Here is a 72089-nt window from a genome sequence, read left to right as displayed (position 1 = left end):
TATATATTTAAAATACATACATACATACATACATACATACATACATACATACATACATACATACATACATAAAATAACTACTTATATCTGATATATGGGTTTTTATCATCACTACACTTACTTTGTTAAGCAAAAGCACTCATCATTTAAAAAAATAAATAAAAATATTAAAAAAGGCACATGGTTCCGCCATGGATAGCTGGGTAGTTGACAACTGTGGTTGCCCTGAGAATTTTAATTGCCATTGAATTTAAACAAGCTCTAGAAAAAATAAGGAAAGTCCTTTATCTATGACCTTTCTATTACATCCACCACAGAAGAGTGATCTTACATAAGAGCCATTTATGATGTTGTATTGCAAGGTGTCACTCCTTATTGTGTGTTTTGATGATAGGTTAATTGGATGGTGTCAACCTTGATAAGACAAACAGAGAAGATTGCTATAGGCATTTCTTCAGCAAAGAGAACAAGATTTTTGTTTCTTTGTTTCCATCTCATGCGCACGTCTTACTATCTTGTGGCTCCGTAAAAAATCTCCAAAAAAGTGCATTTATTTATTTATTTATTTATTTATTTACTTACTCATTTATTTATTTTAGTTACAAAAACAGCATTTAATTTTTACCATTTTTTTCTGGTTGAATTGAAACTACTACTGTAATTTAACAAATATAAAACCTAGTATTAAAATGTTATGTTGAACTTTACTGATGACATTTTAACTTTTTTTAGTAGTGGTGTGCATGCGGTTTGGGATCGATCTCGATAATATCGAATTCAACATTTCCCAACGTTGTTGGATGTGTTGCCACTGTACCCCACACGTGTATCACAAATACAACACCAAACAGTCTTGGTATCTTTCACAATTCCATTATCATCCACCTCAAAACCAAAATATTTCCATACTCCACTGTGCACAGGCTGTTCATTTTCTAGCCATTCTGGAAGTAATTGAATCTTAAGCAGCTTTGCGTTTAAATGCGGACTCATGACACCTCTAAAAGTATGAACACCCTATGTATGGCCAATAGTGCCAAGCATAATACAGAAAGCAACTAGCGCTTGGTACCTAAATGCCAAGCGCTGGAATATTGATGCCAATGTTGACAAAATAGAAATGTGATTATATTGCGTTAGTATTTCAGCAGTATTAGTACTAAAAATCTCTGCAAGCTTTCTGTACCAACATTTTCATCAATTTTCACAAAGAGTTGCCAGACACAGCCCACATTTTGCACCCCCTGCCCCCCATGTGTGTTCTTCTCTTGCTTTAATCCGAATTGAATTGAGTACATGTTTCCAAATAGAGAAGCTCGTGTTTTTCATTGTTTAATGATGGAAACCAGTTGTCTGCAAGGCTGGTCTCACTATTTATAAAAGTAATGGCCTGCGAATTCTGAAGTAATAGGCAATAATATTTTCTTCAAAAGACATCCATGGGTATAAAAGGCATTTTAGATAAATTACGTCAAGGTCTCTATTCTTCAGAGTTTATATAAGAATTGCAGTCTGGAATATATTTTATAAAGCATACAGGGCATTGGAAAATGCAATTACTGCAAAGTGATTCGCAGGACTTGAACAGCAGGTCATCTGACAAAAGTAACATCGCTTTGAGTTGCAGAGTGCCGACTGGAAGTCAGTAACAGCTGACATACTGTATATTGGTATCATGCTCTACTTTAATAGTGTCCAGAACTGTTTTGACACACTTATAGTATATATGTTTAAACAGCACAGGTTTAAATCATATTCTGGGGTAGATGTATTAAGATGGGGCAGTAGAAGCGCAAAGATACTGCAATTTGCATTTCTGTTGCAACAATTCACAGCGTACATTTTGTCGTATGTACTAAGAGAAAATATGTTACTGAAGAGAGCCACAATATACTAATTAAAATATGTGTTGCGTCATCTTAGCGAGATCTCTAGCATTGTGAGAGTCGTGCAACATTTTTTCAAATAAATAATGAGAGGCAGTTAATCCTATCAGATTCTACAGTTGGGCCCTCACCTCAAATAAAAGATGTTTCTATCATAAACTTTTTGTAATCATACAGTAGCCCCTTGCAAAACCGGATATGTGTGCCCAACATAAGGAGGTGTCGGGTTTCAAAAATAAAATAAAATTGCACACACGTACATTTATAGTGCTAAATGTATAAATCATTGCGATGAAATAACACTAATGTGTTTTCGGTAGGCTACACATTACATTATGAAAAAAATATAAATCTGTACAGTATGTCTAAACAGTATACAGTATAGTAGTAAAATCAAATGACTACCTAGCGCACATTATTTTTATTTTAAACTGTAGGCTACTGGTAACACAAAATAAATCATGCTGCTGCATTGTACACATTGGTGTACAATGTGAATAAAATATTATTTTAAATTGAAACTAAATTATTTTGGTTTTTTGTTTAAATAGTTTTTATTAACTTGGCCTACTTAGTAACCTAGACAATTTAACACAAAATAGATCATGGTGTCGCATTGACAAGTTATGATAACACAGGACAGTCAATTCTCGTTTAATATGAATTTCAAGGGACCAGCAACAAATTTTCCATTATACCACTAATTCATGTTATCACGAGTAGCCTATAAGGCAAATGTATACTGTCAGTTTTTATTTCAGTTAGTCAGTGGTGCAGTGCTAAATTGTGCACAATTACAAACCACCTGCACATTAATAGGATAGGTGTGTTTCCTATTCCTATACAGATGTTCAGAATGAACTGGGGGGGTTAGCAGCACATGTGTGCAGTCTATTGCTCCCAACATATTGGGGAAACCAAAAATATCATATAAATTAGTTTTCAAGGCTTGTAAGTTGGGAAATGCAAGCAACAATTGCGACTGTTTAAAACATGCTTTCAAAAGTTCTTAACAAATTGATGCAATTATAATCACAATTATAGTCGCAATTGCAGGCAGCTTTAGTGCATCTCATTATAATATTTGAGAACCCTCATTTGCACTATCTCCGCCCCCCTTTTTATGAATTTATGCAGGAACGCCCATAATTGCATATTCATCGAAGGCTAAACAGCAAAGCAAAACTGCTGCCGCAAAGCATTCACTAAAAAGTCGCTAACAACATTGCGCATGTTTAGAACATTTCACCCTAGACTTCTGACTCATTTGCGAGAACTGCGACAGCTGCAACACTTTAGTACATTTACCCCTGTGTTTGTATGTGAACCTGTGACAGAGAAAGAATGAATCTTGGTTATAAATCTCCCTCCCGGCCTGTGAGGGCGCAGTGTAAAGGGAACAGTGTGGCCCGGAGTGGATGGTCTGGCCTTTCATTCCAGGGAAAGGTGGAAGTCGGCCATCTAGAAAGGGGGCGGAGCCACAGTACACCAAGTCATCACCCCAGATGAGAGGCAATGTGGCAATCGCGGATTGGAGGAAAAGCTATTGTAGGTAAAAAAGTGGATGTGGCCGAGCAAACTGCTCTTTTGTTATGGTTGCGAGAGAACCGCTGAATGACTGTAAACCAACCCTGAGTGTTTAGTGTTTGTTTGTTTTGTCAATCTAATTGTACTCGTTTGTTCTTGTTAGACAGCTAACTTGTACTGGGAGCTGTTGTTAAAGGCCAGCACCAACCCGGACAGCACTGCACTACTGTTCACTAATAAATTGTATTTCACCACTTGCACATTAGCACTCACTCTGGACTTGTGATCGTGTTTGTGTTTGTGTGTGTTTAAACTGTGTTTATTATTTCGGGACTGAACCCCGAGGTTTCACTGTGCAATACACATTATGAAAAAATATAAATCTTATTTACGGTCACCAAATGACCCAGATTATAAAACAGATAAAGGATTGTTTGGACAGTGAATTGTGTTGTCTGTCATCTGTTTAATCATTGCATCACTTCTACACCTGTGCACTGCAAACCACTTTGCCACAGGACCACAATTATTTGACATGTTACAGTACTGCAAATAATTCAGTCTGTATAGTTAAGTAATACAATGTAATGTAATATAGATGAACTTATGTATTATTATCTTTATACAATTTAATCATTGCAGCATTTGAAAACGTCTTATGTCTTATATATGAGTGTGTCTTTTTTCTAAATGAAGAAAGCTTAACTGCAAAGTCAATATTTAACTAAATTGTGTATTACTGGTAATTCACCATTCTCCATTATGCACAGACAGCTGATAAAGTTGAACTGTCAGCAGCATTTACATGTTATGCCAAAGCAAAGGTAAAATTATATAATACAAATGGTAAAGATAGAAGGCATTCAGATAGTTTAGGGAGAATATGATTGTTGTATTTCATTTTATAGTAAAATCTAAAACAGAAACAACAACAAAAAAACTTTTGACAAATGCCTTCATGGTGCCCTTGAAAATTGAATACAAAAGGTATTAGCCATTCACCTAATTCTCCTATGAAATGTTTGAAAATAAATTAATTGAGTGTAATGCAGTTATTGAGCCTAATGGTGAGTATGGAAAATATGTGATTATGATTGAGCAATTGGTCACTACATTGATGATTGACATAATAGAACATATAAATATTAAGCAAATGCAATGGGGGCTCACTGGAGGCAAGATATAGTTGTGACTACACCACACCCTTTTATATGTAGAGGTCTCTAAAAAAAAGAAAAGTTATAGTTATGGTTCCCCTTTTAATTTGGTGGTGGTCACATTCGCAATACCCAAGCACCCACACAATGACAGAGATGGGAGTTAATGGCAAAAAGATTTATTTTTGTATGGAAAAGATTAATAAAATTAACTAACTGTAGAGCAATAATTAATATAACTTACGGTACACAGTGCAGATAGTAAATTGAATACTGATTCTTTAAGTGAAAAGTCTACACCGCTTACACAAATAAAACCTTTTGAAAACTAGAAAACTGTACTTGTTTCCTTATCCTTATTTAGACAGATTATTGGAGAAAACAAATCTGATAAACATTGTGTGCAACATACAGTATGCTATGGTGGTACTGTGCACTATTTACAATGATGGAGTTGACACCCTGCATGACACTTTCATTTGTATGGATCACCTAGCCTTTCCCCTGGTGGAGTGTGAGACTAGAATAAAAATAGTGCAATATAGTAATCTCTTTGGAATCTAGGATCACTGGGTTAAGCACTAGATAAAATGCTCTGGCTACACAAAAAGGTTTTTTTGACTTGTTGGCTAAGTCTGGAAAAGCCCATACATTATAGGGGATTTGGGTTGACATGCATCTTAAAGTAAATTAATAGTCTCTCTGTGACCTACAATCAGCTGATGACTTTAGCTTTGTCGTGTATCTTTCTTTTTATTTGCAGAAAAACAACAGAGACTATAGAAGACCAAAGTAATCCACAAGAACTGCTGTCAGTGGGAATAGTCAGATCTTAGACAAGGTACTTTCCCCTGACCCATTATTTCTTTCAGCTGTTTCCTGAAAGACCATTATGAGTGGCATTTTGTGAAATGATTTGCATTAGTATTGAAGTAATAACCTCTAAACAAAGACAACATTGCTGTGCTTTATTTTAATAGTTGTTGATTCTTTGTCAAATGCATGTATTTACAAACATGTTTATTTTTAAGAAAACATTTAAATTGTAGACTCCTTTCACAAAATGCGTGCTTTATTTAAATAAGATGTGTAAATAATAATATAAAAAACATAAAAAAAAAACAAGGTAGTAAAATTAATTTAAAGAATAGAGTTACTGCCAGTACTAGTTATTTTTGGCATAATACTGTATATGTTGCTAAACAATGGAAACAATGGGGCCACAATCTTTTCTGGAAATCATGTTCAATAAAATTTCTTGGTTTTATTTGCTACAAGTATATTGAAAATTCTTTTACTCAGAAAACAATAGCTATGTTTATAGGGGATAAGATTAATTAAAAGGCAGAAATACCTCGATCAAAGCCAGGATAACACATTTGGGCTAAACCTTCTTGTCATGAATACCACAAGAAACATTAAATATATGCAATACAATATGAAAGGCATTGCCTAGGAGACTTGAGGTCCACAGTCATGCTGACATTTATAGCAAGGTATCCAAGTATTTATTGATAGCTTGCTTCATTTTAAGTTATGCTTTAGTCATACATAACTCAGTGGGTCTCCCTGGAGGACTGTGTATGCCACAATGACATTGACATACATATGAAAACTTTGGCTTGCCTTTTAGACAATGCTTGTGCTGCAAACAAGTCGAGCATTGAGGTTTTAGTGAATAAAGGAATATGAGTGATGACTCTGACTGAGTCTGTCATTCCATGTTTAAGAATTTCATAACCATTGAATGTCCATGTTTTACTTTTTAATGTTTAGTTTTGGTCTGGAATGTATTGTCTAGGTAGTACTTTTTTTAAATATTGGGGCCCATATGCATAAAACTTACTGTGTCCTTTTCTTATTGACATGTTATTTGTCTAATTCATAAATCTGTATTGACCCTTACTTAACATGTGGCTCAGACCAGGTGGAGAATGGGATGCATCTTAACAGTATCATCTCCTAGCATAATTGCTGTGTTTAGGAACATGTACTTAAACCTATTGCAAAAAAATAAAAATAAATAAATTATATATATATATATATATATATATATATATATATATATATATATGTGTGTGTGTGTGTGTGTGTGTGTGTGTGTTTAATAATCCAATAATTGGGTAATTTAAGTATTTTGTTATTTGTAATGCACACATTAAATTGCATTGTTAACTCGTCTGAAGAGGATAGGCTATAGTACTTACTGGTTGGAAAACACAAAAATCAGGTTTCGTAGCTTATTCGAGTGGAGAAAATTGCAGGCTTTGGTGTGCTTGTGTGGGTTGTACATCAAGATATATTGGAAAACAATCCTCCCAGAAAGACCCTGCATATTTGAGCTGCGACTTGACCCTCTGTATTACACTGATGATGTGAGCAGGTATCAATTTAGTGGAGCACAATTACTCACCTTTGGGGAGAACGAGAACATCAACTGAAGTTGAACTGCTAGAAACAAGGCTGTTCCCGTATAATGAAAGATTTAGATTTGATGTTAGCGAGTTTTTGCAGGTTAAAAAAAAACACACACAAACACTATTTTTGGTTCCTATACTGATCACTGTCTGTGCGTAGCAAGCTTGTACTTTACATATTTTTCATATGATTCCATCTACCGATAGAGGCAGCTCAAGTAATTTTAAAGTAAATTATATTATATAAGTCCCACAACACATGTGTTTACTATTTACAGCTATAGCCAAAAGTATTGCATCACCCATTATGGAATAATGTAATATATACAAAATATAGTGGAAAATACACATATTTTAAAATATGTTACAATATACTGCCATATTTCTCTGGTAAATATATTGTAATATATAACAATATATTTTAAAATATGCAAATTATTGCCATTTTAAGATATAAATATATTGGCAACATATATTTGTTTAAATATAAAAATACATTTACGATTTATTTATGTCAATATAAATAAACCTATATTGCAGTCTATAATATGGTGCTGTCTTGCTGTGCCATTTGCCATTCAAATTAACATTTTAAACAAATAACCGGAGCTTGCGGACGCCCCAGTGCCTTCTACTTGCTTGTGCGCTGGAAAAGTAAAAGATCATGAACTGAATTTCTGGTAGTTGCAGTTCTTTTTCAGGAAGGCATGTGCATATATAAGCAATGTAAAAAATATCTTCATCTTTTAAATCAAAAAGTGTACACTGCACCTAAGTTCTCACTCATGTCAGGCACTTGTGTGTGTAATTATTATTATCATTCTTTTTTAAACCTGACATCTCTATTTCGGACAACATGTCCCGTAGCCATAACATGACGATGTAAACACGTCTTAAGTAGGGGACACAGCTTATTTGCATACCTCCGACAATTGGTTAGATACAATCTCTTGGTAACAATCCGTGACGGCAAATCATATCTAAACCCATTACTGGCCAGTAAAATAATAGGCAGTAGTTTAATGAATCGCGTAATTATCGCCATCTTTTATGCATATAGGCCTGGGTATTTACACAGAATATTGATACAATATTATTTTTGAAATCATAAAGTATATATTGTAATGTTATTTAAAATGTGTAATGAAATAACTAATGTAACTACTTCCATTATCCCTATACAGTTTCTGTTTTTCATAATAATGTATTTTATATCATGTGAAGCGGGTGTTTAGACTGTCAGACACATGATAGACACAGCATACAGTCCTCACTGGTCTTGCTTGCTAGCAGCAGTTAGTGTCATTTAATATGACAGAGGGAAGAAACCCATACTTTCTTTTGGCAGAGGGCAGAGGAAAGGACTGTTTAAAATGTTGAGGTTTACCTTTGAGTCTGAGTTGACATTAAGCCTCTCATGAACTGTCTAACAGAGTGTGTGTATGGCATATAAATACTCTCCTGGTCACCAGTCTGCCACTCTTCACTTGATAGATGGACATAACTATCTTACACTGTCTGGAGATAGTGAAAATCTTTTTATAAAATGTAGGTGGTAGACCTATTCAAAGTCAATGAACCACCTGCCCTGTTTTTAAGAAGCTTAGAAGCAGGGCACGTAACAAGAAATAACTATATGAGAAAGTTTTTTTTTTTTTATAAAGTACTTATACGTGTTTTAAGTGAAAAATAAAATCTACGTTTAAAAAATATGTTAAATTGCATTTAACATATTTTCCACTGCAGTCACTGCACCTTGACATGATGCTTTACACTAGTTATGTGTAGGGCGTCTGATTTTCGGGTTTTGCCCGGCACTGGACCTAAACTGTACAGGACAGGCCCCCTAATGCCCGCCCATAACGCTGGGCCTGCATATAGAGATGTTGTAAAAAGTTTGCATACCCCAATATGTGGAAATAAACATATGTTGGGGATGTAAACTGTTTTCGACAACTTTGTTGTCAACACTTTGTGCTTAAGCATTTGTTTATTTCTTTCTAAAAAAAAAAAAAAAACTGATTTCTATCCGAATATTTATTCTTTCTTGGTTATATATATAAAAAAAACCCACCCGATTTCACCCGATTTTTTTCATTAAATAATTCTACCCGATTTTCGAAAACCATTCACCCAAATATGGAAAAAAATGTCACCTGAAAATCAGACACCCTAGTTATGTGTAATTTGAATGTAATTCCTTGATAATATAAAATAAACATCATAGTTATTTAGAACCAAAGTCATTATATTTATCTTGTTCTTAATTGTATTATTATTTGTACTGTGATTCTTGAAATGTATTTTTGTTTACGACTGTAAGTCGCCCTGGATAAGGGCGTCTGCTAAGAAATAAATAATAATAATAATAATTGCAAAACATGTTCACTCTGTACACACCTTAGAAGAGTGTGTGTATAAATATATATATATATATATATATATATATATATATATATATATATATATTTATTTTATTAACTGGGTATTTTGCCACGTGAAGTATAATTTAATTATTGTTGATGAATCTACTGGTAGAAGAAAGCACGTGAACTAAAGGCTGGGTGAAGTTAATTGTCTTGACCCATAGGATGTAATAAAATAATACAATTTACTGATGAAAGGAAGCCACCTTTTATTGAATGCTCTACTGTAAAGTGTAGCTAACCTTACTGCATTTCAAACAATTACATTTCCTGTACATCTTCTCTTTATGTCGAGACAGGTTCCAATACTGTAACTGACAACAAAACCTGACCTCAAATAGGAGTTACTCCTGGCCTGGAAAACTAGTTTAAGCCAAGTATAATGGAGTACCATATGGAAATGTTGGATTGACTGGGGGAAACGGATAACATTTTCAACCTTGTGTTCTTCGTGTTATTACACCTCATTCAGCTCTGTCAGTGTATCTCCAGGGTCTTTATTTACATGCATGTGAACAGAGAAGCATCAACCACAAAATGAAAGTGGATGAAGCAGAAATCAGCCAAGCAAACACATCATTATTTGTATAGAGATATAACTTAAAGAGTAAGTAGTGGGGTTCTCATAAATATAGCATTATACGTCCCCACATGTTGCTACAACTGTTTAAATAACATACCTGTTATTTTTCTTTTCATTGTTAACATCCTGACAACTTTTTACACTTATAACTTTAAAGTCTGTTTCAAAGCTCTTTTCAAAATGACCGCTCTAGTGCACTGGGGTTTGAGATCTGTCCTCTAAATCACTGCAGGAAGAGCGATTTAAAAAACAAAAACAAACAAAAAAAAACACAACAAGTGCTCTGGCTTTTCTGTTACGTACTACATCATGGATCGTTATTGCTATGTTACCTGTTTGATAATGTGGACAATAATCCTTACACTATCAGTGCACTAGAGCGGCCATTTTGAAAAGAGCTTTGAAACAGACTTTAAACGTATAAATGTAAAAAATTGTCAGGATGTTAACAATGAAAATAAAAATTACAGGTATGTTATTTAAACAGTTGTAGCAACATGTGGGGTCATGTAATGCTATATTTTTCGGAACCCCAATACTGAACAAACTTCAATAGGCTGTACTATCTATATTTCAAAAGCTTCACATATACACACATGATTCAACAAGTTCTCCCACAAATGACCAATTTTCAAATGTCACACTTTTTTTTTGTTGATTGTAGTGTAAATTGTAAGTTCGATCATTCCCTATTATAAAACCCCCCCCCAAAAAACTAGATATGCTTTGAAAATTGAAAAGATAGTTTATACCAAACAATTAGATTTTACAGTCTCTTCACGAACAATCAAAATCCTTAAAAATTGTTTATGGATCTCATCTGAAGAGTTTGTCGGGTCACAGCTTTCTTTTAAATGTATCATATACAGTATCTCCAGATGTGTGTTGTGATGTCTTCTGAGACTAAATTCACCTTGCACAAACAAGTCACAATAAAACTCCCTGAGATTGTACAAAAAAGTTCTGCAGATCCCACTTAGGTTGAAAGATGCAACATTCACTGTCAACTTTCCTCTCCCTGTCAGATAACATTTTGAAAGTGAAATACAGCTCTAATTGATCCATGTAGCTGGGAAACCCAAAGCTAATTTATACAGATCTTTCAGCTGACAGTACACGTTGCAAAGTTACAAAGGTGCTCAGAAAGACTTCAAGGATGTACAACATAGTGGGAGTGTTTGGATGATATGATTTATTTGTTTATATACATAGTAGCATCAGTTTTAATATACAGTAATTTGCTTACTGGTTGGATTAAATCTGGCATTCAACCAGGTACAGCCAATGGCGTTTTAGGTAATAAATGTATATTGGATATTATGGTGTAAGTTGTGTGTTTTTTTTTTTAAAGAATCTAGCTGGTTAACGTTCAGGTTGTTTCTTTCACATAGACTGGGCCCAAATCAAAACTTTGACAACCCGCTAATCGCAAAAAAGAAAACGCTATTAAGTACAGTTTTGTTAAGTACAATTAGCGGGTTGTCAAAGTTTTGATTTGGTCCCAGCCATAATATGAGCTGCAGTGCATTCATAATTAAGCTTAATTTGTCATAATTACCTTTTCTTCCTGTTATTTAGTAACTAAGTGATAAATATAAAAACTGCAGGATTGTGGATCTCAGTAATGCAGCCTTGGCATATTCAGCCACTATTGTTTATTTTGCATCCAACAATATTATTATTATTATTATTATTATTTATTTCTTAGCAGACGCCCTTATCCAGGGCGACTTACAATCGTAAGCAAATACATTTCAAGTGTTACAATACAAGTAATACAATAAGAGCAAGAAATACAATAACTTTTGTTCAAGCAAAGTACAAGTGTGACAAACCAAAATTCAATAATACAGCAGATAATAGTGATAGTTACATCAGGATATGATTAAATAGTGATAGTTACATCAGGATGTGATTAAATACAAAGTACTACAGGTAGCTACAGAAGTATGTGTAATTACATTAAAATGCCAATCATTTTTTAGCTGCTTGCTTTTACATACACATAAAATACTGTTCTCATCCACAAATATTAAGTTCATTGATGCATCATAATATATTAATAAGAAACATCTGCTACAAATCAAGAATTACTGTATATTCCAGTAGCTCTTCCATTCTGAGTGCAGACTATCATTCCATAAAAAAAAAAAAAAAAAACATTTTGCCACATTTTAGGCCTGCTTTTCAGTCACATATGTGAATGTGCAAAGGTGCCTTAAACTGCAAATGTGAATGGGGTTGCCGACCAAAATATGCGGTGCCCCTGGGCCAGCACAGTAGTGTGAACGGGGTCTATGTGGCTAGAAAGGGGGAAAAAAAGAAAGTAATTGTGGGAATTTTTTCAACAGCAATTTAAATTATTATATTTTTGTGTAGCAAATAACACAGTTGTATCTAGGAGCCCAGAGCAAGTGAAAATATGCAGAAAAATCGTTTTTCCAATGTGTGTCTGCTTCAGTAGATTGCTGTTTTTTGAATGCCAAAGCTTCACAGAGATTATTCCTGTCACTGGGCTAGGAATGGAATGGGGAATTACACATTATTGAAAGAAATTAAAAACAAAAGTGTGTTCATGAGCTACCAGCACTGGATGAAGGGTCTGAGCATTGATATATTAGAGCTCAAAGTTATATTATAGATGAGATTTAATATGTGAGAGAAGAGGGATTAGGGCTTTCATAATTTTATGATTAAGAAAGGGATTAAGAATAAAGAAGGGATTGCTTCTGAAATCTACCAATACACAGCAGTAAAATCCTTTCTAGGAAATGATTATATATATATATATATATATATATATATATATATATATATATATATATATATATATATATATATATACTATGATTAAACATAACATAATAATGTATCAACCCCATGAAATTGGGCCAGACATCTCTTTTTGATTAACTACCTGTATCTATTCATTACAAAATATAATTCTCTTAACACCTTAACCCTGACTGTTAAACAATATTCTATGTAAACTATTTTTTTCATCCTTGTTTAAAGATTCAACTTCACAACAGAGAATTAAACATATTACTGTACCCTATACTGCTGGTTTGCTGTATATTCTTTTATATGAATGTTTAGGGAATGGAGTATATTTGTATATATAATTCTAAGCACTGGAACTGAGAACTACATTTGTTTTGAGGAATGCGATTTGTAGGATGAATTTTTCATTCCATGAATTTTTCAGCCAGATCAATATCAAGCAGAGGCACACTTACGCTTCCCATGCTAATCACATAAACCATTTTTGCGCTTGATTAATTTATCTTGAAAAGCACCAGAGTCTGGAGGCATGAAGCAAACAAATAAATGTTTGGTCATGAAATGAAAATCACATTCACTCCCTTAAATCTGTTGAGCTGTAACTTTATTTAGTTTGTTTGTTATTGATCCAGAGAATCATATCTGGTGCATCACGTCTGACTCATTTCCACACGCCTCTCCCTCAAACCATATTTTCAAAGACTTTACTCCTGTTTCTTATTGTGAAGCCTCCTCGGAAACCGAGACAGGAGAAAGCACCTACAGTAAATGGTACAGGATATAGTTGATTCAAGAGACTCAACCTGTTTGGTACGTGGATTCTGATGCTGTTTGCAGTTAGAAGGGACAAAACTAGTGATTGGTAAGTAAATTTAAATGCTAGTTTGATGATGTAACTACATCAGCTGGTTGAAGTAATTACTTTTCTAAAGTGTTTAGAGCTGTGGTAGATTGAAGTGAATTGTGATAGCATGTAAACTGGACCAGCTCTAGACCTGCAGGACAGTATAAATTGGCAAACAGTGTCTTAGAACACCAGCCGTTCTAAGCACTAGCCAGTCCAAGGGCAGTCTGATCTGTGGCAGAGCGAGGACCTTTTCCAAATCTCTCCCAATGGCTGCTAGATGCCTCATTTCTACTCTGATACCTAATGTATGTATCCCCTGGACAAAGCGTGCTCACTCTTTCTCCTCTCCTAGAATGAATACTGGTAAGTACCTGCTCCACATACCGCTACTAACTCCTTCTCCCTGCTAACATCTCTGCTTCTCAGCGAACTTATAACTGATGCCAATCTTGATCTTCTCTGTCTAGCTGAAACCTGGCACTCTGTAAACAACATGCACTTGCTACATCTAGCCACCCCAAATGGCTATTCCCTCTTTGACAATCCCCACTCACACCCGAGGACACACCCTGGATCTGCTCATCACCAGGGGTCTTGACCTCTCCAATCTCTCCATCTCAGATATCTCTCTCTGACCATTTCTTAATCACTGCTTATATTAATCTTCCTGCTCCTTCCTCCGCTACTGATACTGTTATTTCCTTCCATCCCAAGAATCTGCTGAATCCTCTGAAACTCTCGGAATGTGTCTCTTCATCCCCTCTATCAGGTACTCTCCCGTCTGGGTGACGATGCAATGACTGTCTACAATGCCACCCTTACTCAGATCATCGACATTGTTGTCCTGCTTACAACTAGAACGGTCAAGAAAGATCACAACTGCCCATGGTACACCCTCGAACTTCGATTGCTTAAGTCTGCCTGCCGCAGTCTTGAGCGCAAGTGGAGGTCGTCTGGACTAACGGTTCACAGAGAGGTCTGGACCGACCATCTCGGTGGCTACAGACGTGCACTTGCTGCTCCCACTAAACACAATACATAGAACAGGCTAAAATCAGAGGCGTTTCTCTACAAAAACAAAAACATAAATTACAAAAGAATAAACAAGCGTAGTAGCGACCCACCACAAAATTTAGAAAAACACCTACTGACTTTAAAAAACTAGTATCAAACATCAAAGTTATGTATTAAAGGGATCTCAGTTACACTTAAGTTGCTAGTACCTTACTGTTGAATTTCCATTCTTCCAGAACTAGGTGTTCATTAAACACTAGGGTAAATGCTTTTAATATATGGCTCTATGTCTTGCATACGATTTCAATATGCAGTGGTCTCAATGCTTATTTTCATGTATATTATTATTATTTATTTCTTAGCAGATGCCCTTATCCAGAGCGACTTACAATTGTTACAGGATATCACATTATTTTTACATACAATTACATTATTTTTACATACAATTACCCATTTATACACTTGAGTTTTTACTGGAGCAATCTAGGTAAAGTACCTTGCTCAAGGGTACAGCAGCAGTGTCCCCACCTGGGATTGAACCCACGCCTCTCCGGTCTCGAGTCCAGAACCCTAACCACTACTCCACACTGCTGTATATCTTAGGAATAGTGTTATATTAATTGCAATCCTTTTATTTCCAAACAAGTGAACCATCATTTTACTAATATGCTGTATGGTGATTCCCTTTTTTATGGATGTACGGCAAATGACACTGTCAGTTATCAACTATTAAAACATTTGGGTGAAATAAAATTTTATACTACTTTTACCAAACCAAATAGTATAGCAATAACCAAATTATTAACCAAATAATACATGTTTTTCTTCATGTCAATTTGTAGATTTGTATCTCATGTCATATCAATTAAAAATGCAGCTACTGAATGCAGTCAGCACTAATCATGCGTGACACTTTTTTCCAAGGATATGATACGTTGTTAATTTATTGGAATTCAAAGCCTAATTACTTTTATCAGTGTACTGTAATTGATTAGCCGGACTTATAGTAATATGTAAATGTGATTGGATCCTCACATACTGTAGATTTCTTTATGGCATTGAAATAGTGTGTGTTTCTTACTATATGTTAATTCTAGATAGCACATTCACAGATCAGAGTTGATGTGTATTGCTCTTACTTCAAATGCTATGTTTTTGTTTTGTTTTGTTGTGCATTAACACTAAAAATAGTAATTTATTTCTTTTCTACAACTTGGCCAAAAAGATAATCAACATAATTAATACCTATTGTACATAAAGGTGTGAAATGTTCTTCCCTCTGTCCCCACTAGATGGCAGCATCAAAAAAGTAGAATTTAGTGAATTTACTGGTCATTGTGTGATGCTTATTACTGTAAATACCCCCCATCACTATCCCACCACAGTTCCACATAGACAAGAGCAGTTAGCCACAAGTGGCTTCCCACTGGTTGCTTGAGTGTGGTGAAAATCAGCTTGTATCTTACACAGCACCCTGTGGCAAAGTGCCCCGCCCGTGTGCATATTTTTGTTTTATATGTTGCGTGTCGCACAGGATATAAATCTGTGTAGGGTCTGTGTAGCACAAGTGATTTAAAATATATAGTTGTATTTAGGCATGGGGATTGCACAATCACTTCACGTGCAGATAAAGTATGTCATTTGTTAAAGTGTGTTCAGGGAGTAAGAAGGAGAAAAATAATTAAAATAACAAATGCTACTCGTGCGAGTCCTCGATACTTCTTTAGTGTTCGTCCCTGTTTGTTTAGTTGGTGTCAGTTTTGTGTTCAACCTTTTATTTTGTTCTGTGAGCATTTTTATTTTATTTGCTATAAACCGGCGCAAGCAAACGCCTTCACCATTTCACCTCGCAGTACCTTGTGTTTCTTCTGGGTCTGACGTCACCACTACAAGCCAACTGTGACACACCCATATACTACTTTAAAAAACATAATTAAATTAAAATAATTAAACACGGTATATACTGTCATCTTAATGTGAAATAATTTCAATCTCTTCAAACTATCTGATACACGCCATCTGATTCAAAGATATTTGAGATGGCTCACATCAATATCAGGGTCTACAATATATTATCTATAAACATTTAGGACAGACTGATCCAATTAGTTGGAGCATGAGTGGTGTTTTTTATTACAGATCGATTTCATGATACAGCCTGAGGGTAGATTTAACTTCTTTAGGAGGATGTTGTTAGCGAGAGCAAGATTAACTAAACCTTTCTGAACAGAAAAGGGCTTCCAATTTAAAGAATATATATATATATATATATATATATATATATATATATATATATATATATAAATATATATAAAGGTATTGTTTATGACTTACTGTATTATGACTGTTCAGTACCTTCCTTTCTACATGGATTTGTTTGTGAAGAATGTTTTAAACAATTCTGGTAATCAGCTGTTATTTATTTTGCTATGAAGTTAACATTCCTGTGGCAAAGTGGTTTGCAGTGCGCAAGTGTAAAGACAATGACAAACAACAAAGTACTGGTGAAATGGCAATTTATTTATAATCCAAAGTTTCATGGTAAAGAAATGGAGGGCTGGCAATACACAGCGACGTGTACTGCACAGTTCAATAAACAATGGGTTGCAGTCCCAAAATAATAGATACAGTTAAATACACACACAAAACACAGACACGTATCTTCAGCGGTTCTCTTAACCATAAACAAAGGAACAGAGCTTATATAGGATGTTTCTGCTCTAGAAAGAATGCAAAGAAGAGCGACCAGAATTATCCCGTATTTAAAAGGCATGTCGTATGCAGACAGGCTAAAAGAATTGAATCTATTCAGTCTTGAACAAAGAAGACTACGCGGTGATCTGATTCAAGCATTCAGAATTCTAAAAGGTATTGACAATGTCGACCCAGGGGACTTTTTCTACCTGAAAAAAGAAACAAGGACCAGGGGTCACAAATGGGGATTAGATAAAGGGGCATTCAGAACAGAAAATAGGAGGGTCTAGAACCAACTCCCCAGTAATGTTGTTGAAGCTGACACCCTGGGATCCTTCAAGAAGCTGCTTGATGAGATTCTGGGATCAATAAGCTACTAACAACCAAACGAGCAAGATGGGCCAAATGGCCTCCTCTCATTTGTAAACTTTCTTATGTTCTTATCACCTAGCCACGTCCCCATATACATAATAAAATATCTCAAGGCAATTCACAAAATCTACTTAAAAGCAAGAAAATATCTAATTGGAAGTGGTCGAGCAAAAAAGTCTTCAGACTAATTTTAAACAAAGAGATTGTGGGAACACTCCTGATGTCTCTGAGAAGAGAGTTCCAAAGTTTAGGAGTGAGACATCGAAAGGAGCGTGCACCAAAAATAACTGTCCCAAAAGAAGGTACACAAAGTAGGTAGGCCTCAACAGAGCGCAGTGCTCGATTTGGGACATAACGCTGTATAAGCTCAGACAAATAGAAAGGTGCCAGGCCATGCAGAGCCTTATAAGTAAGAAGAATTACCTTGTACTCTATTCTTTGAGTTACAGGGAGCCAATTGGGGCCTAACAGAATGGGGGTTATGTGATGTCACATCCTGGTACGTGTCAAGATTCTAGCCGCAGAGTTTTGAATCAATTGAAGCTTGGCTATAGTAGTTACATGGTACCTGTGATCCGTTTTAGCAGTGAGATACTTCTTGCTGTTTAAACATTGACAAAAGGGTGACTGCAATACAAATAGACTCACAAAAATCACTAGCAAAGATAACAGAAACAATATGCTGCTGTAACTAGGTTTCAGAGATCTGTCATTCTGTATGTACACAAGTAGACCTTGGACTATTGGTCCATAAAATTGAAACTGAACCAGGTAAGGAAATGAATTTATTTGGAAAGCAGATTGAGAGAATGTATTCCTAATAGGGATAGGGATAGTAGATGTGTCTTAAGTGCCATAGCCTATTTCTGAAGAATAAGTAGGTCGAGAGAGACATTTTGAATGAAGTAGTGAAGGGAGTTCAATTTCTGATTTGAACTGGTATAAAATGCAGTCAGTTGGTGATAATAATGCAATTAATGAATAACTGCAAAAACTACTTATCATTCTACAGATCTCAAATCCTTTAAGAACTACTCCAGAGAACATCTCAAGAAAAAGGCATTCATAACTACTAACAATACAGTGCTAATTGAAGTGTTCTCAATATGCCAATGCTTGTCTCAGTCAGAGCATGTGAGCAGAGTGGAGCGCTCATATATGCCACTCCTCGCTCTCTTCCTCTTTGAAACCGCTTGCTCTATGGCTTTTATTTCCCCAGTCCGCTCCACTCGCACTCCGCTCCGGAGCTTCTAATTCTGCAGCCAGCTCCACTCACGCTCCGCTCCACTAAATCGCTTCCAAAAAGTAGAGATGTGCGAGCAGTTTCCTTTGAAATTGGGTACCTGATTCCTGCTTTGGTACCAACGAACCGGATACAAATATCAGGGATCCGGTTCCAGTGAGTACTATTATGTTTTTATTAAAACTGATTATTAAAACATTAATTTCTGTTAAAAATACATCTGATAAATATAATTGACATGTTCACAATATTTATTACAGCAGTAACATTTTTTATTTATTTTTTTAATTATATTTATTTCCCTGGAGAATAATTAAGTCTCATTTTTATGTGAAGTACTGAAAACACTTTGGATAAAGTGAATCTTCTGCATCTCGATGGGATCATTCGCAAGACAACCCCAACCCAAACTTTTGATTTTTTTAATTGTAAGCTTTGTGAAATTTGCAATTAACATGATTCATATACAAGCACACAATGACTTTCGCTGTTGTAATAAAACTCTTACTGTGCAAATTGGATGTTACTGATTATTTTGTTAACTTTAGTTATACAGGGCGATTTCATCGATTGCACAATATTGTCGGAGCATCGCAAAAGCTGCATCGTTTATGGATCATATCTTATATATTCAGTGTCAAATATTTTTCCTTTGCAAAACATCTTTTATGTATCTCCAGTTTTCGCAGTCTATTATTGACCCCTTCTTCTGCTCACACATTGACATAAGGACATGTTTTTCTAAATAGTTTTGAAACCGGTTCCAATGACAGATACCCGGTTCGGAACAGATTTCAAAAATCTCCTCAAATTCACATCACTACCAAAAATGTATATCTTTCTGTCCCACACTTTTTCACTATTCCCTCTTCAGTTAATTATTTTTTATTTATGGATTATTACCCATTTTGTACGTGCCACTGAGGGGTATGTTGGTAATTAAATTTCATAAGTTAGTAACAGACTCACTTGCTCGCTCTATTTACTAATAGTGTCACATAGAAAAAGAGTCTCTTCTGATCAGTCTACTGAAATTTATGATCTAAATTTTAAAAGCAATTCAGCAAAGACAAGATTAAAGAGAAGTTTAACCAGATTTATTAAACGCTAAATGAAAACTTTACTTAATTTTACATGAAACGAAAGAGCTATAAAGCCTTTTTAGTTACCGTACCTGAGTTATATGCCATAGGCTATGATACACTTCTAGATCACCTAGATTAATAATAATAATAATAATAATATGTTGGAGAGTGCAGCCAGCAGCCGGTGTTGATTCACAGGGAAGCACGCAGATCACAGAGAAGTTTCTTGTAAAACCAATTATTTTTATTTAAGAACAATGATAAACAAAAAGCTAACTGAACAAAATATCAAACAATTTGAAGAAAAAGTGGAAACCAAAAACAACTATTTACAGTCACCTAATCACAGGTGCTGACTTCAATAACTAAGTCCAACCATAGAGCTGCAAAACTGCCCTCTGATCTACACAAAAGTAAGATCCTGACTGAACCAACTGACAGCCTTTATACCTTTCCAGGCCTACCCCTCCCCCAGAATAAACCATTATGCAGGTGGTTATATAAAAACAAACCAGCAAACAGTTATCCATAATAAATAAAGTATTCAAAAAGAAACAAATCAATGAGTATATATATATGTACTAAACATTAATCTAACACATACATTAAAACTATGCTTTAAAACCAGCAGAGGGAAACTTAATTAAAATCAGCTATCCCCCCTTTCAATATCTTCTACAGGTACTGCCCTGCTACAGGAAGTCAGTACCCAGGGAAGTCAATAAAAGCTTCCCTCACCAACATGGCTGGTTCCCCACTTCCTGTCAAGATGGAGGACCATACCACCACACCCAACTCAGGTTGCCTAAACCATTGCATATCAAAAACATGCATATTAAAATAACTGTTGTTCATTTTATCTTAACAATAGTACTGCAGTACATTGTTCTGGAAGTGTGCACCCTTCCAAACCAACTATCTAAACAGTACTCTTGATTAACCTTTCTTTTGTTTTTCAGGACACTCCCAACCACAGGCCTCCAGTCCCGATACACCAGGTAAGTGAATTTTGTTTTTATTATTTTCCTTACTAGACCCAAGGTTCAGCAACACAATACACAAACAGTTAAAAAAAACAATTTGCAGAAAATATCCAGATACATACTGAGAGAAATTTAAGCGTCTCCTCCCCCACATAATAATAATAATAATAATAATAATAATAATAATAATAATAATTAGGCAGTCATTGTACACAGGAAAAACTAATAATAAGGCCGCCGGACAAACTTGTGTGTTACCAGCCCTAAAATTTCTACACTTTGTTACAGGCATTAACCTCATTAAACTTTGAGAACCAGGACTGCTGTAATTCGTGCTGTGTGTTTAAGACGCAGGCACAGACAATTACAGTGGCAGAGGGCATCCGATGGCTCGTATAGTCCTTATTCGTGTAACATCTTCATCCATATCTGTCTACTATAATGCTTTCTTTTTGTCACTGCTTTAGATTCCCACCATATCATTTGGTTGTGTTTCCATGAGTAATCCACTTTATTCCAATAAACAGCAGTGTGGAGTAGTGGTTAGGGCTCTGGACTCTTGACCGGAGGGTTGTGGGTTCAATCCCAGGTGGGGACACTGCTGCTGTACCCTTGAGCAAGGTACTTTACCTAGATTGCTCCAGTGAAAACCCAACTGTATAAATGGGTAATTGTATGTAAAAATAATGTGATATCTTGTAATAATTGTAAGTCGCCCTGGATAAGGGCCTCTGCTAAGAAATAAATAATAATAATATACACCTTTGCAGCTATCCCTTGGTTTAACTTATTCTTCAAAACTACTTGGGTCCTTGAAATGTTCAATGCTGAGGTCAGTGCTTACAAGTAGTTAATGAAATACATTTCTCTATAACTAAAAGTATTATTATTGGATATAATCTATTTTAATTTACTCTAGCTAGGGAATGTGAACATTACAATTGATACATATACAGTGGAAAGTGAAACAGATTTTGATAAAGTTGTATTTAGTAATGAATACATCAGTCAGTGTTAGTTAGTCATCAATAGCTGTGAAAACATTCATACATGCTGACTGCAGTGACACTCCAATTAAGAATTATGATGGGAGTGGACATTAGAGTGCTTTTGTAACAAAGGATTATGGTGTTGCATGAAGGGAAAAAATAAGAATTCTGCATGTATTTGAAAAGATACTATTTCTTTATGGAATTAAGAACCCTCATGGAACATGTTATTACTGCAGCCTTGTGCAGTACATCATGTGCCGTGCTGCTGTTATTGTTCATCTTATAAGCTCTCTGTTGGACACGGCATGATCAGGTTGATGCAGTTGATAATAATGTTTAATTAAGTTAAATTAAGTATCTTAAGTAGATTACAAGTTGTCCACTTTGTTGTAATGACTTATTTCAGCCAGAAGCCAAGCAGCTTACTTCAAATGAATTACCCAGAAACTATTAATCATCTCTATATCCTCAAATCTCCAATAACAATCTGTTATTTGCACTACAAGGCATTCTGAAGCAGGTACATGTTTGCATGTGCAGAGAAACCATTACATTAAAAGTATTGAAATAAAAGTGTTACTATTCCAATTATTGTCCAGTGGCATTTTTGTTTCAGTGATTATACCCATTGTTGCCCAATATGTTGTATCAGCCCTGGATGCCTTTAAACAGAGGGTTTCTGGGGTCTCATTAGAAGCAAGGCATGCTACACTATTCACTACAATAGAGACATGTGGAGCTTGCTTTTAATGTGAACCATGGCAAATGGATACAATTAACTCAACCACTGCAAATAGTATTGGAAGAACTCCAATTCATTTAGACTTTATCAACTTCCAGACCATAACGGCAGTTCAGCTGGGAGCAATCAAACCTTTTTTTTTAATGTGACTGCTTCACTAGGTTGCTTTCTGTGATTCACTGAAATATTCAAAATCACAATAATTAAAACTCACCCTGGTCCAGAACAACTGTGTACAACTACAATGCTACAACAATGCTAGACATTCTGGCCTAACTGTACTTAATATTACCCAGCGATGTATATAAACTTGTAAAACCAGACTCTGGCTACGGACCTAAAAATAGAATATTTCCATTTGCCCCAAAATTGCGTTGCCTGTCTTGGTCCAGAGAAATGTTTGGGACCAGCTAGTAGTATTACATATTTCCAGAATGTCAAATGAATCTCCCTGTGTAAAAGTTATAGAACAATTTTGTTGTGCAGATGTTTGCCTTAAACTACATTGTGGGGAAGAGATGGTAAATATTGCATTGCTGATGTACTGCACCTGACCTTCAGTGCTGTCAGCTATCCTGGTCTGCAGTGTAGTTCTGAGCATTCATTATTAAATAAGCACAACAAAAAACAAAACAGCACCTACAGAGGTATGGGGCATCTGAACTATATGCAGTGCTAATAATCACCCCATAACAGTCTAGCCATAGTTTTAGGATTCAATATCTATAATAGGGAGAACACTGATGGTTCTTACTAAACCTGTCAGTCATCCCACAGAAGCAAATCATTCAGGGTCACTCATATTTATACTGTAATACATCATAGGCGTGATCCTGAAGAAGAATCTCACCCCTTCAGGTGAATCTAGTGTGATCCAGGGAATCGGCTATATATATATATATATATATATATATATATATATATATATATATATATATATATATATAATTGCCCCGGTTACAACGACAAAATTATCACAGAATGTTGCTAAGCCTTCTAAAATAGTCTGGAGTCTGGCAGCCCCTTACCAATTATACACTGCAAATAGATGTCTGTAATTCAGCTGCAGGCTGTGTTATTCCTTTGTGTAATCTGTAAATCTAAATGATGATCTTGCATTTTCTTTCATTCTTTTTTTTGGCATTACCAATTCTTATTAGTATTACATACATTTAGTGGGATAGTTCTAACTTGTTCATAAGCTAATCAGGAAGATTTTGAGTCATATGCATATGGAACTACCACCATTTTGTTACAAAATGAAAAACAAGTTACAGAATTAGCAAGCAACAACGAATGTAAAATTAGCAAAAAACATGAAAAAGTTTTCATCTTTTGCTTCAGAACAAGCTTATAACATACTATTTCTAAAATGTAATAGAGAAATAAAACACATTTAAAATCATAAATTAAAGAGATTCTGAAGCACTGCAATTGTTTTGTATTACTATTTTCCCTTTAAGACAAAGATGCAACTTCTAAAGATTAGTAAGTTGCTTTGGATAAAAGCCTGCTATTATTAATAATAATAATAATAATAATAATAATAATAATAATAATAATAATAATAATAATAATAATAATAACTCTGTACCCATATGTGTGTGCAGCTAATCTACCAGACTTACAACTCATATATCATGAAAAGCATTATATTTTAAGTGCAGCGCATCATGTATCATAACAGCATGTTTGGTTAATAGAAAATGCCCAAGGCCCGCTCTCCTCTGAGTTAATTTTATTCCTGTGTGTTTTGCTATAAGCTCAGCATCTCAATCATGTATGTCCTTGCAGAATCCGAGACCTTTACCCTTAACCTCAACTAGAATCACAAGGCTTCCCATCTAGCACCACATCCATTATTTATTTGCCACCTTTAAACAGAAATTGTATGTTTTTCTCTTGATTTTAAGGTATCTATAACAATTAGTTGCAAATGTTATTATAGTTTATACATTGCTTGATTATCCCTTATCAAAATAAATGTTTTATATAGCCAGTATCTAACATTTATAAAGTGTTAATAAAGTGCAGTCAAACTCACTTAATACCACCACTGTTAATGTCACCCTCCACTTATTTTCAACACATTGAAATGTCCCTGGCTGACTATAATGGGAGTCAATGGAAAGAAGCTCTGATAATATTGTTTTGGTTATTACCACACTCCTGTAATCTCTCTCTCTCTCTCTCTCTCTCTCTCTCTCTCTCTCTCTCTCTCTCTCTCTCTCTCTCTCTCTCTCTCTCTCTCTCTATATATATATATATATATATATATATATGTATATGTATATGCCATACCCTACTTCTTTATTTTGTATTCTGTATTTAGCCCTATTCAAAAGAACAAGCCATGTATTCTTATTTAATATGAGGTCATACAGTACAGTATCTGAGGTTCAGGTAAGTAAAACAATACCACAGATGATACTGTACATTCTTACTATAACAAACACATGGATGTGTTGAGGCAAGAGGCAAAGCCAAGTATCATCATGAGAGGGCAGTTAATTGAATAAAAGATAAACACTTCTGAAGTACTGGTGCTAACATTTGCATTCAAAACACTACAGCTTTCAGTCTGTGTGGCTTATTTTTCTTTTTTCTTTAAAAATAAAATCCAATTAGCATGCATCTGTTTTTAAATTATAGGTTTGTCCTTGGACTAAAAACTCGGTACACTAAAAAAAAAAAAAAAAAAGCAATGGGTTTTGCAAGGTCCCCAGGCAATGGCACACCACAGTAATGCAGTGTTTCTTTGCATAGGTGGAGGGTCCATGTTATTTTTTATTTATCTGACAAACATGTCCCTACTGGGATTTTTTCTTTCCCTTTTCTCTTGGAAAATGTCCAGGCAATTGAGTTTTTTAAAATGGTGTATATATATATTTTTTCTTTAAATTAAGAAAACAAACTTTGTTTATGAATAGCTTGCAACTTTGTAACATGTTTCAGCCCATCAAGTAACTCAAATGCATTCTAATTAAGGGCCACCTAGACACAATGTCAGGTTACAATTTAGTTTAATGGAAGGTGCTGTGCTAAAAAGCTTATATAGCCTGAAGCAAGACACATGAAACCTGAAAGTCATAAATCAATGGAATTACAACACTGTAAAACAACATCATGACAAAACAGAATGTTATGCATACTCAATAGACATTTACAGGTTGGAATTGTATTTCTAGGTTTACTGGGACGCTTTCACAGGGAATCGGTAGAGGATAGCCCACACATGCTCAATGGGTTCATCTCTGATGATTGGCCAGGCTATGGCAGATCTCGTCCACAAAATGTGTAAGCATGTTGCCTTGCATAAGATAAAGGGCTGCACCACAAAGTATTAACCCCACTCATATTTTGCCAGTGCTATGTATGGTTCCAGAATAAACAGATGGCATTCCAAATGGGTATCTATTTACTAATGTCAAGTCTCTGTATGTTCTAAAATAAAAACAATAACAACAGCATTTTATTCCTGGACCTCTGATTTTAAATGTCAAATGATAGGCCTTTTGTCAGGTCAATGACACGTTGGGGATTCGTTACTATTTTTCAAAAGAAACACCCATATGATGAGGGCATGCAGAAGAAAGACCATGGGCCTTGTTTTGACATTACTTTTTAACTACAATGTATTTATTTTATCTCTGTTAAACATGTTAAGTAAGGGTTTGTTTTTGGTTTTTAATTGTATTTATTTGTCCTCATTTTACTATAAATACACATTATGAATACATGAAAAACGAGTTGACACAATCTTAAAATTCCACTGCTCTTGACACAATCTTAAAATTCCACTGCTCTTTCTAATATAAGTAAAAGTTGCTAAAACTATTCCACATTGCTATAAACTTAATGTTTTGTGAAAACATCTCTTATTGTGTCAAAAATGTACTTGAGCATTATGAATTTGGTTTACCATAACATCTCGGCATAAATCAATTTAAAAAACTGGCTTCTATTTGCTATATTGTTTGGGCCACACTCAGACTGCATGAAAAGTGACATATGTGCTTACTAGGCTAAAGCGAGTTGTGACAAAGAGTTGAGGACTTCCTAAGAGTCATGACACATTACACTGACATCATGTTAGAAACTAAAATCTCAATATAGCAAAGACTTAATATTTAATGTAGTTATCATTTCTTATTTATAAAACACTGTCTACATTTTTGTTCTGTGGCACCAGCAAATTCTTTAGTGACAATTGCTGTTGCTGCTGTTTGGAATTACTATAGGGAATATTATAGTGGTAATTTTAACCTTGAACACAAGGAAAGTTAAAGTTGATGCTGAAAGTCACATCTATTTTTGTGAAATAAAGTTCAACGTGCATTTTTGTGATACTGTCTTTATCTGTTTATGACCATACTTTGCTTCGATGATCCTACAAATGTTTACCATTTCTGAATGCAGAATTGTATAAGGAAAACAGAATACTACTAACAAAAAAGCAACAATAAAGACTGTAAATTATGTTTATTTTTGAACACATTTTATAGTAGTACAGCAGAATGCCCATTATATTGTACTGTACATTATACTTACACTGTACAGTACTGCATTGACGTTATTGTAACTGCAGAAAACCTTTCAGTAAATAATACTAGAGGCTGTGTGGTTCAGTGGTTAAAGAAAAGGGCTTGTAACCAGGAGGTCCCCGGTTCAAATCCCACCTCAGCCACTGACTCATTGTGTGACCCTGAGCAAGTCACTTAACCTCCTTGTGCTCTGTCTTTCGGGTGAGACGTAATTGTAAGTGACTCTGCAGCTGATGCATAGTTCACACACCCGAGTCTCTGTAAGTCGCCTTGGATAAAGGCGTCTGCTAAATAAACAAATAATAATACAAGTAGGAGGAGTTTATTGCTGAGCTAGTTTCCTCAATTTTCGATATGAAATAATTTGAATTGCAATTTGAATAGAAATGAATCCATCATATAGATAATAAAATAATTGCTGTGCTGGGTTTACATTCTAAGCATTGTTTTAATATTGCTTTTGCTGACTTTCAAAACTCATAGAAAGCACTTCTGAATAATGAATAATTTTCTACAATATATTTTTAACATTTTGTCAAAAGTTATTTAGGAATGTATTTGTACCATCTGTTGATATAATAAGGTACTTTATATTGTAACTGCAATGTAAATGCACTGCAATTTATTGCATGTGTGGTAACAGAGGGATTGCATTGTAAATGTACAACCATGTTTGTAAATACAGTGACATAAGAAAACATTGTAAACACTATCAATTTAGTAAATCAACATATAGTTGCATAAGTGTACTCATTGTATTATTACAAGCTAATTACAGTGTACTAAGCGAGACTCAATAGAATTTGTTATGAAACTTTGAAACTGGAAAATTGCTCCTTCTTAATATGGAGTATTTACAGTAGTATTTCATGCTATTACAGTTGTAGATCATGCTTACTTTCAATAAGGAGGATATGGGTCAATCTTTCTTTTACGTATCCAATCTGCTAATAGGTGATCCTTATTAAAATGAAGTGATGCGGATCAATCACTTCTCTGATTCTGTGTAGGCTCACCAACAAAAGGAGTAACCCGTTAGCACATTGGTGATTTTCTCAAAGTGTTCTATTGTAATAATAATAATAATAATGAAAATAATTGACAGAGAATAGTTATCATTCTTTTACTCATTTATTATTTTGTAAACAGTTAGAAAAACACAAATGTAGCTGTTTACTGGCCCTTGCATGTGAACCCATGGTTTACTTCCAGGGATTCGTCATTGGCAGTTTTTTTTTTTTTTTTTTTTTTTATAAAAATGCCCTCAGGTGCATGACTTTAATTAGCTGTAGGACAACACAACACATTCTTGTAGAAACAGATCAGTAGGTACATTGTAGTCCAAATAATGTCCCAATATATAAATATATTTTACAATTTAAACTTTAGCTCTGTATTGCTAGAGTGAGCATAACTAGAAAACACACATTTTTGCATTACAGCTGCAACTCAGGGCACAATTGTATTCATTATACAAACTTGTGTTTACCATGAGAACAAACATCTGTCCTTTTGTTAGGCTCATTGCGTAAATGTGCTTGTTGTTGCCATTTTTTTCTGAAAGCATCACGTTTGTTTGGGTGTGAAGTAAAGTTCAATTGCATGGTTCACTTCCATGTTGTTTTGGGTTTGGTCTCACAAGTGTGTAAATTGCACTTTGCAATGGTAACATGTACTGTACCCTACTAAACTTAAATTGCCTAAATTCTAATAAACTCTACATACCACACATGGCTCATTTTGAGTTACAGATGAATAGAATCTGACACTGAAGCAAATCACTGAGAGTTGGTCTCCCCTTGAGTACTCATGCTTCAGTAGCTTTTCATTCTTCATGTACACAGCTCGGTACATTCAATTTCCAGGTGAATGCTACCTAGAGTCACTTAAAACAAATCGCAATGACTTTATGTGTTCCAGTGTGACTTCCACTTGCCTGCATAATAAATTCACTTGATAAAGCAGAAATCATTTTACTGCACTTCTGCCGTGGGTGTAGAAGAATGGACTCCCAAGTTCCCTTGCATTTAATACATATTCATATAAAACACATGTAAGGTCTAGAGAGGAAACCCCTTAATATAGTTTTTAAGCATGGGGTATTTAGGTCAGTCACTGTTTACACACAACCTGTAAAACACTATGGGCAGGATTTTCAAAAAACATTGTATCGAACTCGTGGTATAGTAACGAGAGCTTTAGTAGCAAGTGATTTTCAAACAAAATGTGTTAATTAAATCAATCCGTTAATGCTTTGAAATTGAGTCAATGAGGTCGTTAATGAACGCATTTCTCATTAAAAAGATTAATTGTCGCAGGTCACGTACGTCAAAATGACTAAATAAGGGGAACTTGTTAATCAAAATGCATGTTAACGAGATGAAGAAAAATGAATGGAAGCAAAATCCTCTGTTATGGAAACTACTAGCGTACAGCATGACGGCTCTCTCACCTGTGAGCAGCAGCCAAAAGGAAATTAAATCAAATATAATGGGCATATCTATTTTGTTGACTTCATTTAAAATTGTGCATTTTGTAATGTAGAATGTATATTTATTTCAATAAATTCACATATACAATGCCGATTTACGATTATCTGGTATGTGGGTAAAAATCGATCGGCACAGATTTTATATATATATATATATATATATATATATATATATATATATATATATATATATATATATATATATATAATATTTTATTTTGGATGGGGCGGAGGGGTAAGCCATCTCTCTATATTGTTTGAAATTTATTTTCTTATGTTGACGTCTACTTTTGTCTGTATTTTAGTATGTATGATTGTAGGCTATAAATACACATGTTTCAAGTGCCATTGGTGTTTGTAGTTTAGTTATTATACATGTATACCATGTATGTAACACTTCATTATACATTTATTAAGCTTTTAAAATTATGATAGCACTCCCCAACCCAATACACAATTTGTTTATAGTTAATTGTTCAGTGAATTCCTCTAATCATGCATTTTCTCTGGTACTGTTTGCTCACCGCCGAGATAAATAAACTCAACATGAATAGAAGTAGCCATCGAACACTTACAAAGTTGTTATAAAAGATGTTATAATATGTGCATACAGACGTGTGAAGGTGAGAGTGTACACTGTACATACAGTGTGGGGGAATCTGACAACATTACAAATACATTAGGCAAAATCCATGTCAATGATCTCGATCACATTAGGTATTCCATTCATGTCCGTGGTGATATCTTTTGAAAGCAAGCCCTATATTGCACTTTGTAACTATTAGATGAAATGTTTACAGAATACTTAACACAAATGCTATTAGGGCCATGCTGCATGATTTGTTTATTATTAATAGCTTTATAATTAAACTATACCAAATCATGTTTTTATTTACAGTGAAGGGAAAACATGTTTTTGCTGACTTTATAAGCATTTGGACGACATAGGTTACCTTCATTGTAAATAAAAAAATGTGATTTGGTATAATTTAATGATAACATTATTAAAAATAAATTAATCATGATTATAGCACCAGTTGTTAAGTATTCTGTAAATATTTTGTTGAATAGTTAAAAAGTACAATGTGGGGCTTCAGGTCTTGTTTTCAAAAAATAGGCATGGACATTATATATATATATATATAGAAACCAATGGAATACCATGTGTGTATGTATATGCATGTGTGTGGGGGGGGGGGGGGGGGGGGGCAGGTATTAATATCAATATGTGGACAAAATTTGAGAAAATGTCCCCACAAAGATAGTAACGCTACTTTATGCATCCATGCATCCCTTCCTGTGATGTCATCGGGCAGTGTGTTCCGGGCTTAAGGTTACAAATTGTTAAAACAAGTGAATAAATCTCATTCATACCCACAAGTATATAAAAGTGTAAAATATTTTCATAACTACAATTGAATATCTAGGTAGTCTCTGTATCATCGGCGACACAGCCACCGTCTGCTAAATTTCTGTTTCAATTATAGTCTTTCGTTAAAACCCTCCTTTTCCAAGTGCAAATTAACTCCTGAACTCCTAAATTATGACAAATAATATGGATTTTCTATTAAATTCCCACGCAAACTAAAGAAATAGTCACAAGAAGCGCTGCTCAGTAAGATGTTAATATTATTTCGTAAATCAACATAATTTCGGAATTCACATTAGCATGATTATTTAATAATGAGATAGACTTCTATCTAGCATTCTTCTAAATGCCAAAATCAATACTATATAACAATTTGTTGATTAACACTGGAGTTATCATTTACGAACTTTTGAATATCCTGCCCTATCAATCAAATGTTATCTTTTCACCTGCAAAACAATTCTTCAGTACTACAGCAATTAAGGAGTTGCATTAATATGTTACTACAAATGCTAGTGTAATGTTTCTTACATTTTCAAATTGACTTTATTAAGAAGACTTCCTCACCACATCACAGTGACACCCTGCACCTACAGTGCAGATAGTCCTGGGAAGCCATTACGCTCTGGGTTTCTTAATGAACCCTGTCCCCAATCTGTGGTCTCAGCTGTATGTTATTTATCCAGCTTTATGTTTAACTGGGTACAGAATGTCTTTTACCGTTTGAGCTGCTATGTGTCAGACTACTGTTACTCACAGCAGAGCTGTGAAAGAAGAATACTTGGATTCCTAGTTCCCCTGCTAAATAGGATGGGTTCTAAGGGCAGGTCAATAACAACTTACTGTATGTATTGGATGGAACCTTGAAAACCTATCAATTACATTTGGCACTCCAAGAATTAAAAGTTGTTTCAGTTGAAACAGAGTATTTCTGCTTAAGGCAAAACATATGATGAACCCAGAGAATGAATTCATGTGTGCAGTTTCCCTGAAAACAATGTTCTGCACTACTATGAATACTACATGTTGTGTAACTGAGTAAAGCACTTCAGATTATGAATAGGGCAAAACTGTCACGCACATATCTTCCAATACAGCATAAACATTCTGTATGATTATCATAAATATGAATGTGTCTGAGGCGCTAATCTACTTAGTGAGAAAGATGTAAATAATATGAAACTTGGACTATTTAATTTACCTTAAATTGAGTTCAAGGGATCACACGTATTTTGTTTAAATTTGTTCCACATTTAGTTCTGATGTGGTATGCTGTTTTTTCATGTAATTAGTCGTCACTTAGTTTTAGTGAGTGTGCGGGGTTTAAAGAAAGAAACCTGACTGATGTTGATGTGAACTGACAGTCTACAGATTGATGTCCCATCAGGCTCTGCAGAGGGGGCAAGCAGGGAATACTGTGCATGTATGAGTGACAGATAAGAAAGCAAGACAAAGTCAAGATATTCTTTCCTTTTTTCAGTTCAAACTTCTTTTTCATCATTGTACAATATTATTGTATATATTTGTCACACCTGCAATTATTATTATTATTATTATTATTATTTGCATTAATTGTTGTTCACTATTTTCTTGTTTGTTTTTCACTTTTATTATGAGTTTGAGTTTGACACTATTGTTATTATTATTACATTATTATTTGATTTGTGCACATTGCTGTGGATTTGTTGTATTTTATAAGCACTGTTTGCAGATGGACTACAACCCCAGCTGAACAATTAACCATAATACTAATTATGGGCTGGGTATATACAGTAACCCGTTCAGCTGAATTGGTACAGAAGACAACGAAGGGAATGCACTGACTGGTAGCTGAGACCCAGAGACGACAATGAAGGGAATGCACTGACCGGGAGCTGAGATGCAGAGAGGACAATGAAGGGAATGCACTGACTGGGAGCTGAGACGTTGAGACGACAATGAAGGTAATGCACTGACCCAGGCCCGGATTAACCTATTCTGAGGCCCTGTGCACTACCATAAATGGGGCCCTGTGCCCAGGGTTGCCTGATCTGTATGACGTTTGTAGCGAAAAGCTCAACCAAAATCTGCAAAATATAGCCAAAAGCTGACTCAAAAATAGCCCAAAAGTAGCCAAAAATGTTTTACTACATTTTACACAATATTAACCCAAATTAACTAATTTCCTTTAAACTGTACTAATTTAAGACATATACAAGTATTTCAAATGAATAGTAATAAAGAATAAAATTATATATATATACACACACACACATACTGAGCATCAAAAGAAACATATCACTTATATTTCAGCTTCAAAAGAAACGTAGCACTTATATTTGGATAAAATTCACTAGATGTGATCGAAAAATGACAAACTCTTTTATAGAACAGGTACAGTGACTTTTTATTGTGCTGATTGACAACAATTGTCACCACGAAGATCCTGCAAAATGATCTGTCGATCTTGGGCAGGTGTTGTGACTCTTGGTCTCCCAGTTCTTGGCCTGTCATTGACAGAGTGTGTCTGGTTATACCGTCAAGCCAGGTTTGAAATTGCTGGCTGTGAGCACCCAAGACAGCGAGACACAGTACGCTGCCCTAGTCCACTCTCCAACATGCCGATTGCACGATGGCGCTGATCTCTTGACAGACGTGGCATATTGTTTTTTTTTTCTGTGATTTTCTTTATTGCTTGCAATTCAACAGCTAAAATCACTCCATATCCAGTGTCCAGACCGGAGGCTTGCAAAGTCTTCAGTTATGTCACTGAAGTCCAGCTTTCAATGGACATTAAGGTGAGCATGTTCAATCTGGCTTGTCCCATTGTTGAGTGGTCAAAGTTTTTAATCCTCTTCATTTTGGAGAATGATCGTTCTGCTTCTGCATTTGTAATTAGCAAAGTGAGGTAAAGACGAAGAGTGATGTCCACGTTTGGGAAAAGTTGATTCCAGCTGGCGAGCCTTCAGTTGCTTCAAGAGGTTAATTGGAGATTTGCTTTCATTTTTTGTTCTGCAACAAAACTGTTCAAATTTGTCTGGAAAAGTTGCTCCAAGATCAGATGGATATTTTGAAACCAAAGCTGCAGCTGCTGAACGAATCTCGGTGTGGGGAACATTGTCAAAGTTGGTCAGTAAGCCAAAATCATTAGATAGTCTTCTATACGACTCCAGGCGATTTTGCAGGCATACTTTCAAACTGTCAATAATGAAATGTTTCAACTCTGAATTTTTCTCGACCCTGCAGATCTGCATTCGGTGTATTGGTTTCACTTGCCTGCTGTTTACATCTTGGCTCACGATGTGTTTCACTGTAGTTAGCCTGCGATACGGTTGTTGCTTTGGACTTTGCACATGCTTCCATTTCATCAAACTGATCCCTGAGGTGTGGTACAAAACTACCCAGTGAATCCAGGAGCTGCACAGCGGAACCACGGTCAATCTCGACTTTTTGAAGTGTGGAGCTTGTTGACTGAAATCACTGAAGGATACGATTCCATAGCTCTGCCATGAATGCATTTTCAAGAAGGTCCTTTTTTGCTCACAGGAACTGAGCTTCTGTTCGTGTCGCACCATATTCAGTGGTGTCTTCACTGACTTTATCTTGAGCAGCTTGTATATTGTTGTAATTGTAGAATCAGCGTGGCAGGACCAACGAGTACAATAAAGAGATTTTAGCACTAAAATACAATTATAAGTCCATCTGTAAGGATTTTCCAGTGGTGCGTTGAGCCAGCAGAAAAGGCATAGAGTCGTTGGAGGAAGCCAAAAAAATTAACTGCTTGCAGACAGCACTGGACACTGTGGTTGCCGACGAGATTCAGAGAATGTGTGGCACAAGGCACATAATCTGTTGTGAAAAGATCCAATTATTTCATCATCACCACAAAACGAGAGCCCTCTTTCGGCAAGAAATGTAATTACCTCCACAACTTGCTTTAGCACCTCTCGCCACTACTGTTTTTCACTTTGAAACTGAAGTGACAGTTAAGTATCAATACTCTGATTAGCTTGACATAGATTAACGTAAGCTGAGACGCAGAGAGGATAAAGAAAGGAATGCACTGACCGGGAGCTGAGATGCAGAGAGAACACTGAAGGGAATGCACTGACCAGGAGCTGAGACGCAGAGAGGATAAAGAAGGGAATGCACTGACCAGGAGCTGAGACGCAGAGAGGATAAAGAAGGGAATGCACTGACCAGGAGCTGAGACGCAGAGAGGATAAAGAAGGGAATGCACTGACCGGGAGCTGAGATGCAGAGAGGATTAAGAAGGGAATGCACTGACCAGGAGCTGAGACGCAGAGAGGATAAAGAAGGGAATGCACTGACCGGGAGCTGAGATGCAGAGAGAACACTGAAGGGAATGCACTGACCAGGAGCTGAGACACAGAGAGGACAAAAAAGGGAATGCACTGACTGGGCGCTAAGACACAGAAAGGACAAAAAAGGGATTGCACTGACCGGGAGCTGAGACGCTGGAAGATGAGATGAGGCGAGACCGGAAGAGACCAAAAGGAATCAACCTTGCCGAATATCTGTTACAAGTAACATTGTAGCCAGATTGTTTACCTGCTGACTCAAGTGCCTGGACCAATCCGTGGGCGTGTGCTTGTGCTGTGCTGGCTGTAGTGAGGAAGCATGGGAGAGAGACGTGGCTACTGACTGAAGTTTAAATTAAAGATAAGTGCAATTGCAGTGAAGCAGTTTGCAGTGTACTTGTTTCTAATAGTAACTTTAAAGTGGATGATTTTATCTCACGCTCATTCTCTGTTTACATATCTAAACTTTATTTGCATTGTTATATATATATCTATTTTTTTTACACCTTCTTATATTTGTCTACATTTATATATCCTTGCATATGCTGAAGGATTTTAATGCTGTCTCTCATTTTAGTGCACCTAAATCCCACCCCCACTGCCTTTAACTCTTCCTGCTTGATAGCTGCGATTGTCTGAGCTTGTTAAAGTTTCTGTGGATAGCTGTGACTGAGTTTAGTGCTGAAGATTCTGTCTGGATTGGGTTTTATTATAAAGCTGCTATATATTGTGCCTGCAGGCAATTGCTATTTATTGTAATTTATAATACTTTTTGTTTTGTTCTTAGACAACATATATTACATTGTTTTTTAAAATAATATAAAATGCACTATACAGTGGTTTTGGTTGTTTCTGTCTTGTGTTCTGCCACAATTAAAGTGCCCCAGTATTTCATAAGACAATTGCAGTCACACAATTGTAAAACATTTTGAACACATTTATCCTTGTGACATATTTATTTATAAAAAGGTACTTCTAAAACATTTTAGATTTATCACAATACCTTTATGTACTGAACTGAGACATTTATCAAAGCTTGAGCACTGCCAGGAGGGAGAAGTTTATATTTTGGAAACCAGCACCTTTAACAGTATTTGCCCTTTAAGATGGCATTGGCTAAGAAGGGCTTTTGATTTAGAATAGTATGCCCCAGTTATACAGCAATGCATTATGTGATATTTATATAAAAAAAATTCTGTTCTAAATAAGGAGGAAGATGCATCATTATTTTTTTAAGATGTGAAGAACTGCACTATGAAGAACAACTGCAGCCTCCATATTTCCATTCCACAAGTCTCATTAGGCTCTTCATATGTCCAGCATGAGCCTAGGCAAAACATAAGAGAGGCAAAACATAAGTCCTTCAAAATGGTTCTAATATTCAGGGCTAGATTCTCTAAGCTCCATTAGAACAGTTTTTATTCTAAAGGAAAAACGTCTATTACAATTCTAGGTAACATTTCAAAATAATGGCTGGAAATTCATAATGAATTCCAACTGAATACCACAGGAATAATAACTGTATATCTTATAATAATAATAATAATAATAATAATAATAATAATAATAATAATAATAACATATTTTGTATAGCACTTTTCATTAAAAGAAATCCCAAAGCGCTTTACATAAAAAAAAGACATATATAGTCAACTCCACTTATTTGCATACTGGATGATTGCATAAATCGCTTAATTGCATAGAATGCAGCTGGTCCCGTTTTTTTAGTGTATCATTTTGGCAATGGAACGTGAAACAAGCAATGTGATTGTTGGAGCAAGGTTCCAGCTGTCCGTATATTGGATGGATACAGACAGTTGGAGCCTTGTCACATATTCTAAATCACTGCCTCACAGAATTTAAAAGTATCGGACAGTAGCCATCTTGCTTTTACAGTTACAGATGTGCAGCTGTAACTATGAAACTGAGTGACCAATTACCTACAAAAAATCCCAAAGTAGTAAGTAGACATGCTGATTTGGGTGAAGAACAATTAAATGAACTCGAAGATAAAAAAAAAAAAAGAATTGCGCAAATCAGAGGAAGGATAAGATGAAATTGAAAACTGAGGGGTTGTATTCACTGTATTGGAGGCGAGTGAAGCTTGCAATCTAGCAGGGGTGGAGGATGAATTGAATAGTTTGGATCTCTGCTTAGACTTTTGAGGAGGAAACAGGCTTGGCTGACATGGATTTGCCATATGAAACAAATAAAGCAGCCCGATCGCTCCCTGCTTCAATAGGCAATCCTTTTTTGAAAAGAGCTTTCAGGAGTTTGTCGATGGGCCAATCTTTGTAAAAAAGTTGTGCTGGAGAATCACCCTGAGGTCTAATCTAGAGCGGTGAAGAGGAATGGCAGTTGGAACAACTGTACAAGCAGAGGTTTAAGCAGCAGCATTGTCAAATGGAGGAGAAGCGGGATGAGAAGATTTCATTGAAATTTTTTCAGGTGGATTATTTGTTGAAAGAAGACAGCCAGAAGGAGAGAAAAATTCTTCATCTGAGTCAGATGGAAACAAAAGCTGCCTCGGGTGAGTAGTAAACCGATTGAAAACAAGGTTTGTTTTAAGATTAGGTCTGCAAGTCTGTGTGGTAACTGCAAACTGAAAAGCAAGATGAGAATTAGGATTCAAATAGGGTAACTGACAGGTAATTAAAGGTTGACTGACAGATATTTTAGCGGCTCTAGCCCCCCGAAATACACCAAGGTTCTACTTATGCTGGCTGTTACAGACATTATTTTACTTTTCATAATCGTGCGTTGCCAGAGAGTAGTGTTGTTTCATTGAGCATATAACGTATTTCTATTTTATTTTTCTGAACTTGTTCAGTATTTTAAGTTACCATATTACTTCGAATTAACGCTGCCATGGAATTAGCACCGCCATCGAATTAACGCCTCATTCAGATATCAGCTTTTTAATAGACGCCGCTCTCAAGAAAGAAATGTAAAGGTATTTTTTTCTACCCCTGCTCAAAATATAAAGAAAGAAATGTACATGTGACACCCCAAAGAGACTGTAGCCTCAGTCCAGCATGTAATACAAATTAATGTACACACACCTTAGTAAGCACATTTTATTTTATGGTACAGTCCCAAAAGACAACCCAAGATGAACTACTTACAGCACAGCAGTCTTTCAAGTCTTTTGTTTCCCCCCCAAAGTTCAGTGCCAAACATAGCAGGGGATAAAACAAGGACTGTCTGTTTACCTCGTCCTCAGCTTAGATGGTGAAAACTTAAACTCAGAGGAAATTAGACCTTTGCCCATCACTCTAACCGCTATCCGAAAGCTGGCTGAACATATCTTCTTGTAGGGGGTTTAGTTGTTTTGTTTTTTATTCAATTGGAATTGTACTCAGTCCTGTACATATATATATAAAAAAACTTACTATCTATGAGAAGATTTAGTTTCGGTTTCTCTTACAGAGAAATTACAAACAAGCACGTAAATTACAGGTGAGAAATAAAAAAAAATAGCCGAGTAGGATATATTTTACTTTTAACAGAAATCAAACCGATATTCAGAGGTAATATTTTTCGTTAAGAAAAACAACTGCATCACACTCAACTATTGTTCTCTCTCCTCTTCTTGTCCCGCCCCATAGCAGCCAAAACATGTGGATTTAATTACCTATTTTCATGTTCCTTTGTAACAGATTATGTTGATCATATGTGTAAGGCATGCATTCATGCGGGTAAGAGGGTATGAATTAGTAAAGAATAAACAGTGAATTCATTAGGAACAGATGGAGGGGAAAGGGAAACCTAAATGTTTTAAAATCATGATGAATTAACAGGGCTGCATTAAAATGGAATTACTTCAGAACTCAGAAGATATTGAGGTGTTGTTCCTGTGGTATTCAGCTGGAATTCATGATTAATTTTCGGCCATTATTTTAAAGTGTTACCCAATTCTAAAAGGAATAAGAAACAACTTAAGACTACCAAAAAACATACGGTAAATGCCTGAGTTATTTCAGGTTTGATAACTTTATTGAATGCAGCTTTTTATTCAGTTAGTATGTCATTGTAAGGTAATACTTGTCAGCTACTCAGTGGTAGTTTATAGTTTAAAGATTTTTCTAAAATGTTACTAGTAATAAACTAAACAGAGACATTTACAGTACATGTTTAAAGGTGTTAACCTTTCACTAACCTGTCACTAATATCCCCCAAATCGGTATGGTTTGTGCATCGGTTTGTTGCACACAGCCAGAAATGACCTCCATCTCACTGGACTGAAAGCATCTATAATTTTGGACAAATCAGTCTCTAGGGCAGGTGGCTTTATTAATTCCAAATACGTGTCTTCAGCAGATTCTCGGACTTTGATGTGATATTCCAAAATAATCTTTTAAAGCCATACAGATGTGGCAGCCAAGGGAGTTAGTATATCATGATTCTGTCACCTAATCATCAGCAGAAATGCAATTGGTGAAATATCTTCAGTGAAGGGATGTCTGGAGCTCAAGACCTGATGGAGGATCTAGTCATTCTTTTACCTTAACAAAGCTACAAGCCTCTTTACTGTATGTCACTAGGACAGTTTGCAATACTGTTGTAGGGGGGGACGTGATGTGACGGAACGGACACATCTTAACTGATTTAAAGGATCCATGTCAAGAAGTTTTTTGGGGCCCTGTGAAAATGCAATATTCTGAATGGTTCCGGTACATTGAAAAGTGGCCTACCTAATTTATAACCACCTTCTGCTACAAATACATTCAGCTTCACCTTCAGTGAATCTGACAACATTTTACTCCAACATTATGGTCGTTTCTGCTGATTGATTCACATCAACAGTGTTAAAGATTTGCTAAGGCTTAAATTATATGACCCCCCCACCCCTTGACATTGATATCACATGTCCTTTATCCGTATACTCTATAGCTTGGATGATTAATGCAGCCTAACCAGGAGGGAGGCATAACAACAGTAAATATTATTGTTTCTCTCTGAAAAGCCTTGGATGCATTCCAGGTATAATTTTGAGTTATTACTGTATGTAAAATTAACTGACTTTGTCATTCCATAGCATTTGTGACAAATAACTGTAACAGAAAGGGATAGGGTAGTGTAAGAGACTTGAACTTGGTGTCACATGTGCCCTGCATATTAATGAAGGGATTCCCTCCTGGTAATAGTACATATACTTATTATAAAGGAGTGATTTAGAGGGAACATGTGTGCAGCCTACTGATTCCCTGTATTGATAACACTCATGTGATTACTGCTATAGTATGTCATGAAAAGTTAGTGATATACATATATATATATAAATTAAGTACTTTTTATTTTTATATTGTGTACATTGCCATTGGGGGCAGAGTTGAGATGGCACCGAGTTATTTTTTCCCCTCTCAGTGTAGACACAGTTTGAGCAGAACAGATGGGAGAAATACCAATAAATTCAACAACGTCTCGGATTTCACTAAGTTTTCAAGATCTGTGTTAGAGGGGGGTGGATTATTGTACAGAAGTGTCTTTTTGTGTTTTTCTGTAGTGTTTACCCACCGCTAAAAAGACTATTTGAAGTGACAAAGTCGGGGTGAGAGTATAAAGGCAGCGATTTTTTATTTTATTTATATTTTGGTATTTGTTTGCTGGTAATTGGTCACTCAGTTTTATAGCTTTGCTGTACATCTGTAACTGTAAACAAGATGGCTACCGGTACCAGGCCTGGCGGCAGCATGCTGTGGGGGGTGGGGGTGGGGGTGGGGGGGGGGGGGGGGGGGTTGGGGGCATCCACTTATTTAGGGCGGGCTCATTTTGGAAAAGACAAATCAATGAGCTCGTATTCTCTACTATTTTACTTCACTATGATGACAATAAACAAAGAAATAAATAAATAGTATCACAGCACAATATTATGAACTATCCACACAGCACAAATTACCACAGCTCTTCCCGGAGAAGTTTTTTTTTTTTCTTTTAAATTATTATTATTACCGCATTAGCAACAACAGGGTGTCTGAGCAACAATACTTGAAACGACTACAATCATACAGTGAGCAGGCCCTCTACAGAGATTGCAATAAACAGATTCCCACACACACCACATTACTGTAAAGTAATGAATGTACATATAATGCTTACTTTTAACTGACTATTCAATACTGAACATAAAAAGCATACCCTCTTGTAAACAATCTGACAAGGCGGCAGTCCATGTACGATGGAGTCTGAGCTACCAATACAATCTCTCATTAAACACCACTCTAAAATGCCTCTTAACTAACCATGTTTCTACCTTCAGCCAAAACCTTTCTCTCCTGAATCTACATATGAATTGAGCAACATTACGGAACTGTCCGCGTCTCGCTTTGTTGTTGTTGAAAGATGTTGTGTCTGTGCTCCAGTCGAGCTGACAGATTGGCTCTCGGCAGTTGCAGGTACAGGATTGGTTGCTTTCGTCGATGCAAAGTATTGATTTGCTGGTTTTGGTGGATAATAAAATTAATGTGGACCAATTGTGTCTTTGTTTAGAATTTACTGTCCAATAGATGTGAACTATGCTTAAAAATACAGCAAGTCAAAAAGAAAAAGCCAGCACTTGCGCGGATTGATTTTAAATTTGATTCACAGTTGGTGCTGAGACATTCCACCGGGCATCTACCGCTAGAACTGGAAGCTGACGGTACTGAATCAATTTAGAATCTGAAATTGGGGGGGCACTGGACCTAAACTGGACGGGCCAGGCCCCCTAAGGCCCGACTGTAATGCCGGGCCTGACCGGTGCTTAAAATCCTGTGTGGCAGCACAGTGATTTTTAATATATATATTATTATTTGTGACATGCTGCATGGCAAATGCTTTCTAATGCTAACCATGCTGTGTATCAGTTAAAACCAACACTATTTACAAAACGGTAACATTCACAAAATACTAATTATTTTATGATGGAAAACATGTTTGTTATTGCCACATCTGCCGCCCATGATATTTATTCCTTAAATCAATAGTTTTGCATGCCATATCCTCTATTTACACAATACAACTTCACATCTGCTGATGGGTGTTTGGAAAGTGCTGCAGTGAATTGCAAGAATTGCCTAGATCTTCTAGAATCTTCCTCACCTGTGTTAGGCCCGTATAGTGCCCACAGGTCAGAAATATTCTGAATAGACCTGAGTAGACATCGAATTTCAAACTTATGCTTGAATATTCTTTTTATGTAAAGCTACATTGATCATGTCTGCACAGAACTACAAAGCAATGGCATTCTAGCAATTGGAATTGCCATGGCAAAAACACAATATCATTTTAATGTTGTCATTGACTTGAAAATACAGATCTAAACAGACGAAATGACTATAACGGGTTTTAAAAACACCATTCCCCTACATTTACATTTTTAATTTCAAGGATTAAATCAAGTCATTTCTTATTCTTGTTTTCTATTCTTCTCCATGAAAATTAAATAATGTGTGCTTCTGGTTCAGCTGTTGTTCCAGAAATTAGATTTATTTTATAGTAAGTGGAATATGATATATGCATCTCCTTCTGAAATTAGTTTATCCAGGCATGAAAAGTAGATTTTTCACAGAGAATAATAATAATCTAGAACCAAAGGGATGCCACCTGAAAAAATGTGTGACTATATATTAGGGGTGTATATATATATATATATATATAAACCCCTAATATATATATATATATTAGGGGTTTTAATCTTGACATTTTCATCGACTAATCTGTTTGCTAGTGATATGAAATTGTAATGAAAGATAATTACAAGTAAAACAAAGTATTAGCATAATGCTATTTTCTGCAAATATTTCTAATAAAATGTAATGTTTAATATACATATATTTATTTACATGTGATTGGAATTAAGCCAAAGTGAGTCATTTACAATATTAACTTAACTTTTAATTGCTGTTGTTGGCATACTGTAAACTTTCAAGTTTCAGACTAACAAAGGTAACTTATTGAGGGCTACTTTAATTTGGTTAGTTGAAGAAAAAGTACGATATAGCTGGTCATTTTCTGATACCATTTGAAAGACATACATTGAATAGTAATAAATCAACTTGCTAGTGACTACGATGATACAATAAACTTGTAGTACTGTGAGGCCTGGCCCTGTAAATAGTGTGTATTGGTGGTGGCTTGTGAATAAAATGTCATTTTGTTTGATTAGATATGGCAGGGCTGGGAGGTTAGACTCCCCTCCCTGTCTAATTGAAATGTCGTGTGCAGCAGGTGGCCAGGTGTCAATTGAATAATTGATAATCAATTAACACTGGTCACCTGCCTTTAAAAAGAGGCTAAAAGCTAGTTTTTTGGTTCTTCTTTTGTTTGGTGTTTGTTCTTGTGTACCATCATGAAGATTCATGCCTGCGTGCATAGGCGTAATTTACACAGGGGAGATGTTCCCCTCACCTTTTTCACAATAATTTATTGGTATAGTCACTAGTCAGTATAGAAGTCAATGGGAAGAAAAATGGTATCGGATCACTGGAGCCGGATCATGAGATGGTGTTTTACTACGAGGATCTGGATCAGGCTCCACTGATCCATAATGCTGATCAGATCCTGGAGCTGCACACACCTAACTTGGGAAACTGACCAATGAGAAGTGAACATATGTGACGCGTAGTTTAAAGACCCCGGCTGACAAATCTGTATACAGCCTGAGATCACAGTAATGTTGGGGAAAAATGGCAACCGGATGGACAAAGATAGCGGAGGATGCACTACATTGCTGTATCCAAAACACAGGAAAAGGGTTTAAGTTTGTAAAATAGCTTCTGTTATTTATTATTGTTATCACACTGAGGTTTCAGTTTACTTACAGTTTAACTTTTCATTTTAAATTGAAACAGTAAACTTAAAACAGCAAAATGACCTTTGTGCAAATACATATAGACATCAATAAAAACTGAATACATTACCAATAACTTTTTACACAATGATTATACCAAATTAATCATGAAATATTACTGACTCTAAATTATTTTGCGTGTTTAAATACATCCCACAGATACTCGCATCTCTATTTATCAATGTTACAAAAACTCATTCTTGGTCATTTTACTAAGCATTTTTAAACTAATAAATAAACAGTTACCATAAAGAACATTATCGTATTCATCATAGTAAAGTTGAGTTCTTACCTGTAAATAGGAACATGTTTAAAGTTTTAAACTCATTGTCTGGAGCTTGGTGTTATTTACATTATTGTCGATACACTGCGGTTTATGTTTCAAGCTGCATCTGCATATTTTAAGTGGATGGAAGCTGAACATGCTTTTCTTATACCAATATGGTACAAGCATCATTTTAATAGCACAACTGTACTGTATTTATCTTATGTATTTTTATTGTGGGGAAACCTCAATGTTTCTAGAAATATATTTCAAGGGCAATTCTCCTTAAATCTGCATTATGCCACACTCGCTCTAGCGCTCACAGCGGCCTGGTTGTACTAAAGGGATCTGATCCTGGGTCCTGGCTCCGATCTGAGCGGAGCTTCAGTGCTCTTTGAAGACTAAACCCATGGCTTTGTAATTCCATGACTCAGAAGCGACTGAATAATAGAGCTATTTGCCACACTCATCACTCGACAACATTGTGCCAACAATTTATTGTTTTGAATGATTGCTGCAGAAAACATGATAGATGGAAGTTTTGTAAGCCTTCATGGTGTGTTACATCAACGTTTTTTCTCTTGATCACATATCACCTGCATTTGTAAACCAAAGGAATAATCCTTTTTAGATTAAGAAATTTGAGAAACAGTGTTTTGATGTATTTTCTGTTTTATGACAATCTTTCTAAAAGCTACAGCCATGCCGCCAAGGATATTTTTTGGTTTTAAAGAATTACAGTAAAAGCACCATTGTGACATTCAGGATAATTACATTTTGAAAAATCACTTGCCATATTTAGCACGACTCCATTGGTTCGGTTACCTTATAGCTACATTATAAGGCAATGGATCATGCTAGTCAAATACGCATTTGGTATATGGTTCATACTTTTAAGAAACTTAAGTTTTTATTACTATTGCTGCATTGCAAGGTGTGACATGTACAGCCGGTTTCTGAAAATCACAGCTTTGTCTTTCAGTTTTCACAATATTGTCATTTGTTAAATTATATCCATTCTCTACATTCATAACAACTTTCTCATAAAATTAGAAACCAATATTTATATCTTGCTAATGGGTCCAAGCTATTTTCGCCTTTTTTTTACTGTTGGATTTGTGGCTATAACTCTTTAACTATAAAGGCTACAGGTACATGTCATACATTAAATTAATGTGCACACACTAGGCTTACATAAAAACAATGAAATAGTCAGAGACTCACCCTGTTTAATACAGATAACAAAAACCACAGAAAAAGAGATGCTTTTTAGTAAAAAGCATTAAACACTAAAAAGTATTTTAGCATGGCCAGCTCAAATCTGACAGTGTACAATGAAACTTCAACATGTAGGGAACATGAACAAAAATGGATCAAATTAGACAATAAATAAAGGAATTATGACCATATATACAAAAGGGACCAAAAGCAACCCCTAAAAAATGATTAATTGAAAATGTACAAAAGAAAGCAAAAGGAAAAATAAAACACATTCAAATTATTCGTCCCAGGGACCCTGATCATGTGGCACAAGATGGGGCTGTTCACTGTGGCATGAATGGCCAGCACGCTAGCAACCATGGCAACATAACCCTAACAGCTCCTGTCTCGTGCATCTGATCCACAAACACGAAAAACAAATATATATTTATCGGAAAATAGGTCCTTGTGCCTTCGATGTCACCATTTCTCTTATTTTGTAAAGATTTTGTGTGAAAATGTTTGTTTACTGCACCGAGGTGGGTCTGTCTTACAGCAGTATCATTGCAAAACACTCTCATTCACAGCTATCTCCTAACATGGTCCTCTACCGGAAATACACAAATAAGACCTTGTTTTAAAGCTCTGACTCTCGCAAGCAGGCCTGTCTATCACAGTGCCTGAGAAAAAAAAAAAGAGTTAAAGGATCAGGTCGCCAGCAGGATATTTAACATTGGGCAGACCCTATAGAGTTAATTTGATATGGCTTTAGAAATACAGCAGCCCTCTATATTACCAAGTGTTTCAATCCATTTGCCTGACTCCAATGCCACTCATTATTTGACTTGTAAAGTGTCTTTGACAAATGTTCTTCACAGAGACCCACGTTTATTCCACTGCTTTACTATTTTACAGATCCAACTGCATAAGCATATTTCTTTTATTTTTCCTTTTTTTTAAGTAATTGGTTTTTTTAAGCCCAACATTTGTGTTAAATAAATCAAGTTTGTAGTTCAGGAATTTTTTTTCAACTTGGTGCTAAGTTTGCTCTCACTTTTCAAAGCACTGTTTCACCTAAGGGGATGTTTATAAGCATTCTTCAAAACACATTCCTTATATGTGTTGTAGTTTATGCGTATAGTATATTGTAGAGAAGCCAGTACATTTTGTTGATACATTGTATACAGTGTTCACAATTTGAGTAGTAGGCTGCTCATGCATACCGACAGAGGTAGACACATTTATTTTCAGGAAACCTGTGACTTGTTTAGGCTTAGCTATGCTCTTCAGGGAACCTTTTTTATTGAGTGAAAATTTGTTTAATTAAAGGAATAGGAAGGCTGAGTAATACTCTTACTCATGGCTGATTGTTGCTGATTCAAGTGACATTTTATCACCTTGCATCTGTTCACATCACAAGCTGTGAATTCGCAAATAACATTTTCCAGTTCTGAGAGAAAAAAAAGAAAGATTCCCAATAATCACCTGTGTAACTCAGGAGAGAGCTTCGGTTGAACTTTCACTCTCTGTAGTTAAAGCTGACACAAATGCACAGAAGCATAAGAAAAACAAGCAATAATGTGATCTATGCCACAACACAAAAGTCATTTCCACAACATGCTTTTTCTTCTTTTTTTTTTTTTTCTTAGTCTCTAATTCAGCTGTATGCCTGATCCCTTGTGTGAAAAAAATACACCACCCTGCTGTTCGTCAGTGTGTGCCAGATATGTCTATTTGCAGATTTCAATGTGCTGCATAACTATGTAATCTATATTGCCATCATGAAAAATATCCTTACACTGAAATCCATATTGTATGCATGTATTGTGCGCATTTATAATAGAATCTTCCCTAGGTTAACAAAGATTACTTTGATATTTTTGCAAATGAAACAGCTTATTGCTGCACCATATCTGCACAGAGCACATTAAGGTAATAAATACACTTTGATTGCCTCAGAAACACAAAGTAGTTTGCCCTGATAAGTCATTATTCAATTATCTTTCATATATAACAACTGAAGCAAAGAATACAGATATGTAAGTGGAGCATTACATGCTTTTTAATAAAGCTGACACACACATACTGTATGCACACACACACATATGGTACATGGGGCAGCAGTGTGGAGTAGTGGTTAGAGCTCTGGACTCTTGACCGGAGGGTCGTGGGTTCAATCCCAGGTGGGGGAAACTGCTGCTGTACCCTTGAGCAAGGTACTTTACCTAGATTGCTCCAGTAAAAAAAAAAAAAAAAACTGTATAAATGGGTAATTGTATGTAAAAATAAAGTGATGTCTTGTAACAATTGTAAGTCGCCCTGGATAAGGGCGTCGGCTAAGAAATAAATAATAATAATAATAATAATATATACAGGTGCACTCCACTTATAACTGACTCCAAGGGACAATGGAAATCAGTACTTTATAAACGAAGTACGTAGTAAACACAATTCAAAATGCTGTATGTAACTGCAAACATAAGTACCTTAAATATAAACAATACAAGAAAGCTTAACTGCCAAAGAACAGGAGTTTATTATTTATACAAAACATCCCCTGTGGGCTGTACGTTACAATGTAATAAGTAGTACCATTTGACAAATATCGCTAAATGTATTTAAAATTGTATATGTTAGACTTTTCTTCACTAAACCATGGGTGTAGCAGAGTCCATGTGACCCTGTTAAATGTCTATAAAAGAGTAGCAACTTTACACAGCCAGGATGTGATCCTGTGCTTCTGTGACTGTATAACTCACCCTGCACAGCACATGGCCGTACCTTTACAGGTGGGGCACTTAGGACCAGATACTGCTCCTTTATCCATTAAACTGTATTGGAACACATATTTAAATTATTATGCATATGAGTAGCACATTTTACACATCAAACCTTCAAGCTTTTTTTTTCTTATTTGTCTGAGACGGACATCCTGTGCAAGCAGGGACATTAAAGATCAGGAAAACAGCACAGCAGAGGGTCTAACCGGTAGGATAATCTCTATGGACATCAATGTAATTAGAAGTTCTCTCCAGAGAGGTCTTTGACTTTTAGTAAAAATTGTAATAATAATAAAATATATAAATAACCACCTGGGAAAGAAATTAATTTATTCCCAACGGTACGTTACAGTTTCTTCAACAAAAGCTTACTAGGATATATTTTTGTCTAGATATTTTAACATTTCAATTAAAAGAAAATTAATTTGTAAATGATGAGTGCCTAAGATTGCACAAGGCTGCATTGTACTTCTGTAGAGTAACTCAAACCTGGTTCCACAGTAGTCGTAGTCGTAGTAGTAGTAATTTCTTGGTACTCCATATTAAAGGTTTAGGGACAAGTCATCTCAGCAGCATTGGTATAGTCCTAAATGTGTTAGTTTGGGCGAGGACTAAATTCCTTTCTTTTCAGAAACATCCCACGTGTTTGCTTAGTTTAACAGGACGTATTGAATTTGTATTTGATAAAGACTTTAGTTTTTTCGTAAACCCATGTCACCTTGCGTCAGTTCTACTTGCACCACTTTCAATAACATAAATAGCGATAACCTAATATAATATTTTAGCATGCCTCCCCTCCCATTGTTAATCTTGGTATCTGATTCCTGGGACGGAAGTTGAGGTTTTCCACCCCCCTAAAAATAGTGTACTGCAATGCTGTGGTTTGGTGAGTTGGCAGCAGTGTCAGGTTGTCAGTGTATAAGAATCAGCTAGATAGTCTGGATCCGGTTGCCAGAGCGGAGATGTAATCTAAACTGCGTGAAGCCAATTCTGTAGAACAGCCTTTCCAATAAACAGTTTTATTGCTTAATTAATGAGCAAGTCTCCTAGCAATTATCAACTTCATGCATTTGTTTACTTAGTGCATGTGGTGAACTAGAGACACTGCTAAAATACCATACTGCTTAATATGTGTTTCTTGCATAACTCAACATTCAATTGCTAATATCAGTCCACACATAATGCATTTAAACTCTTAAATTAATTACATACTGTACATTTACAAAGGAGTTGTTTCCTTTTCATTTGCAGGTGCAGAATATAGCCACTGGTGGTTGCAATGTAAGCATTTATTTACCTGAAGATCTTTTGATACTTTGTTTGTTTTTGTATTTTTATTTCAGATTATGCAAATCTTTAAATGCAGAGCAACACTAAAGAGGAAAAGTTGCTGCTCTTTCCTGGTACCTAATCACTTCAGGTGTTGTAGTTCAAACTCACTTCAGTAGTCTAATCTGCTGAATTGTGTAGTCCTGGGCATGATTTAACCTCTGACTAAACTCGCCAACAAAATACATCTCGTAGAATACACAACAGTAAATAATTCAGTCATTAAGGGGGGGAGGGGGCTAAGGAAAAACTCTAAATGATTTAGAGAGATCTCTAAATGAAAAGGAAGTTATTTCAAGATGTCTTAAAATGATTGAGATATCATTAAATGAACATGAAGTTATTTAGAGATACCTTCAAATGATTTAGAGACATCTTTAAAACCCTCATTTTAAGATATCTACGTAATACGTAATGTAATTTGCGTCAGTGCATAATTTGCTTGGCAATGGGCTTACGACCACAAACCTAAACAAACCATCAACATGGCACTGGCAGTTATTTATTATGGGGTTACGGTTTTATTCAGTGGTGAACCGTGAAAGTTTTTATTCAGTGGTAAATGAAAAGTTATTGTAAATATAAAACTGCTATACAGTTATGCTTATATATATTAATTTATATTAAAGTGTTTTTCTTGTGTACAACGACTGCCTTATTATTATTATTATTATTATTATTATTATTATTATTATTATTATTATTATTATTATAGCTACATAAACCTTCATCAGACTACCATGATGAATGTACATTTTTAATAACTTCTTGTATGTTTAGATTAATTACTACCTTACACTATAGTCATACGATGGGCTAAGCAGAAGAAAAGACAAAAAACATGAACTGTAGTGTGATAGATACACTGGTGGTAATGGGCGTAAAATGAAATCTGTTACTTCTCACAATTCTCGGATTCAAAATGCATTACCGAAATCCTAATGTAGACATCCTTACTTTAACACAGTAAGTTAACGTTTGTATATGTATTAGTGGTGATCATTAATGTGTCAGTTTAGTTTAACAAATATAACTACAGTATCTCTGTGATAAGGATTGGGTGTTTCTGGTTGTTAGATAGTCTAATATTTCAACACATACAGTTTGGCAAACTGATTTGGAAAGTATTATGCAATTGTCTATGCAATACAAATATAGTTGATATATTCAACATTTGAAAAGATAGCAATCAGTGCATATTTGAAGTATTATTTCAAGGACCTACAGTAATTATGCTCTTGTCTGGCTTAAAAGGACCTATTTCAATAAATACTCATATTCTAGCAAAGCACTTATAAAGTAAAGATGATAACAATTGATTTGTAGGATTTGTCTGCTTTACTGTTGTGGGAACAGAGTGCAGTTAGTTGTACAGATCCATTACAAATGCCTGTTCAAATATTCATGTCATGTCAAATATTCATGTCATGCACTGGGATTTATTCATCTCTTTCTGGAAAATAATGCTAAATCTCAGAGTTCTTTTTTTGTACCTATCACTTTTTTTTACCAGATATGTGAAGAGATGTGGTTCAGTAATTAAGGCCCTGTCCACATGCCTTTTAAACCACATTAGTTGCCTTTAAACCAGCATAAAAGCGCTAAATACGGTTAATGTCCATACTACGCAGCGTTTAATACCGTACTCGAGAACCGAACTTGAGACCAACTCAGGAGGTAGTCTCGAGTCCGGTTCTAAATTAGATCACGTCAGGTAGTGCGGTTTATCAGAAGTGTGGATGCTGTAATACCATACTACATTTTTTGCGTATCCTCCAGTATCCCAAAATGCCTTGGGGCCGTAAAGACTTGCTATCAGTGTACACTCCGCAATGGGTATTCATTTTTATGTTTTAAAAAATAAATAAATAAACTGTTAGGACATCTGTGTTAAAAAAGTGGGGAAAATAACAAAAGCACAACATTAAATTAGGCGACTGCAAAAATGAAATGCAAGTTAAAAGTGGGATCAGGATGAACAATTCACTTAACTTGTCAGCTCTGTTTGAAATAAAATTAAAGGGACCAGAATTAGGCACAGGCAAGATATAAAGGTAAAAACAAAGATTATTTTGTAATGAACAGCTTTTTTTTAATGAAAACATTACATTAATCAGTTGTTTCATATTTGTCTCCAGAACTGTTACAAGTTCTGACGTGTTATATTTCTCTTGTTCTATTTTTCACAATCCACTGACTTCATTTTCATCTTCTGTTTTACATGATCTTTGATGAACTATGTGTCTACATAAGTCTGTGCTGACTTTATTTGTGGCAACTCAGAATTTGATGGCATTGATGGTGAACCGTTCAATTCTTCATCAGAAATTATGAATGTCCATATAGTCATTATTTAGATCTTTGTTGACGGTCTTGGCTTTGTGTTCTTTCATGCCTCTTTGTTCTGCTTTGTTGTCATCTCTGTCACCAGAGCTCCTAGTTTCTGCTTGTTTTTTTTTTTTTTTAATAAAGACTTAGGCCGCAAGCAGTAGTTTTGTCTGCAAATGAACTGTCACTATTAAGATTGGAAATAGTCCATTAACATACAGGTAAGCCTACATATTTTACTATTATTATTATTATTATTATTATTATTATTATTATTATTATTATTATTATTATTATTATTATTATTATTTAAAATACTACAGCAAAGTAACATACATGTGCACACAGCATCGCTATCCAAATGTTTATTTCAACCAAATGATGACAATAAAAAAAAAATACAGATCTACAAAAATGCAAAATACATTAAAGTGAACGTGTGCTCTAGTTCACATATAAGAAAACACCTGTATGCCACTTGTCACATACTGTACTGCAAAGTAGAAGAACACAGTGGTTTCCTGTTTTTCCACCCTGTTCCACAGAAGCGGCAGTGGTATCAATCCCCTCTGAAGCCCGGGACAGACAGACGCGGTGAGGCATTTTGCCATCTGTATCGCTGCTACTGCTTTCATATGGTGTTTGACAGATCAGCGCGGGACAGATCAAAGTGGTTTTTTCTGGCTGCTCGGTACTGTTGGTGGATTAACCAATCACAGCCAAGTGCTGATAACCCGAACATTCCAGGAAAAAATCATCAATGAAACTGTTGTCTACGGAGGTGTACAAACACCCTGAAGTGTTTGATCCCTCCCACATTTCATACAAGGACAGGCAAGTCTGTATTTTGTACATAGCCCCTGATAAGCATCCCTCCTGCCTTTTTGTATTATTTCTGTAGTTCACTACTATTTTGACTAAACTGGCTGTATAACTGGTTGTATATTTTCTAACACTTTAGTAGTAGGTTACTTGCTGTCAGCAATGTATTATATGTTCTTTGTTAAGCTCAGATCACTAATTTCATACACCTGCAAATAGATGACAGAAAAACAACATTGAAAAACAAACCAGTGTTTTTATTTAGTAGATTTTATGGGGGGCATTACAGCTATGGCCAAAAGTTTTGCATCACGCCCTATAGAATTAATAATGTTATGTTGACATATTGAAATTACCTATCGTGTTGTAGTTTTCCAAAAATTGAAAAATGTGACATTTCAAAATCTAACATGAAATACTGTACTACTATTGTTGTTTCCATTAGACTTTTGAGATACCATTTTGTAGTTTCTTAGATTGAATGATGTTAAATAAAATATCGAAATTATGTTCGCATAGTTGTTTTTTTTGTAATTGTCTGCATCCTAATATTCTACTAGGTGATGCAAATCTTTTGGCCATATATGTAAATTTATATTCAAGTACATAGCCTGGTGTGGTACTGACAACTACTGTACCACATAGTGTAGAGTGTCCATTTTAGGACATCCTCAGTCGTCACCCCTCCTCAAGTCAGTCTTCACCCCTCCTCGAGTCAATCCTCACCCCTCCTCGAGTCAGTCTTCACCCCTCCTCAGTCAGTCCTCACCACTCCTCGAGTCTACCTCCTCGAGTTTTTTTTTTTTTCGGGGAGAGTGAGGGGTTGGACGGAGTCGTCTGAATCACCCAATCAAACAAGAGAAAAAAATACTTTCGGTGCTTCCATTGGATGAAACAGATGTCGATTTAGCTGCTGATTGGTTTTTACCTTTCTTCAGCATTTAATATTGTATTAAATATACTGTATACTGTAAGCATTTTAAAAAATACTTTGAAAGTTACGATATGCAGTTTCATTATTTAAATTTGCTTGGATTTAAATTATAAGGCTAATCTTCCCAGCATACGGCATCAGACATAACTGTATTTTTTTGTTTGTTTGTTTGTTTGTTTTTTGTGTAACAGAAAACAATTATTATTATTATTATTATTTATTTCTTAGCAGACGCCCTTATCCAGGGCAACTTACAATTGTTACAAGACATCACATTATTTTTACATACATTATTATTATTATTTTATTTTATTTTTTTACACATTATTATTTTTTTTTTTCTTTACATACAATTACCCATTTATACAGTTGGGTTTTTACTGGAGCAATCTAGGTAAAGTACCTTGTTCAAGGGTACAGCAGCAGTGTCCCCCACCTGGGATTGAACTCACGACCCTCCAGTCAAGAGTCCAGTATTTAATTTATTTATGTATTTAATTATTACATAGAACCAATCCCCAAGTAGTACAGTATGTCGGTCAAGTGCACTTTCTATTCCTGCTATTGTCCTGCATGGAACAGAATGACCTGATTGAGTGACAGAGTTGATAAGCCCTAGAAAACATTGCATTGTTGTCCTAATTTAATTCAGCAACTTTATTTTAATCAGAATAAGTGTAATTGCATTTGTTTTTGTACCATGGGTTTCTTGAAGTAATATCCATGCATCTGTGTTTAAGTACACATTTTTGTTACATTTTACCATGAGAAATCAAAGTGCAAACTGCATTTTGCCATGGATTCCCATGCTTCCTGGTGCTTAATCATCCTTTTACAAGTATACCCATGCCCGACCATGAGCTTTAAACACTCTGTACATAAAATATGCACACATCTTTACTTAAAATGTTTTATAATTGGTATAAACAACATCTGATTCAGATTTAGAAACATATGATTGTTTATGATATAAAAAGTCAATTGAGAGCAATATCCAGGAACCATCAATACATGACAGTGAATGAAGTAATAGAAAAATATATATCTTCCTCATGAAATCAATTTTGTTTTAACTTTCTTCTTGAAATTCAAGAAATTCAGATTCAAGGTTGCATGCAGCAGATGCAAACAAATTGCTGATAAGCTTTTTCAGTCTGAAATGTTCAAAAAGTATCTTTGAGATCAATTTTCCAACATTTTAAACACGCAGAGAAACCCTCTGAACCACTAAGCAAATCTGCAGTGTTGCAGGAGGTGGCCCTTGAAAGGTTGAGGAACATGTAACCATTGTACGCTTGTCGGAATCTGGGTGGGAAATCAATGTACAGTGCATTATTTCTTGTACAAATCAATACTGGGTTGTTTCATTTAAGCACCTTAACTTAGAAACTGTTAGCAACATAAACTATGCTCAAAGTAAATCCAGGTAGAGTGCAGATAAAGCAGTTACTAGAGTATAGTACTGTGTAAGCTAATTTAACAAATTATATTCATACAGACTTTAAACACCAGCAGCGAACCAAAATATTGTCTGGGTCTTGTTTTCAGTAGATGTCAGCGAGTGTCATAGAACTGGAAACGGTATCTATCATTATATAAAAATGTATAATCATCCTTCCATATATAATTCAATAACTGCATGTTTGTTGTGCATTTTCTGGAGAAATGAACTATATTAGTAGATCTTTGAAGGGATTCTTAATAAAGGCACTGCAGTGAATGCTAAATGAGCAAGTGTGAACAGGCTGGCTGTAGGGGTGACTTCAGGCCAGAAAGAAACAGGCAGTACTGGCAGGTGAAACTGAGACGCTGCGGCGCTCAGTGTGTTTAATTACACACACAGAAAATAAAATGTTGAACAAAAACAGCACACGGCACTTGAGGCCAAAATAAACAGACAAACAAAACGGACTAACACTAGCAAACAGGGTGGACGAACGCTAAACAAACAAGTATCGTGCTGAGTCTAGCAATTGTAATTATTATTATTATTATTATTATTATTATTATTATTATTATTATTATTATTATTATTATTCTTTTAAGGCTTACTCCTGACTTTCTCTCCCGTTCTCTCCACACTGAACACCCAACCCCGAGTGAGTAAAACGTGCATCTATATATACTGTTGTGCTGGGATTCAATTACCAATTAATTATTCACTTGAATCCCAGCACTAATTTGTGCAATTCCGTGCTCACATACCTTATCTGCACGTGAAGTGATTATGCATCCCCTTGCCTAAATACAATGATATATTTTAAATCACTCGTGCTAAACAGACCCATTTAAATCCTGTGCACCAAAACCTATACACCAGCATTAACACACCACACACAACACATAACACAAAATCCACACATGGGTGGGGCACACTGCCACACCAAGATAAAGTTATTATGAGTAACCTGAAGAAGATAATACAATATTAATGTTCAGAGCCAGATATAAAGTAGGTGTAATCAACTATCAAATAATTTAAAAATGAATACAGGATAATTACATTCTAATGATATGCATTAATAAAATAATTTCAGAACTTAAACTCCTGGGCTGGACCTAAACCACACCCCTCAGTTATTTCATTTCACTTGTTATCATTACCCAGCCTCATCAGTTTATACTTCTTTTTCTTTGTAGTTGTCCTTCAAGTAAAATTATTGTAATATAACTACAGAGGTTATTCTCTTCCCACAGCCCAGTACATCTTAATTTGTATTTACTGGGCAGATAAACCATTAACAATCCCCAATAATACAAGATGTAAAGCAATCCTTGAAAAAAAAAAAAAAAATATATATATATATATATATATATATATATATATATATATATATATATATATATATATATATATATATATATATATATATTAGCTCAAAGAGCCAGCTGTTCTCATATATCTTCAAAACACCATAAACCCCTGGTGGAATCACTTAGCCATGACCTTATGATCTTGTGCTTTTTTACCATGTTTATTTTTCTTGTCTCATAGCAATGCCTGGCTGTAGGATTTTCTGTCACTGTGTATTAAGGCAACAAGCCAATTAAAAGCCACAGCTTCCCCAATACATACAATGTATACTGTTTCTTTTCTAATGAAGTGTGATTCTTGCCTAACCACTGATAATCAAGTTTCTTACACTTACTCACAGGAGGGTAAACACAGTCATTAAAGGGTTCTGTCATGCACAGAGCGAGAAGATAAACTATTAACACCCAGTAATACTGCACTGGACTGCCATAATCAGAAAGCAGATTGTTGTAATTGCTAAGTGAAAAATAAAACCTTTGTGTGTAATCATGCCACTGTGCCTTTTTTTAGTATTGGAGGAAAGGATGCAGACCACTGGCCAATAACAACCTTGGGCTTAGTTCTGTTTCATACTGCCAGGTCAATCATTGATGTCTGATCCCTCAAATATCTGTTTTTGGCATGTGCACTCCTTTGGGATGCAGCTCATAGCCATCCGTCTGTGCAGATTATTTTAATTATTAAAATGAGTATTTCTACCAGTCTGCACTGATTACTGCACAACTCAGTTTAACTAATTATGGTCAAGTTTAAAGCTAAATAAGGTTAGGAAACATATTGTCATTTTAGTTGGTGAATATTTACTTACTTCTGAATGAGAAATGTTTCTGTTTCAGTCTACATTCCTGTTGCATTGTAACAAAGAACACGTTTTTCTACATGATGCAGTTTGGGTTCTGTTTGTATTAAATCTGCACTTTGACAGTCCAGAATAAACTGCCAACCCCAGCCTCTAGGGTTTTGGTCTAAGTAAGATAAGAAGGACGCTACTCAGTACAGGCTTTGGAAATAATTACTGCTGAATACAAAGTTAAACCCATCAGCTGCAGAAACTACAATCATACTTTTTTTTCTTTATTTAATTTACCAAACACATAGCAGTTGGCAGTCTTTCCTCGGCATACAGAAACAGGCACATGTATGCCCTTCTGTCCACAGAAAGCTCATTTTCTGCTTAAAAAGTCATAGAGGCACATCGGTGTTCTCTCTCTGTTCCCCTGCCACTTGCATGCTGAGGTTCTGTGGAATTTTATTTTTATTTTGGCAAGGCCAATCTCCAGCAGATGCTGTGGGGCTAAGTGGCTTCCTATTCCTTACATTGTTATATATGGTACCTAAAGAGGTTTCCCATCCTTCGGAACATAAGCACGATACAGATTTATCGTTTTAGTTTTTGATTGGGTTAGCCCTGTATTGTATGTGGGAAGTAATGTAGTCAAACAATGACATATATTGTAACTACCTCGGGAGAGCTGGCAGCCCCTTTAAGATCCTCTGAGGACCTCTATGATGGACAGGTGGCAGGAGCTCTGATTGGGCGCGAGGCAAAGGCTACCGAGAGGTCTCCTCCAGATTCTCAGAAGCAAGAGGGGGCGGGGCAGTATATGAGGACTGCAACTTAATGTATGTGTACATATTTTTATAGCCTGTAGTAATAGGGCTTTGGAGACTTGTGGGCCTCTTGTCAATCGTTTCCTCAGCTGTAGTGTTTCCCACTATCAAAAGGGTGCAGAACAAAAGGAATCCCCAGGGAAAACACTGCAACTTCATATTTATAATCTGCATTGTTTTTTAATTTTACATTTTTATCTAAGGTAAATCCTGGTTAGCATTAGTCTTGGACTACCTTACCTAAGGTAAGATCAGGTAAGATTAATGATGATCAAGCTAGGTGCTTCAGGTAGTGCATCATGCAGACGAAGCTGACATGTTTGTCTACTTGACTTAGTTCCTTATGAGTTTTACCCCAAAAGATATACCCTGGCACCACATTTTAAGTATGACTTTAAAAAGAATCAGCAGAAATAATGACTTGGCACTTGGAGGAACTGTGAAAACGTCCCCTTGTGTCCCTGTCCGAGCTTTACCAGTCCCAGAGTGCATTCCACACTTAGTTCTCTGATGCTCCTACTCCTGCCTCTGAGCACTATAAACAAAGCACCAAAATAGCCTTCTTGGAAACTGCTACAACAAGAAGTCAGATTGCCTTCAGAGATTCAGTCAGCTTGCAGTTGCACGGCAGCCATTGATAGGCCTGTCAGGATAGGAGTTTGTAGGTTGTAAAAGACAACCATTCCTTCAGTACTTATTGTTTTGTATTTTTAAGAGCTTATTCTATATTCAGGTATTTGAAACTAAAAAAAACCCTTTCGGTCGACCATGTACAGTAACCTACAAAGTGAAAGAAGGCAGATTAAGTCCAATCATGTCTACATCTGTCAAGACCCTGTCACACTCATACATATGTACTGGACCTGTCCCAGGCTGGCTCCATTCTGGTGATCTGTTTTTGAGACACACTAAAGTTCTTAAAGTACCCATCAATCCTTCCCCACTTACAGCTCGTGCCCTGTGATACTTTCTTTAGAATCTGTCACCCTGTCTTTTCCTACCTTGGTGGCAAGACGCCTGATTTTGATGGTCTGGAAACAAGCTGCCTCATCCTCTCATGTACATTGGCTTAGGGATCTTCTATATTTCCTCAAATTGGAAAAAAAGTTCAATACACTCTGAGGGGATCCAGGGGAAAAGACCTTATCTTAAAGGTATGGCAACCTTTTTTGCTGTATGTTGGCCAACAGGCTGACTCAAATCCTATAATCTTACAATCTCCAGTCATTAAAAAGCATGCTTTCTCTCTCTCTCATCCTCTTTCTCTTATCTTTCCTTCCTTTTTTCTTCATTTTTCTTCTTTCCCTTTGTTTTTTGGGTTTTTCTTCTCTTTTTTTTAGTTTTTATTGAGACAAGCTTGTTTTCGCGTTATTGATTGATATTGTAACTTAATGAAAATTGAACAAAAAAAGTAACACAAGACCAATCATGAGTGAACTGTATATACATGTTTATATGGATAAAAGCATCTGCTAAATAATTAAATAATAATAATTAAATAATATATGTCAATTACAGCACAACAAGAAAACTGTCCCCACATTTCCAAACTGAAAACAATGATTGACTAATGTAAAATGGTGCTTGAAACAGAACCTGCCAATATCTGACACAAATATAATCTTGCTTTACAAATGGAAATACATCTGATTGTCAGATACATGTACCGCTAAATTGTAATCATGAATGCTACCATACTTTTAATACAGAAATCTCACACTTCCGAATCTAATGTCACTGGGGTTATTAATCAAGAGAATCAACAGGTAAGATACTGTAGACATATTAGCTGTGTTGAAATGTGCACTGTAAACCTCAGAAAGGGGTAGGGAGAGCTGGCGTGACAGCACTTGACATTCTGTATATAATTGCTTTTGAATGGTTGACAGATTTGTATAATGGCACAGATGGAAAGGTAACTGTTAGGAATAGATTAGGCAGTGAGGCCATTTTCATGTAACTCTTATTCAAGTTTATTTAGATTAACTTTGTGTTCATATAGTACCTACTATATGTACAATAAGCATAACAAAAATGAAAGAGTAGAGAACAATACTGACTAAGATTGTGGATAATAAACATCTGTACTATCCTAGCTACTTAAGGTCTGCAGTCCCTACATGAAAACAGTCCTTCAGTACTTTAAGTACAGTTGTACTGGTATATAGGAACTGAACTGAAGACACAAATGAAGATTGTTTTGTGTTGATTTCTACAATTTTCCCAGAATTATATGATAACTGACAACCAGCATTCTGTTGTTCAGTGTGCTAAAAATAAAGGAACACCATCTTTTTGACTAGCGTAATCTAACATTAGCAATGCTTTGTAAAATATGTTTTACCTTCTTATCTTGGTACACAGACTGATAGTGCGCAGCTCTCAGTGACAATGCTTTTAGCAAAATGCTTGTCAACTAACATTTATGAAAAAGCAATACTGCAAATCTTTCACCAGGGCCACCTTGCATAAACACAGTGCAGCACTGCCAGGCTCAGCAGTCTGGTATTTGAGCTATGGAGTGGGAGAAAGACGACCCTGGATCCTAAAGCCCATAGTTACTAGCTTGCTGTGCTGCCTTGAGCAAGTTGCTAAAAACATCTAATTTCTTAGTCCCACCTGGCTTTAAGAATAAGTACAAACAGCACTCTGCAGGAAATAAAATGTGACGAGTTATCTGCCTTTTGGGTATTTATTGTTTTCAAAGCAATGCCGATTCAGTAGCTAATGTACATTATCCTGATATTGTAAAAAAAAAAAAAAAAAAAATCCATTACTGTCTTTATTCTCAACGCTGGTTTTAAATTTCCTTTACTTTTTGTCTAAATGATATTCCCCCTTTCACTGTCCACCAACAAAGCCCTGGTTGTCTTTGGGGAGCTGGCAGATGCATAATGCCTGGTAAGAAGAAATTCACTTTGACAGGCGTTCAGAACAATGCTTCGATTGGCTTTGAGAGAACTCTCCCTCTTTCATAATTTAAATACCATTCTGCTGCATTTGCCTAAAGCAACATTTTCACCATTTATAGTGGCTCTCTTACATGCTAATTAAAATGCCTGCTGAGGCAGCTTGAAAGTTTGCTTGATCTTCGCTAACTTTTTTCTGTGACTGAGTACTGTTAATTCATATTGTAATGTTGCTATGTGTCTGCCAGTGCACCCCCTCCCACTACAGTCCCATTTGTTCATGTTCTTTTTTAACGTGTGATCAGAAAGGCTTCCAAGACACACTTAGATTATAAAGAGACTGACAGACAGTGTCAAAAAGATTTCAGTATATTCCTTTAGAAAACACCACCACGTCTCATCAATTTATACAACAGAAGTGTTCCGATCATGACAACCAGATTTTTTCCAGTGTATTTATAAGACATTGAACATTGAAGGTTAAACATTTTTATCTAAATTACAAAGCTATACAACCCATTCCTTTTACTGGGTTGGATTGGTGTATTTTGAGGAGATTATTATTAGAAAGTAATACCACATATGAAGCTGGCACACTATCTAGTAAAGTGCTTTGTGTGGTTAAGGTAATTGTTCAGTATTAAGTGCTGAAACTGATTTCTAGCAGCCTTTTTTCTTTTAGTTTGTTTGGTGTTAGCTCAGAATCAGCAGGAAGCAATTTTTTAGAACAGTAAATTCACAATATTGGGACTTATCAAGGGAACAGATGGTTTTGGTGAGGCTTAAGAAGTAGTACAGTTTAATAAAAGCATCAACTCCTCCAAAGACACCACCCTGCACCCCTACATAGGTATCGTCGGACGCTGACAATATGTAAAAATGCACTTAAGGATAATGACAATAAACAACAAAACACTTTTAACTGAAGCATTTCACTTTGTAAGCTAAGATAAAAAGAGTAATTATTTTGAAAAAAACGAGTATTGTAATGTAGCAAAGGGAACAACATTTGAAATCATTTTATCAGGGTTTCCAAAACAATTAATTTGTCACCGATAATATTATATGGTAAACTTTCAGGAAAAAAATAAAAATAAATAATCAATATAATATTAACAATATCGAGGAAGCCAGCATTCAACATGATTAAAAAAAAAATGAAAATTGGTATAATCATATTTTTCAAGTAGTATTCAATTGATACTTTACAAACTAAAGGATTTTGTAAATGTGAGTATGCTGTCAAAAAATGATTTAAAAACCCTGATGTTCCCAATGCTAGCCAGCCTTCGTCGCAACACTGTCCTTCCACACCCCCGAATGGATTAATACTGTATACTGATATATGAGTTAATATAAGAGGGGATTTTTCCACTAACCCAATACTAGATAGATTGTATTAATCCAAAATCTAATCTTGTGATTGAATGATATCTTGCAGCGTATAAATTGATCTGGGATATGGGCTTTTAAGGACACTTAAGGTTGGCTTTACATAGAAAGCAACCGCTGCTGGAAAAACCTTTGTATTACCATTTCTTTTCAACTAGAATTCACATTTGCATACTCTCAAATGTCTTGTCTCCTGTGGCCAGTGAAGCTACAGTAGTTGACCTTTTGTACTTTTGAAGGCAGGACTTCTCTTTAACCTTTTTATTTTTATTTTTTTTACATTTCCAGCACAAAGGTCATTTTTTTTTAATGTGTCTTGGCACTTGTATCATTTTTACAAAGTCCATTAGTTTTCCTTTGAAAACGTTTAAGCAGTATATCAGGGGACAAACTGTCTACACTGCTTTAAATGATAAATTGATAGTAGAGGACCGGCGTACGGCCAGAAAGTAGTACACCGTCAAAATGTGGTACATGTATCTGTTTAATGTCAGCAAATGGTACTGACTACTTTACAAATCGCTATGAACAAGAGAAAATGACGTTCATACACAAAATTGTATATGTTTATAATTTTAGATTAACTAATTTGTTAAAGTCATATAAATTTGCTGAACAAGAACTTTAAGGGACAAACTACATTGTACCCATTTCGGATTGCCGTTTCCTTGTTTTCTGAGCTAAAATCGTTTGCACATGCCCGGGCAAGGGCAGTACACAGTGTACCACATTTTAACGTGTACCACAAAATAACACCACACAGGTTTAAGTAGAGCAACTTGACTGTAGATTTACACAACTCAGTTATGTGTCACGATTTCTGTGATGGGAACTTGGATTCAGAGGTTAAGGAAATCTTCTTCTAGGATTGAAAATCAGTAATAACCCCATTACATAGCTTTTCATAATGTGGTGTCTGACATTCACAGATACTATATCTGGAGGAGGATTGATGATGTGTCTAACCTAATACAGTTAGTCAGGTAACGGAGTATTACAATATGGCTACTCGTAATTTAAATTATTTAAACAAGCAGCAGTGTGTGTTTTCGTTTATTTTAAGTTTCCCTTAGTTTTACACAAAATGTTATGCAACATCCAGTAAATATTTAATTTGCATGACCTATTTGCAATTGCTTTACTATGTTAAATATTTTATATAGCCATTATTGCCCAAGCTTTACCATACTTTTACTATGCTTTACTACACTTTGATTATTTGTCATGGTATACCATTGTAAACTTCTAGAATAACAAAATACTATCCTACTCGTCCCAAGGTGACTATAACCTGTTGTCATACAGATAGCTTGGACAAGTGCTGTAAAAGCTAAACCTGCACGGAATAGGTAAACTGTGCGTGGTTTATCAGCTTAGTATGCTAAGACAAATCCATTGCTTTATAGTTTAGATGATCATCACTTTTTCACCTTTTTCATTTTAAAGGTTTTTTTATATTTCAAGTCCAGCCACTGAGAGTTGAGCAACACACCCTAATGAGTTACAAGGTTGAAAGATGGGAAACCTTCATTTTGTATACTTTTATAGTTCAGAATTTAATATTTTAGTTTAAGCATTGGCCTATGCATTATAATAGATTTAGAATGTTAGACTGGCAATGTTGTTAGGATAAAGATCATAATACTTTTGATAATAGATTTCTTTGAAAAGACCCTGCTGTCCCATTTTACATCTAATACACATAATGGCTATATAGCAGTAGATCACATAATAGCACTATAAAGTGCAATCTGCTGTGCTTGGCCAGTTTTTTTCTTAATCAGACTTAAATAGACTCCCAGCAGCAGCTGATCTCCGTTGTATTAGAAGAATAATATTTTGGGTTCATTCAGAGCACAGAAAGCACTACAGGTAGTGATTACATGAATTCATTGAGCTGTTGGGATCCATGGCATGGTAGCTACCTTGTGTTAAAATTTAGAACTTATAAATCCTTATACAAGATACATCACTTTTATGTTTCTAAATGTTGTGTTGTCTCCAAGTGTTTCAATAATACATGTTTATTAAACAGCAAGACAACACGGCACAAATGCATCCTTAGTAAAAGTAAGTTCAGAACATGGTTAGGGAGCATGCATGGTTGTCACAGCCCATTTTGAGTGTATATCAAATAGTGGAACATACATGCTATTTTCTGTGTATTTAATTCAATATGCTAGATTAAAATATGTAATTATTGTTCTTAATGAAGCAATGTCTTGTCTGTGCAGGTGACTTGGTCTGTCCTCTTTCTGTTTTGTGCAGTCCCAGGGGGGTCTTTTTTAATGATCTACACAGAACTGTATAAAAATACCACCGCTCTTTAGCTCAACATTAATCCCTCCGGTCTGAGGGCTATTTATTGCAGTAAATTCTATTACAATACTTTGGGAAGAAGCACACAATCAAGACGGGTTACAAGTTTCAGGGCTGTGGTATTAGATTTGTGTGTAAGGTTTACCACTGCTTAGATAAATACAATTATCTTTCTTAATACTATAAGTACAAGTTGTAAAACTTTAATTTGCATAAACACACCATTTTCACTTATAGAAACAAAAATGAATTCCTATTTTAATTTATTTCTATTCATTTATTTTCATTATATCTGTTTCTAAGGAGAGGATTTATTCAAAAAAATGCAACATTCCCAAGACACAGTATTTCATTTTTTTGTAAATTAAAATGATTATTTTTTGCATTTTAGCTAGTTTTGGACATTTTTGTAAATACAGATCGCTTAGATGACATCCCACTACATATGTCATGAATTTGGACTGAATAACGTAATATAATTTTAAAAATAATGGCACGTGGCACACTTTTTTTGTTAATTGTTTATTTTGTTTTGCCTTTTTCATTGAACGTACCCCAGAAGCTTTCTCTGAAATTTCGTGCACTATGAAATGATAAGAAAATATACATGTAAATAATATTGGAAAATAAGTTGGTTAGAACTTTTGCACTGTATTTTTTTTCTGATTGAACAAGCTGTTATGAATTCTAACCAATTTCTATGTACTTGTATTTACTCCCACAGCCATTATGTGTGTCCTCAAATCACAGCAAGCTCTTGCATGATGTGTTGATCTGAAAAGACCGCCCTCCACATATGGGCCACTATGAGATTATCACATCAAGGGTTTAAATATATAAGGGAAATTGAAAATGAAAGCATAAAAGCTTTACAATTCACAGAATAATTCCAGTGTATAAAAAGAAAAAAACATAACAGTTAATGACGTTGGGACCATTTTAATAACCAAAACATTGTCTTAAAGAGAGATTGCTTAAATATATAGATGGAAAAAGCATTTGTATTAAAACAATGAAATTGTCCCATTTTTTATATTTTAAGACATCCTGGTCAGTTTTAATAGCTGAAGAATCATCTTGTCGCATCAGGGAAATATGTGGATAAGTGGATATAAGCAATTGCTGCTCCTAATTACTGTACAATAGTTTAAGCTAAAAACTGATACACTGATATTAGTTTTAAGCAACTTGTTTTTAATACACAGCATGGCAACCTTATTAGGACCTGTACCTAATATTATGTTTTGTCCCTGTTAGCCCTGATCACAGCCTAGACGCAATGTGGCATGGACTCCACACAGTGCTGGAAGGTGTCTCAGAACATGTTTATTCAGTCATTAATATTCCAGATACATAGGCAGAGGATCACAATGATGGCTGCGTTATTCAAGCTATCTGAAGTTGTATTCTGCTCCTAATTTCTTTTATAGGGTGAATTCATTTCTCTTGTCCTTGTTGCACAATCATTCATTTCAATGTATTAAGCATCTTAGGCTCTGTTGTTAATATATTACAAAATATCATAAGGCATGATCAGTTATAATACAGTGTGTTCACCATCAAAATGGCCTACTTTACCAAGATTAAATGTTTTAGTAAACCAAACAAGGCAAAATTAATTTAAAGCTAAATCAAACAAAATATTAACAATCCAGGATTTGAAAAGTAGAAAAAGAAAGCTTTTTTTCGTATATATATATATATATATATATATATATATATATATATATATATTTCTTTTATGTGCCGGTCATCTGAGAAGTAATTGCTTTTCATAAGGCAAATTTGCTTTTACTTTCCTGAGTTAATGAAACCAGGCAGAAACATGTTCTTTGAAAATCAAAATCACAATAGCACAAATGTCACCTGCGGAAATTTCATCATTTGGCTTCAGCAAACACATACAGAGGAGAGTGATGTGCCTGGAATTGATTGACAGAGTTCTATTAAAGAGCTTTATTATGCTCCTGACAACAATGATCTGTTCTGAACATCAGCAGGGATGTAATTGATGGATAATCATGGTATAGATCTATGCAAAGGTGGGGACAGGAGATGTGATAGATCCTCAATCTCTATTAGCAAACTGTACATATGGTAATCAACCACTAGTTACTTTCACAGGCGCAGACAATGGAATGATAAAAAAGAAAAGAAAAAAAGGATAAAATAACATATCATTTTATGTTTATGATGAGAAGCTTATAAGTGCTGACAGAACAGTGCTAGATAAACTGTGATGACAGGTGATTTTTTTATGTACAACAGATTAGGCGATATTTTACGTTCTAGAAGACACACTGAGAATCATTCAATTCTTCTCTGGCAGCTCAATATCAGATGCTGGTGTTTCATCATACAGCATTATTCTATTCCCATATTACCTGGTGTATACACATTCTTTGCTCGACCCCCTCCAATCTGGTTTTTACCCAACACACTCCACTGAAGCTGCTCTTCTCTCTGTCACTAACTCTCTTCTCTCTGCCTGTGCCACCTCCATCTCCTCTGTGCTAATCCTCCTCGACCTCTCTGCAGCCTTTGACACGGTCGACCACTCTATTCTCCTGTCCTCCATCGCGGACCTGGGACTCTCTGGCACTGCTCTTGCCTGGTTCTCCTCCTACCTCGCTGATCGCATGTACTGGGTGTACTGGCGTGGCTCACCCTCTGCCTCTTGCTCTCTTTTGACAGGTGTCCCCGAAGGCTCTACACCCGCTCCCTGGGTCCCCTCATCTTCCCTTATCATCTCTATGCTGATGATGCCCACATCTTCCTCTCCTTTCCCCCCTCTGACCCTCACGTTTCCTCCTGTATCTCGACCTGCTTCTTGGCCATCTCCTCCTGGATGCGCTTGTATCATCTCAAACTCAATCTCTCCAAGTCAGACCTTCTTTTCTTCCCCCCTCTTCCTCCCCAACTCTGGATTCCACAACCCTCTCTCCCTCCTCATCCACCAAGAACTTTGGTGTCACCCTCGACCCCTCCCTCTCTTACTCTCAGCACATCTCTACTCTGGCACACTCCTGTTGCTTCTTCCTCAGCAACATACGCAGAATTCGCCCCTTCCTCACTGACTACTCCATGCAGCTCCTAGTTCAGGCCTGGTCCCTGCCTCCGCCATCTGTCCGCTCCCGCTCATCTAAAACTCTGCTGCTTTTCTTGGCTTTTCCCTTCCTCATTTCTCCCATGCTACACCGCTGCTCCGCTCTCTGCACTGGCTCCCTGTCGCTGCTGTCATCCAATTCAGAACTCTTGTACTCGCCTATTGCTGTCTTGACCTTTCTGCTCCCTCCTATCTCCAGACTATCATTTCTCCCTACATCCCCTCTCTCCCCCTCCGCTTCTCCACCACCGGCAGGTTAGCTGTACCCCCCCCTCCGCTCCTCCGCTTCCAGAGCCCGCTCCTTCTCCATCCTTGCCTCTTAGTGGTGGAATGACCTACACATGGATATCAGGACTGCTCAGTCCCTGACCACCTTCCGGCGCCTCCTCAAGACAGCATCAGACAGCATCTGTAGACCTCACAACTCTTGACTATACTGGATTATATGGCACCAATTGTACCAGTGCTTGCATCAGCTTGTACTTGCACAGAACTGTTCCATGTCTTGCCGTATTCTACTACTGCTCTTAATTATAACTACTTCCTGTATTTTCTATTTAATTTTACTCTTATAGGTATCCATATTCACGTTTTTTTTAATTGCTCTTATTTAAAATCTTTTTTTTTTTTTGGACTTTACTCATATAAACAAATATTTTTAATTTAAGTTAACTGCTTTTAGTTGAACCCGCTCTTACATGTAATTATTCACTGTATTCTCTATTTTTTGCTCTTATTTGAATTTGATCTTTTGCTACTGATTATGTAACACAATTTTTGTTTCTGGGTAGTAAGTGTTATTTCCTAATTGCTTATGCCTCAAAAGTATAGAAAATGGCTATTATTCCCCACAAACTTTGCTTTTGTGACCAGGACAGTGATATTTTGAAATTTACCTATTTCCAATGAGAAAACGGGCGAATGTTCACATCTTCGTTCACATAAAGTCAGAAAAAAACAACATATGAATCCAAATTAACATGTATTTATACTAAAGTAATACAAAAATGACTACAAAAGATTTAGAAGTGAGTAGTTTTTCGAGATTTCTGGTTACAGGCGATTCCGATTGCCTCGAACAGACTGGTCACATTGTGGCAGAAGCAGAGCCCATCTTGACGGGTGAAGAAGCTGGAAAAAGGTTGGTGACGCTTCCTCTGATCTGCGACTTGCACACTTTCATCCAACAAGTTCCACTGCTTGAGCCTAGACGTCAAAAGCTCGGCACTGGACTTGGTGAGACCAAGATCTCTAATCAAGTCGTTGAGGTCTTTTTGGTTGGGGTAGTATGGGTTTCTCTCCTCAGCTCCACCTCTGAAATTGTCATCTGGATCTACAACGTCTTCCTCGCTCTCTGACTTGCTGCTCTCTTCTAAAGACGGCTGCTCTCTCTCCGGAGGAGTGGGTACGGGGAGCTCATGGCAGTGTGGCACCGGGGCGATGGATGAAGGAAGGTCCGGATACGTGATAGCAAGTGCATTCTTGCCAGTCCGACGTTTGGAAGGGTCCACCCTGCAGAAGTAGCAGTTACTTGAGTGGTCAGTGGGTTCCCGCCAAATTCTTGGGATAGCGAACTTCATGGCTCTCTTTTCCCCTCTGTACCATCCTACAAAAATACATTTATTTCACCCATGACTAATGTGTAAGAGATTCTCGCAACATTTTTCATATATGATAGATTTTTTCAATAACATTGAAAATTGTAAAACATTTTAAAATTAAAAACTTTTACAATTTTAAAAATTTTAACAAATTTTATAACATAAAATTCCGAGCAACAATTGTCCATCTTACCTTCCAGAGTTTTTTTTTGCAGTGCTCGCAGGTGAAATGAGGTGCCCAGGGTTTGTCTTGATCCCCGACAGGCATGCCGAAATATGCCTTGTAGGCCTCACACATCTTAGCAGATGCTTCCACGGAGTACTTTTTCGCTCTTGTCTTGATAAATTGGCCGCAGACATAGCAAAATGCGTCTGCCGGATGCTTGCAGCCTCTTGATGCCATCTCAGAAAAATGCAGATATGTATCCACTTAGGCAGCTGGAACTAAACTGAACTGGTGGGCTTAAGGCCCCTGTATTTATACTACTATTTATATTACTGGAAAGTTCTAGAAGTTACTCCAAGTTTACTCAGCACTGAATCTATCTGGAATGTTCTGGAAAATAGGTAAATTTCAAAATATCACTGTCCTAGTCACAAAAGCAAAGTTTGTGGGGAATAACAGCCATTTTTAATACTTTTGAGGCATAAGTAATTAGGAAATAACACTTACTACCCAGGAACCCCCCAAAAAAAAAATTTGTTACACAGTGTTATATTGTACTTTGCAACTGCTCTTATCTGTAATGTGATATTCTGTAATGTGATACTTTGTACTGTGATATTTTATAACAATTTTAAGTTGCCCCCTGGATAAGGGCATCTGCACATTAATTAATTAGTAATAATAATAATAATAATAATAATACCAAGAAATTTTGTACAAAGCCCCAATGGAAACACTAATGATCTGTGAACATGATAAACTATGTTGATAAAGGATTTATGACACTGTAAATGTAGACAGGAAATCATTTTAGTTTATATATATATATATATATATATATATATATATATATATATATATATATATATATATATATATATATACACACTTTCATATTAATGTACTAAAATGTATTATAAAGTCTTATGGTACATTACATTATTACACATGTTTGTTACATTATATATTAGTATGTACATCTTTCATAAAAGATGGTTTCTAAATGGATCCATAACCCCTAGTGAAACGCTATAAAGACCTTTTTGGAAGGTATACAATTTCTAGGACCATTGTGGAGAAGTCAATGATACTCTTTCGCTTTTGTCTCTACACTCTACACGTTGTGTACGTTAATTGCAGTACAGATTCAAGTGTTCTTTTGTATTTTTTTTAGTTTCTGTGCTATCCAGCTAAATGAAGGTCAACATATTCTCCTCAGTTCATGCATTTGTTTTGAATTCCAGTCTAATCATTCTGGGTTTTATAAGCTATCATACAATGGAATGCAATTTCAAGGCATTTCACAATGATGACCCTGATCAAACAGCTTCATCTGCCAGACTGCCTTATTCATCATATTGTCGCAGTGTTTAATAACAGTTGGTGAACAAGTATTAAAGACCATCCATTCATGAACATCCATTCTTTCTTGAGCTGTATATATTGTCTAATGAGGTCAAAAGCTGTAAAAAGTTCCTATTGCTGACAGAATGACAGAACATATGGTAGTTTGTTTTGTAAAACATGGCAAAAATGTATCTTATATATAGTATTTGAATACAGAATTTAAATATCTAAATGTTAAAAAAAAAACATATCTGCAGTAATAAAGTATTTTTCTTCTTTTCTTAAGTTATATTTGAGTACAAAGAACAAGTATACAAACACAGTTTCTTTTTTTTTTTTTTTTTTTTGACCACCAAAGGTTGCAGTGGCAGAAATAAATTCATAAAAAACACAGGTCCTAGGCAGCCTTGCATTTTGACAGTATATTTTAAAAACAGCCATAAATAACACTAATTGCAGCACATTTGAGACAATTATACCAAGCCATCAGCCCCATTGTTTTGATTTACTAGAAGGTTTGAAGCAAAATAAATAGTTACCTGTCATGCCTAACTGCACAGCTGTAATGTGGTTTATATTTTTTGCTGGGGTCATTATGTTTTGCCTTTTATTTCCTCTGTATTTAATGGTTGTCTTTTTTTTCTTGGATGACTCTGGGATCATAGAGCTGAAATACAGCTCTCCTTCATCTTATGGTAAGTAAGAATGATATAACACAGGGAGAGCTTTTCTTTATGTGGTGATTGTAATACAGGACTCTAAAATGACGCATGTTTTGTTTTAATATTTTTGATTTACTGTCCAGACCTTAAAATAAGTGTTACTAATTCAAATATAATTATGGATGAACTATCAGATTTCCTATGTAATTAATGTGA

The 72089-nt window shown here is 35.7% G+C and overlaps 1 long non-coding RNA gene across 1 annotated transcript; it reads left to right on the top strand.

Moving 5' to 3' along the window:
- The first annotated feature begins 20722 nt into the window (after nucleotides 1–20722).
- Nucleotides 20723–52845, top strand: LOC131740005 (uncharacterized). The gene is made up of 3 exons (XR_009330637.1): nucleotides 20723–20835; nucleotides 20995–21033; nucleotides 52735–52845. It is a non-coding gene; the product is annotated as an uncharacterized LOC131740005 (long non-coding RNA).
- Nucleotides 52846–72089: the final 19244 nt, after the last annotated feature.

This window comes from Acipenser ruthenus, chromosome 12 (genome assembly GCF_902713425.1).
Source record: "Acipenser ruthenus chromosome 12, fAciRut3.2 maternal haplotype, whole genome shotgun sequence".
Lineage (NCBI taxonomy): Eukaryota > Metazoa > Chordata > Actinopteri > Acipenseriformes > Acipenseridae > Acipenser > Acipenser ruthenus.
Note: the sequence above shows the minus strand (reverse complement) of the source record. Positions and strands in the feature narration are given on the sequence as shown.